The sequence below is a fragment of the Lithobates pipiens genome, unplaced genomic scaffold, assembly GCF_037356315.1.
Source record: "Lithobates pipiens isolate NorthernLeopardFrog02 unplaced genomic scaffold, aLitPip1_a1.2 Scaffold_324, whole genome shotgun sequence".
Classification (NCBI taxonomy): domain Eukaryota; kingdom Metazoa; phylum Chordata; class Amphibia; order Anura; family Ranidae; genus Lithobates; species Lithobates pipiens.
Genome location: NW_027507795.1, coordinates 12,652 through 84,358, shown reverse-complemented (window position 1 = coordinate 84,358; position 71,707 = coordinate 12,652). Strand labels below are relative to the sequence as shown.

The 71,707-nt window shown below is 46.3% G+C and overlaps 3 protein-coding genes across 10 annotated transcripts; 2 read left to right on the top strand and 1 right to left on the bottom strand.

The window, feature by feature from the left end:
* The first annotated feature begins 2,130 nt into the window (after positions 1-2,130).
* Positions 2,131-4,825, top strand: LOC143955150 (uncharacterized). The gene has a single exon (XM_077465244.1). It carries the CDS (start codon positions 2,234-2,236, stop codon positions 3,464-3,466), a length of 1,233 nt encoding a protein of 410 aa, XP_077321370.1. The 5' UTR covers positions 2,131-2,233; the 3' UTR covers positions 3,467-4,825.
* A 15,273-nt stretch (positions 4,826-20,098) lies between these two features.
* On the top strand, positions 20,099-40,288 carry LOC143955149 (gastrula zinc finger protein XlCGF66.1-like). Its single transcript, XM_077465243.1, has 7 exons — positions 20,099-20,152; positions 22,064-22,192; positions 22,466-22,600; positions 22,691-22,814; positions 22,931-23,028; positions 23,134-23,275; positions 30,346-40,288. The coding sequence occupies exons 2-7, from the start codon at positions 22,097-22,099 to the stop codon at positions 31,170-31,172; spliced, it is 1,422 nt and encodes a 473-aa protein (XP_077321369.1). The 5' UTR covers positions 20,099-20,152; positions 22,064-22,096; the 3' UTR covers positions 31,173-40,288.
* Positions 40,289-52,291: 12,003 nt separating this feature from the next.
* LOC143955146 (uncharacterized) lies at positions 52,292-64,970 on the bottom strand. Of its 8 annotated transcripts, none has more exons than XM_077465236.1 (8): positions 63,973-64,715; positions 60,413-60,540; positions 60,201-60,324; positions 59,987-60,084; positions 59,670-59,897; positions 59,384-59,590; positions 59,119-59,260; positions 52,292-53,682 (listed from the first exon to the last, which is right to left on the bottom strand). In XM_077465236.1, exons 3-8 carry the CDS (start codon positions 60,283-60,285, stop codon positions 52,604-52,606), a joined length of 1,839 nt encoding a protein of 612 aa, XP_077321362.1. In that variant the 5' UTR covers positions 60,286-60,324; positions 60,413-60,540; positions 63,973-64,715; the 3' UTR covers positions 52,292-52,603. The 8 variants fall into 8 exon arrangements, with proteins under 8 accessions (XP_077321362.1, XP_077321360.1, XP_077321363.1 ...); XM_077465234.1 differs by lacking the exon at positions 63,973-64,715 and adding an exon at positions 63,315-63,576; XM_077465237.1 differs by lacking the exons at positions 60,413-60,540; positions 63,973-64,715 and adding an exon at positions 64,757-64,970.
* Positions 64,971-71,707: the final 6,737 nt, after the last annotated feature.

The following is a 71,707-nucleotide window of genomic DNA, read 5'->3' as shown; positions in this document are numbered from 1 at the left end:
AAGCTACACATGATAAGACGTTCATAAAGCATTCGACTTGGTCGAATGGCCATACTTGCTGGAAGTCTTGGCGAAATTCGGGTTCGGTGGAACCTTTATTAGATGGGTTCAACTACTCTATCTGAAACCCATTGCTAGATTGAAGGTAAATGCATCAGTGTCTGACCCTTTTCTGATAAAGAGAGGCACCAGACAGGGATGCCCCCTGTCGCCGCTACTATTTGCGTTAGCGATAGAACCTCTGGCAGCACTGATGAGAGGGGAGGTGGCAGGACTGACAATTGGGGGTCTAGAAGAGAAAGTATCGCTGTACACGGATGACATGTTAATATACCTGTCGGACTCCAATCGTCTATCCCAACCCTGCTGGAGATTATCAGGAGGTTTGGCCACAGGGTTCCAGGTTAACTGGGACAAGTCCCTTCTATTCATGATAGATCAGGAATCGACGATAACGCTACCTCACTCCTGCCCACTACAAATAGTCACCTCCTTTCGATACTTAGGGATTATGATTCAACACCCACTCTCTTCTGACATCAAAATTAATCTGGACCCTCTCATTAGCAGAATGAAGAACACATTAAAGACATGAACTAACCTCCCTCTGACACTGCTAGGCAGGATAAATATCTTTAAAATGATCTTCTTGCCAAGATTCCTATACATCCTGAGTAATTCACCAGTATATGCTACAAAAGTAAAATTTAAGGAAATAGACTCAATCCTCATCACGTTTATCTGGAAAGGGGGAGCAGTTAGGATTCCCAAAAATACTCTACAACTACCAGTACTGGAGGGAGGGCTGGCACTACCCTGCCTGCAAACCTATTATATCGCCTCACAACTGACCCATGCACATTGGTGGTTTTATCCAGAAGCCAACAATGCGGCCACGGCCTTGGAAGCAGCTATACTCACCTTCTATGTGTCCCTCCAAAACCTGATCCACCGTATGTCCCTTAGAGGGAGAGAGGGCACCTCCATTCTTGCAATGACCTTACGGATCTTTAAACTGACTAAAATGTTGCCATCCACTAAGCACAAAACCTACTTGCCAAATACCCCATTATGGGGAAACCCAAACCTGTGGGAATTCTCCTGCAGAACGGATTGGGGATACTGGTCAAAAAAAAGGGGTGAAAACAATATTGCCTTTATTCTTAGATAACAGGTTCCGATCCTTCAAAGAGTTTCACCAAGACTATCCGCTACCGCGCACGGCATATTTCCTTTATTTACAGATACGCCACACAGCGTCTACGCAGTTCAGCCTGCGTAAAATAAATGTTCAACCCTCTCCGCTACAACGAATGCTAACGGATTCTTCTCATACTAAACTAGTGTCATCATACTATAGGTCCTTATTGCATTCTACTACTCATAGACTTAACAAAACGGCCAACAAATGGAAAATTGATATCCCTGAGTTGACGAAGGACATCTGGCAGGAAATACTTCCCCTCCAGGTTCCCTCGGTCATATCTTCCCCAGATAAGGTCATACAAACCAAATTGCTATATAGATCTTACTTCACACCATTATTATTGTTTAAGCTAAACAAATTACCCTCGGCAATATGTTCCAGGTGCAACATGGCTGCTGGCACATTCTTTCATCTAATGTGGGAATGCAGTCAGATTAGGACATTTTGGTCGGAGGTTACGGCCTTTATTAGCTCTTTGAGTAAAATACCCAATGTATGCAACCCATTGAGGTGCTTATTAGGCTATATTGACGACAAGGGTCTATCCAAAAATATGCAAACTTTCCTGCGAATAGTACTGTCTCATGCTAAAAAATCGATCACCGTTCATTGGAAATCACAGGCCCCACCCCCCATAGCCTTTTGGCTCACTATTATTAATCAGACTATTCCACTATACAGGCTGACATATGAATCCAGAGAATGCCCAGAAAAATTCCTAAAGATATGGAACACATGGGTTAGCTCCGAGAATACTATCCCACCTGCCAATTGAAGAATATCGGAAACTATTGATCAGTAAAGTGTTTTTATTAAGACAGAGCAAAGATATAAGGGCAAGGTCATTATATATCCTTCAAGGGTATACCAGTTTGCTGTATGTGATATTGGTTTGAGCGATGTTCACTCTCTATATACACGTATGTATTGTTGTTTGTTTGTTTGTTATGTGACAAAAACAAATAAAAATTGACCTTTAAAAAAAGTAATAATCTTTGTATTTCAATTTTAGTAGATGGACGGGAGATGAGGAAAACCTCAGAGGATTGTCTCACTTTGTCTCCAGACTGTAAAGTAGAAGATGAGGACATCACACAGTATAGTCCAGGAGAAAACCCGACTACCTCAAATGTCCATCCGGCACCACACAGTGTAGATGGACCATCGTATTCCTCTTATCCTGAGGAACCTCAGACTGTGAGGGACGGGGCCGTCCTTCCAACAGAGAAGAGCTTTTCCTGTACTGAGTGCTGGAAATGTTTTTCAAAGAAGTCCAATCTTTACACACATCAGAAATCTCACACAAGGGAGAAGCCGTATTCCTGTCCTGAGTGCGGGAAATATTTCTCACGGAAGTCCAGTCTTTCCACACATCAGAGATCTCACACGGGGGAGAAGCCATATTCATGTCCTGAGTGCGGGAAATGTTTTTCAGATAAGTCCCATCTTTACACACATCAGAGATCTCACACGGGGCAGAAGCTGTATTCCTGTCCTGAGTGCGGGAAATGTTTTTCACAGAAGCCCCATCTTTACACACATCAGAGATCTCACACAGGGGAGAAGCCATATGCCTGTCCTGAGTGTGGGAAATGTTTTTCATTGAAGTCTAATCTTTACAGACATCAGAGATCTCACACGGGGGAGAAGCCGTATTCCTGTCCTGAGTGTGGGAAATGTTTTTCAGTGAAATCTAATCTTTACACACATCAGAGATCTCACACAGGGGAGAAGCCATATTCCTGTCCTGTGTGCGGGAAATGTTTTTCAGTGAAGTATCATCTTAACAGACATAAGAGATCTCACACAGGGCAGAAGCCTTATTCATGTCCTGAGTGCGGGAAATGTTTTTCAGTGATGTCTAATCTTTACACACATCAGAGATCTCACACAGGGCAGATAACGTATTCCTGTCCTGAGTGCGGGAAATGTTTTTCACAGAAGTCCAGTCTTTACACACATCAGAGATCTCACACGGGGGAGAAGCCGTATTCCTGTCCTGAGTGTGGGAAATGTTTTTCAGTGAAGTCTAATCTTTACACACATCAGAGATCTCACACAGGGGAGAAGCCGTATTCCTGTCCTGAGTGTGGGAAATGTTTTTCAGTGAAGTCTAATGTTTACACACATCAGAGATCTCACACAGGGGAGAAGCCATATTCCTGTCCTGTTTGCAAGAAATGTTTTTCACGGAAGTCCTTTCTTTCCAAACATCAAAGATCTCACATGGGGGAGAAGCCACTTTCCTGTCCTGAGTGAGGGAATCGTTTCTCACTGAAGTCCTGTCTTCCTGTACATCAGGGATCCCACACAACCCTCGAGGTGTATAAGTGCCTTGAGTGCGGGAAATGTCTTCTATATGAATGTTGCTGGACATCACAGCTCTCATGTGGGGAAGAAGCACACCCTGATATACACCTCAGATATACTCCATGACTGATCTTCATCATGTAAGAAACAGTTGATAAGGAGATCAGAGATCACCAAAGACATGGATGAAGTGTTGTACCGTGTCGCCCATTGATAGCAGGAGAAAAATAAAAATGGAGTCATTACCTCTCATTGGCTGAGTACATTTTGTGGTGGAAGATTTCACAAACACTTAGAGGTCTATTTAACCACTTGCTTACTGGCCACTTAAACCCCCCTCCTGCCCAGAGCAATTTTCAGCGCTAACGCTCTTTGAATGACAATTACGCGGTCATACAACACTGTACCCAAATTACATTTTTATCATTTTTTTCCAGACAAATAGAGCTTTCTTTTGGTGGTATTTAATCACAGCTGGGATTTTTATTTTTTTGCTAAAAAAATTGAAAATTTTGAAAAAAAATCATGTTTCATAGTTTGCTATACAATTTTGCAAGCAGGTAATTTTTCTCCTTCATTGATATGCGCTGATGAGGCGGCACTGGTGGGCACTAATAGGCACAGATAAGGTGGCACTGATGGGCACAGATAAGGTGGCACTGATGGGCCCTGATGGGTGGCACTGATAAATGGCACTGATAGGTGGCACTGAGCACTAGTAGGTGACACTGATGGGCACTGATAGGTGGCACTGATGTGCAGCACTGTTGATGAGGCACTGATTGTGGGTAGGGTTGAGCGAACCTGAACTGTAAATTTACTGTATGTATGGGTTTGAGTTCGGTGTTCGGCAGTGTAATGGAGCTTTTTAAAAAGCTGCAGGGCAGCCAATCAACATTTGTTTAACTCATGTGCCCTTAGAAGACATCACAGCCATGCCTACTAATAATAGCATAGCTGTGATTGGCCAGTGCAGCATGTGACCCAGCCTCTATATAAGCTAGAAGCACATAGCACAGCACGTCACTCTGCTTTAGATAGTGTAGGGAAAGGTTGCTGCTGCTGCTTTGAGGGAGAGAATTCGATAGGAGTCCTGATTCAGAATTCAAATTACTCAACGATCTACCCTGATTTTCTTGTGTGGGTGCAGTGCACAAGCTTTTTACCCTGCCCTGAGCCCAGTGCCAGAGAAAAGATGAATTTTATCTGTCTGTCAGTAAGGTTGGCATCGGCGGGCATTTTATGCAAGCTCAGTGCACTAGCACTGCATATGTTACTGTGAGATACACCGTTTAGATATTGTTGCTCTATTCTGCTATTCTAAAAACACCCATTTAGGGCCCAAAAATTATTTTTACAATGTTTCCTGCATATCTGTACATGTGAGATACACACTTTAGATACTTTTCTTCTATTCCAAAAAAAAAAATTTAGGGTAAAAAAAATTTTTTTGAATAGCATTTTCTGCATATCTGTGCGTGTGAGATACACCCTTTTGATACAGTTGCTCTATTCCGCTATTCTAAAAACACCCATTTAGGGGCAAAAAAATGTTTACAGTGTTTCCTGCATATCTGTATGTGTGAGATACACCCTTTAGATACTGTTCTTCTATTCTGCTATTCAAAAATTACCCATTTATGGCAAGATCCTAAATTTGAGAAATATGAGGAAAACGTCAAAGAAGGGACGTGGCTCCGGTCGTGGTGCTGCTGGTGGAGCTCCTGTTGCAGGGAGAGGATGTGGTTGATCTGTGCCAGCTACACGCACAAGTGAAACACCTTCCTCAGGTGCGAGTAGGCGACAGAGCCTGCATCGGTATTTAGTTGGGCCTAATGTGGCTCTATGAATATTGAGGCCAGGACAAGTACAGGCAATAGTAGATTGGGTTGCTGACAGTGCCTCCAGTTCCTTCACATTGTCTCCCACCTAGTTTCCTGATGAAAGATCAGAGTTGGCACCTGCAGCCAATGTCCATCAGTCTTTCACATCACCCACTTGCAAATCAGCCAAGCAGTCTGAGCCCCAAATCATGCAGCAGTCTCTTCTGCTTTTTGATGACTCTGTTAGCAGGGTTTCCCAGGGCAATCCACCTAGCCCTGCCCCAGAAGTGGAAGAGATTGTGTGCACTGATGCCCAACCACTTAGGTTTCAATATGAGTACCTGGGAGGACCATCGCAGCACGTCTCGGATGATGACGAAACACAGGTGCCAACTGCTGCTGGTTTCACAGGGGTTAGCATGACCGAAATGTGGAAAAGCTTTGTGAGCATGCCACAGCAACCAGCATCACCAGCTGAGATGGAACGTCTTAGCAGGAGGAAGCATTTTACCAACATGGTGGAGCAGTATATGTGCACACGCCTACACGTACTGAATGACGGGTCTGCCCCCTTCATTTACTGGGTCTCCAAATTGGGCACATGGCCTGACCTTGCCCTTAAGGCCTTGGAGGTGCTGGCCTGCCCTGCAGCCAGTGTATTATCTGAACATGTATTTAGCATGGCACTGGGTGTTATCACAGACAAGCGCAGCCACCTGTCCAGAGCCAATGTGGACAAGCTCACATTCACTAAAATGAACCAGGCATGGATCCCACAGGACTTGTCCGTACCATGTGCAGAATAGACTTGTATACCAGTGTTCTGACAAAAACTGTCCAACCATCGGATAGTGTCCGTCCTGTAGTGCGCAGGCGCATCGCTTGTGCAGTACAGAGGACAAGGAGATTCTGAAAATCTCCAAAGATGAACGGCGTCTGTGCAGTGAGTGCAGGTTCAAGCCCCACCATCCAAGTGAACATACGGTAGCACATAGTAACAGGGCCCCTTGGGTTTGTCCTTCCAGAATTTTTGTAGGAAGTGAGAGATCTGACCAAATCTGAACTTTTCTGAGCCGGGTGGGTCTAACTTTTTGTTGCAGTAGGATAGGGTGGTGGGGCCTGTCATTGTAAAGAAGTGTCCGATTCTGTATAGCCCCTTATCCAACCACCATTTAATTGCTAGGATATTTTCTCCTGGTGGAAAGGCTGGATTGTTGAAGATATGTGTGAATGATTTATATGCAGAAACTAAAGCGAAGCTCGAACATAAAGAGTCCCAGAGAGTGTACATGTGAGAGAGGGTAGGGACCATTATCGGAGGGCGGGTTTTCGGGTTTGACCAGAGAAGGTAGTCAAGGGTGTATTGTGGTTTTGCTTGCTTTTCTATTTGCACCCAGTCTGGTTTCTCATACCTGGAGTAAATTATTGACATTTGGGATATTCTGACTGCCAAATTGTATTTATGTAGGTGGGGTAATACTAGACCCCCTCTTTTCATATGTAAATAAAGAGTCTGTTGTTGAATTCTATAGCCCGCTTTCCCCCAGGTGAATTTGAGGACTTTGCTTTGAAATGATTTGATATGGTCTTTTTTAATAGGGATTGGAAGGGAGTGAAACAGGTAAAGGAGTCTGGGAAGCAGGGTCATCTTAACAGAATTAACCCTCCTGATCCATGATAGGTTGTGTTTAGACCATGTTGTGAGATCTAGCTTGGTTTTCCAGTACATGGGGGGGTAATTGCTGTGATAGAGATCTTCTGTTTTTCCTGTGAGGTTGATTCCCAGATATATATAATGGAAGAGGTACTCCATTGGAAATTAAAGCTCTTTTGTAAGAGGTTTACAGTGTCTGGTGGAAGGGAAACGTTGAGGGCGTATGACTTTGAATAGTTTACTCCTAGGCCCAAGATCTTGGAAAAAAATGGGGAGAGAGGTTATAGGGGAGGTAAGTAATAGAAGGATGTCGTCTGCAAACAGGCCACATTTATGAACCCGAGAGACACATGGAACTCCTTGTATGTTGGGGTACCGGCGAATGGAGATGGCGAGTGTCCCAATTGCTATTGCAAAGATTAGCGGAGATAAAGGACAGCCTTGTCTGGTGCCTTTGGCTATATGTATTGGTTTGGAGTAGTGGCCTTGAAGCCTAATATAGGCTTTAGGATTTGAATAAAGAGCTCGGTTCAAGCCCATAAACTTGTCACCAAAGCCCCAACGTTCAAGGATTGTAAAGATGTATGGCCAGGAGACCGAATCGAAGGCCTTTTTAAGGTCCAGTGATAAAGCATGCCTGATTGTTTTGGCCAGTTTGTCTGGAGGATGGAGACTATGTCTATGGCTCTTCTGATGCCCTGTCTGCCTGGGATGAACCCCACTTGATCCTTATGAACATATCGGTTAATGAGGGAAGCTAGACGATTTGCAAGGAGTTTGTTAAGGTTTTTTAAGTCGCTATTGATGAGGGAAATGGGTCTATAATTACTGACTTCTTTCGGGTTTTTATCCAGTTTCGGTATTACTGCAATGTAGGCTGTGTTTAGGAGAGGATCAAGTGGGGTTCCCTGTGTCTTTTTCGTTAAAAAAAAATGGTCAAATGTGGAGTCAGGGTGGTGGTAAATGTCTTCTAATAGGGTTTAGGGAGACCATGAGGTTCTTAACTTCCTGTACCTCTTCTTCTGAGAAGGGGGCCTCCAGCATATAATTTTTTATTTTTATGTATTTTATGTTTTTATAAGTTATTTCCCTATCCACATTTGTTTACAGAGCACTTGCCATGTAGCCCTCTAGCCCTTTCCATTACTTTTTTAGAGCCATTTTAGTCCTCAAAAGTTCGTGTCCCCATTGACTTCAATTGGGCTCGGGGTCAAGTTCGGGTCCCAAACTCAAACTTTTTTGCGAAGTTCAGCTGAACCCGAACATCCAGGTGTCTGTTCAACTCTAATTGTGGGCACTGATAGGTGGCACTGATGTGCATTAGTAGAAGACGCAGATGGGCACTGATGTGCAACACTGTTGATGAAACACTGATAGGTGGCACTGTGGGCACTGGTAGGCAGCACTGTTTGTGGCACAGGTGGGCAGGGGAGGGCTAGCAGCCTTAGGCCTGGGGGGCAAGTCCAGTCAAGTGGCCCATTGAACCACTGAATCAGCTCACCACCCATCTACACCACATTCCCTGTACAGAGAGAGAGGGAGACTGCTCCACATTGCCCCAAAGAGAGAGAGACTGCATCACACTGCCTGCACAGAGAGAGACTGCATCACACTGCCTCCACAGAGAGAGACTGAATCACACTGCCTCCACAGAGAGAGACTGAATCACACTGCCTCCACAGAGAGAGACTGCTTCACACTGCCTCCGCAGAGAGAGACCCCACTTCACACTGCCTGCACAGACCTCGCTTCACACTGCCTGCACAGAGAGAGCAGTCACTTTCTGTGCAGGCACTGTGAAGCAGTCAGTCTCTGTACAGGCAGTGTGAAGGGGAGCAGTCTCTCAGAGAATGGAGCAGTCTCTCAGAAAGAGACTGCATGATTGCCCCCAGAGAGACTGAGAAAAAGAGCTGACCCCTTCTCCACACTATAGCTATATAGCTATAGCAACCAGCACTGATCGCTAAAAAACATAAAGACACGCTGGTTGTACTGTCAGTTCTTATGCCACCCCAGGTTTCCCACTGGGGAGGTGCGCTTGAAGGACATTCTGAAAAGTCCAGCAAGCAGCATTATTGGGGCGGTTTGAGAGAGGTGCCCAGCCTATTGAAATGAATGCAACACGGCCCCTTTTAACACATTGTTTGGCCACTAGTGGGGGTTAAAAGTGCCCCGCTAGCGCCACTAAAACAATGATAAAGCGCCACTAAAACAAGCAGCGCTGTACCACTACCGCCCACATCGCCCCAGTGTGAAAGTACCCTTTGGTATTAGATGTGCAAACAAAAAGGTGAGACCACATCTAATACCTACAGAGAGTAATGGAACTAAGACGGAGTTCAAAGTGAACTGTGTCATTACCTGCAGGGATTTGCATTTAGGGGGGTTAAAGCAGGCAGGGATGAAATGTGATATCAACTATTCACTGCCTGTCAAATGCCTCTGAAAAGTGACCTGAGCATGGATCATACAATACAAGCATTTAGGCTCACACTGGTGTGCTGCGGTTTGGCTGCAGTGCGGGTGTACTGGCGGGTGTCACACCCCCTCAGACTTCTTTTAGGTTACTCATTGTTGCTGCATGTTCTGAAAGTGCACCAAACATGCAGCATGCAGGACGTTTTGTGCACTTTCAGAACATGCAGTAAAAATGTGCATCCTCTATGTCCCAGGGGCAACATGCAGGATGACTGCCAGTACACCAGCACTGCAGCCAAACTGCAGCATGTCAGTGAGAGCCCTCATCATACCACCTCGCCCTAGGAGGGCAAGGTACTGGCACAGGCTGCTAGAAAAAAAGCTATTTGGCTGCAGAGAGGAGGAGAGAGGAGGAGCTCACTTACTTGGATGGTCCCAGCCTCCCAGGAGCCTCACTGGATTCCAGTCAACTGCTCAGATTGAGCAGAGAGCAGGTCCAGCCTCTGCCAGCCAATGGTGTGGAGTAGGGAGGGGCTGGGCGGGGCTGTGCTGTGTAACACAGACTGTCAGCCCTGACTAGACATGTGTATTCGTTTTCGTCCGAATGCATTTTCGTCCGAATTTCAGCTATTTTCGTTTTCATTTTGACAAACGATAACGAAAGCACAAAATCCGAAAAACGAAAGATCCGACATAAATAAATGCTTTATTTTCGTTTTCATTGTTACAACAGTTCGATATAGAATAGGAGATTCGACATGACTCTGACAACAATCTGTGTCTATAGAACCTGTGGTCGAATGTGCCTAACCTTACCTCTATTAGTCCAAGATTATATAGAGAAAATATTCGACAGAGAAAAAAGATTTGACAAAGAGAAAAGATTCTGCAAGTTACTGTCCTAAAAAGTGTTCGGGGACCCGGGTCCTGCCCCAGGGGAGTGTTTGGGGACCCGGGTCCTGCCCCAGGGGACATGTATCAATGCAAAAAAAAGTTTTAAAAACGGCCGTTTTTTCGGGAGCAGTGATTTTAATAATGATTAAAGTGAAACAATAAAAGTGTAATATTCCTTTAAATTTCGTAGGGGGGGTTGTCTATAGTATGCCTGTGAAGGGGCGCATGTTTCCCGTGCTTAGAACTGTCCCTGCACAAAGTGTCATTTATGCAGGAAAAAAAGTCCTTTAAAATCACTCGCAGCTATTATGAATTGTCGGCTCCCGTAATACAGAGAACACTCATTGAAAGTCATTGATAAAGAAATAAATAAATAAATAAATAAAAAAGCGTGGGGGTCCCCCAAATTCAATTACCAGGCCCTTCAGGTCTGGTATGGATATTAAGGGGAACCCTGCCTCAAATTTAAGAAAAAATTTGACGTGGGGTTCCCCCTAAATATCCATAACCAGACCCTTCAAGTCTGGTATGGATATTAAGGGGAACCCCGCGTCAAATTTTAAAAAAAATTGACGTGGGGTTCCCCCTAAAAATCCATACCAGACCCTTTATCCGAGCACGCAACCTGACAGGCCGCAGGAAAAGAGGGGGGGACGAGAGAGCGGCCCCCCTCCCTCCTGAACCGTACCAGGCCACATGCCCTCAACATTGGGAGGATGCTTTGGGGGTCTGTGACCCCACAAAGCACCTTGTCCCCATGTTGATGAGGACAAGGGCCTCATCCCCACAACCCTGGCCGGTGGTTGTGGAGGTCTGCGGGCGGGGGGCTTATCAGAATCTGGAAGCCCCCTTTAACAAGGGGACCCCCAGATCCCGGCCCCCCCCCCTGTTTGAAATGGTAAGGGGGTACAAAAGTACCCCTACCATTTCACAAAGAAAGTGTAAAAAATGGTTAAATAAAACAAACACACTTTTGAAAAATTCCTTTATTAAAAATAAAAAAATTTAAAAAAGATTCCAGCGGTGGTAATCCACTCTTGCTATCCAGCGACGGACGGTCGTCTCTCCAGCGATGTCTCATGTCATCCAGCGCAGCGAATATACATCCTTCTTCTGTCTCCGTGAAGGAGACACTACAGACATTCCGGCGGCTTGACGTTTCTTATATACGGTGGGCGGGGCCACTCGTCACCTGACCCCGCCCCCTCTGACGCAAGGGGAAACCCGGGGTTCCCCGTGACGTATGGGTGACCCCGCACCCCTCTGATGTAACACAGGCAGGTTTCCGTTACATCAGAGGGGGGTGGGGTCACCCATACATCACGGGGAACCCCGGGTTTCCCCTTGCGTCAGAGGGGGGCGGGGTCAGGTGACGGGTGGCCCCGCCCACCGTATATAAGAAACGTCAAGCCGCCGGAATGTCTGTAGTGTCTCCTTCACGGAGACAGAAGAAGGATGTATATTCGCTGCGCTGGATGACATGAGACATCGCTGGAGAGATGACCGTCCGTCGCTGGATAGCAAGAGTGGATTACCGCCGCTGGAATCTTTTTTTTATTTTTAATAAAGGAATTTTTCAAAAGTGTGTTTGTTTTATTTAACCATTTTTTACACTTTCTTTGTGAAATGGTAGGGGTACTTTTGTACCTCCATATCATTTCAAACAGGGGGGGGCCGGGATCTGGGGGTCCCCTTGTTAAAGGGGGCTTCCAGATTCTGATAAGCCCCCTGCCCGCAGACCTCCACAACCACCGGCCAGGGTTGTGGGGATGAGGCCCTTGTCCATATCAACATGGGGACAAGGTGCTTTGAGGGGTCACAGACCCCCAAAGCATCCTCCCAATGTTGAGGGTATGTGGCCTGGTACGGTTCAGGAGGGAGGGGGGCCGCTCTCTCGTCCCCCCCTCTTTTCCTGCGGCCTGCCAGGTTGCGTGCTCGGATAAAGGGTCTGGCATGGATTTTTAGGGGGAACCCCACGTCAATTTTTTTTTAAATTTGACGTGGGGTTCCCCTTAATATCCATACCAGACCTGAAGGGTCTGGTTATGGATATTTAGGGGGAACCCCACGTCAAATTTTTTCTTAAATTTGAGGCAGAGTTCCCCTTAATATCCATACCAGACCTGAAGGGCCTGGTAATTGAATTTGGGGGACCCCCACGCTTTTTTATTTATTTATTTATTTATTTTTTTATCAATGACTTTCAATGAGTGTTCTCTGTATTACGGAGCCGACAATTCATAATAGCTGCGAGTGATTTTAAAGGACTTTTTTTCCTGCATAAATGACACGTTTGTGCAGGGACAGTTCTAAGCACAGGAAACATGCGCCCCTTCACAGGCATACTATAGACAACCCCCCCCCCTACGAAATTTAAAGGAATATTACACTTTTATTGTTTCACTTTAATCATTATTAAAATAACTGCCCCCGAAAAAACGGCCGTTTTTAAAACTTTTTTTTGCATTGATACATGTCCCCTGGGGCAGGACCCAGGTCCCCGAACACTTTTTAGGACAGTAACTTGCATATTAGCCTTTAAAATTAGCACTTTAGATTTTGAACGTTGGAGTCCCATAGACTTTAATAGGGTTCTAAAGTATGCTATATATACTAGCTCCGTCGAATCTTCTTTATACATTCGACAGACACCATAAGCCTTCAAAGACAGATTCGACCGTAATTCATGTGGATTTTCGGACGAATGCAATTTTTGAACGAAAAATGAAATAAATAAAAACGAATTTCGGGAGTAACTAAATAAATTAAGTTTTCGGACGAAAACGAAATTCCAAAACGAAATATTTTACTCTGCACATGTCTAGCCCTGACATGTAGACATCGCTGGCTCACAGTACTGGACTCGGCCAGCTCAAGAACTGTGCATGTTGCGGTTTTGAGCTGACGACACAGAAGCCTTTGCCACCGCATATCAGAGCAGCCCAGGGGGCAATTGCATCCCTGTCCCCTGGCCCAGCCCTCCCCTGCAGGTGGGCACGAGGGATGAGCTTCATGTTCGAGTTGAACATACGTTCGACTTGAACATCGGCTGTTCGTCCTTTCGGCGAATACCAAACGTTATGGGCCGTTCGCGCCAAATTCGTGTGGTGCTCACGGCCCACAATGCACTGTGCCATTGCAGTGCATTGCTGGCTCATGATTGGCCAAGCATGCACTGTGACCCCACATGCTTGGCCAATCACAGAGCCGGCAGTGAGGAGAGCCATGATTGGCCACAGGCAGGATGACTGTGGCCAATCATAGCTCAGGCTGTGTAGTACACGCCCCACACTATATAAGGCCGCCAGCGCGGCGGCCTTGTGTAGTGTGTTGGCGTCTGTAGGAGTTAGTGGGTGTTCTGTGTACCTTCAACACAGTATACACTGTTCATTATCAGCCGATTTTGCGTTCTTGCTCTTCTGTAGTGGTTGTTGTCTGTGTGCCCTGACCGCAGAATACACCAGTATATCCACCTATATAGCTAGCTATCTTGCTCTTTTTAAATAGAGCTTGCAGTCAGTTGTAGGAGATTGTGCGTGCTGTCTGCGTGCCCTGACCACAGAATACACCGTTATATCCACCTATATTGCTCTTTTTAAATAGAGCTTGCAGTCAGTTGTAGGAGATTGTGTGTGCTGTCTGCATGCCCTGCCCGCAGTATACACCGCTATATCCACCTATATAGCTAGCTATCTTGCTCTTTTTAAATAGAGCTTGCAGTCAGTTGTAGGCGATTGTGCGTACCGTCTGCGTGCCCTGACCGCAGAATACACCATTATAGCCACCTATATAGCTAGCTATACTGCTCTTTTTAAATAGAGCTTGCAGTCAGTTGTAGGAGATTGTGCATGGTGCCTGCGTGCCCTGACCGCAGTATACACCGTTATATCCACCTATATAGCTCTTTTCTAATTGAGCCACCTGCCATCTGCAGGAGTTAGTGGGTGTTGTGTGTGCCTCCAGCACAATATACACTACCCAATTGCTGGTTTTCCCATCTCCCTTCAGGCCATTACCATGTCTGGAAGGCCAGCAAGGAGAGCCAGACAGGCGTGAGCCGATAAAAGAGGGCAAGCAGGCTATGTATCTAGAGACAACAGTGCTGGTCATGGACGTGGTGCATCGTCATCATCAGCACATGGCCATGGGACAAGCTTGTCCTTCTTTTCAGCAGCTGGACACGTTGAGCCGCAACATGCCGAAGACTTGGTAGAGTGGATGACCAAGCCCTCTTCATCCTCCTCATCCTCTCTCACCCAGGCTCAGGGTACTAGCAAAGCAGCTGCCAACGCATCGTCTTCCCTCCTCTCAATGTCATCATCAGTGACTCCTTCCCTAGACCCACCACGTCCTCCTGAGGAGTCTCCTGAACTCTTTGAGCACAGTGTTGGGTACATGCTCCAGGAGGATGCCCAGTGTTTTGTAGGCTCTGATGATGATACTCAGCTAGAGGAAGGCAGTAGTGTGAGCGCAGAGAGAGGGGATGCTCAAGAAGGACAGCAATCAGGCAGTCATGTTCCACAAGCTGCAGCATACTGCCAGGTTTGCTACAGCGATGAAGAGGGAGGGGATGATGAGGGCACTGACTCCACTTGGGTGCCTGGTAGGAGAGAGGAGGAGGAGGCACATGTCCAATGAGGCAGGATGCCCTCCGGGGGTCAGCTTAGGGGCAGCAACGACTGAATCACACTGCAGAGCTCCGCCTGTGCAGGGCACTGCCTCTGTGCGTTATTCTAAAAGTTCTTTGGTGTGGGCCTTTTTTGAGACGAGTGCATCAGATTGCACCGCTGCTATTTGCAACATATGTCTCAAGCGTATCTCGCGTGGCCAAAACATCAGCAGCTTAGGCACCACATGCTTGACCAGATATATGTTGACCTGCCATGCAGCTCGTTGGCAAGCCTACCTCAAAGACCCACACCAAAGAACAAAGCGGACCTCTCCTTGCTCCTCATCAGCTGGGATCTCCAACCCCACTAGACCTTCAGTCTCCTCTGAAACCTGCTCTGAGAGGAATGAAGGTGTAGAATTAGGTGTGTCACAGCCAAGTGCTTCCGGGCACTCGGCTAGCAGTACACCCACGTCCGATTATAGCAGGCAAATGTCCCTGCCCCAGCTGCTGGACCGGCGAAAGAAGTTCAGCAGCCATCCACATGCCCAGCGGTTGCTTGGCTAAATTGCTAGCACTTCAACTGCTGCCTTTTCAGTTGGTAGACTCGGCCCCCTTCTGTGAGTTTGTACAATGTGCGTTTCCTCAGTGGCAGGTCCCCAAATGCCACTTTTTCTCACGGAAGGCGATTCTGGCTCTCTACTGGCATGTGGAATGCAATGTCCTTGCCTCGCTGAACAGGGCGGTCAGCGGTAAGGTGCATATTACCGCTGACTCATGGTCCAGCAGGCATGGACAGGGACATTACCTGTCTTTCACGGCCCATTGGGTCACTCATCTGGCAGCTGGGAAGGATGCAGGACAAGGTGCAGTAGTGTTGGAGGTTGTTCCGCCACCACGCCTCCAAAATGCTACTACTGGTTATGACACACCTCTCTTCTCCACCCCTCCTCTTCTTCTTCCTCCATGGCCTCTTCCAGTGCTCTGTCCTCAGAACCAGCGGTGCTCCGTAGGCGTTCCAGGGGCTACGCAAGTACGCAAGCAAAAAAATGCCATGCCGTGCTTGTGCTGGTTTGTTTGGGGGACAGGAGCCACACTGGGGCAGATGTTTTGTCAGCTCTGCAGGGGCAGGGCGAGAGGTGTTTGACGCCATGCCAGCTTAAGCCAGGAATTGTGGTTTGCGACAATGGCACCAACCTCCTCTCCGCCCTCCGACAGGGACAACTGACCCATGTGCCCTGTGTGGCTCATGTCCTTAACCTGGTGGTGCAGCGGTTCTTGGGCAGGTACCCGGGCTTACAGGATGTCCTGAAGCAAGCCAGGAAAGTCTGTGTTCATTTAAGCTGATCATTTAATGACTGTGCTCGGCTGGCTGAGCTACAAAAGCAGTTGAACCTGTCCAAGAACTGCCTTATATGTGACATGCCCACCAGGTGGAACTCAACGTTGGCCATGCTGCAGCGGCTGCACACGCAGCAGAGGGCCATTAATGAGTACCTGTGTGACTACGGCACCAGGACAGGCTCAGGGGAGCTTGTTTTTTTCTCACCACGCTAGTGGGGCATGATCAGGGATGCATGCACTGTCCTGTCACCGTTTGAGGAGGCCACAAGGATGGTGAGCAGTGACAGTGCATGCATCAGTGACACTGTACCTCTTGTCCACCTCTTGGAGCATACGCTGTGTGGAATAATGGACAGGGCACTTGAGGCAGAACAGAGGCAGGAAGAGGAGGACGTTCTTGCCTCTCAAGGCCCCCCTTATCCAGACAGTGTTCCTGCAGTGCCACCCATCACACAGCAAGAGGATGAGGAGGAGGAGGATGATTGTGTCAGCATGGAGGTGGAGGCTGGCACTCAGCATCAGCAGCAGTCTTGTAGGGATGATTTACAGTCCCAAGAAACCTGTGGACTTGTACGTGACTGGGAGGAGGTAGCTGCGGATCATGTTGTCCTTAGTGACCCAGAGGACTCCGGACAGAATGTCTCAGCTAACCTACGCTGCATGGCTTCCCTGATCCTGCAAAGCCTGCGGAAGGATCCTCGTATTCTTCAGAACAAGGAGAGGGACCATTACTGGCTGGCCACTCTCCTTGATCCACGGTACAAGGGTAAGGTTGCCGACCTTATCTTGCCGTCGCAGAGGGAGCAGAGGATGAGACATCTGCGGGAGGCCTTGCAGAAAGGTCTGTGCAATGCGTTCCCAGAGACTGGGAGGTTACAAATTCCTGGTCCTGGACTACGTGTTGCTGAGGCATCGGTCAGAAGGAGCGGTGGAGAAGGTGGCCGTCTGACCAATGCGTTCAGACAATTTTTTAGCCCGCAGCCCCAAGTTATGATCGGTTCCAGCAACCATCGCCAGCGTCTGATTTACATGGTGCAGGAATACCTAGGGTCAAGGTCAGACTTGGACACCTTTCCCACTGAAAATCCTCTGGCTTACTGGGTCTTGAGGATGGATCACTGGCCAGAGCTTGCACAGTATGCAATTGAGCTACTGGCCTGTCCTGCATCCAGCGTTCTTTCGGAACGCACCTTCAGTGCTGCTGGTGGCTTCGTTACCGATCACATGGTGTGCCTGTCCACTGACTCAGTTGATCGACTGACCTTCATCAAGATGAATCAGTCTTGGATCACCCACAGCTACCAAGCACCTGAAGCTGATGTAACAGAATATTTTTTTTTGAAATATCACATCCCTTCAAGACTGCCTATGCTGATGCTGAGTGACTGTCCTGTTATGTTGATTGTCTATTCTCTTCCTCCTCCGCTGATATGTTGGAAGAACATTTTTGGTTTTGGGTGATGCTACCAGCCCAATTTTTCAGCCCCTGTTTAACAGGAGCGTTTAATTACAATTTTTGATGCAATGCTTTGCAGCAGGGCTCATTCCTGCACCACAACTAGAGTATATGGGAGAGGTTGCAGTGCCATGGCACCAGAACCAGTACCTAAGGCCCGATTTTTCTGCCCCTGTTTAACAGGGGCGTCTAATTACAATTTTTAATGCAATGCTTTGCAGCAGGGCTCATTCCTGCACCACAACTAGAGTATATGGGAGAGATTGCAGTGTCATGGCACCAGCACCAGTGCCTAAGGCCCAATTTTTCTGCCCCTGTTTAACAGGGGCGTTTAATTACAATTTTTGATGCAATGCTTTGCAGCAGGGCTCATTCCTGCATCACAACTAGAGTATATGGGAGAGGTTGCAGTGTTGTGGCACCAGCACCAGTGCCTAAGGCCCAATTTTTCTGCCCCTGTTTAACAGGGGCTTTTAATTACAATTTTTGATGCAATGCTTTGCAGCAGGGCTCATTTCTGCACCACAACTAGAGTATATGGGAGAGGTTGCAGTGTCGTGGCACCAGCACCAGTGCTAGCAGCCCAATTTTTCTGCCCCTGTTTAACAGGGTTGTTTAATTACAATTTTTGATGCAAAGGCTTTGCAGCAGGGCTCATTCCTGCACTACAACTAGAGTGTATGGGAGAGGTTGCAGTGTCGTGACACCAGCACCAGTGCCCAAGGCCCAATTTTTCAGCCCCTGTTTAACAGGGGCATGTAATTATAATTCTTGATATAATAGTTCACAGGAGGGCCCGTTCCTGTGCCCACCCAGAGTAACTGTGAGGACTTATAGTGTTGTGGCACCAGCACCACAACCACCAAAGGTCAATTTTTCTACCACTGTTCAACAATGGCATGTAATTACAATTCTTGATATAATCGTTCACAGCAGGGCGCTCCAGCGCCCACCAAGAGTAACTTTGAGGGCTTACAATGTTGTGGCAACACCAACGCCTTGTTCCGCCATTTCTGCAGAGCATATAGGGCAGGCCCCTACTTTCAAACATCCAACTTACAAACGTCTCCTACTTGCAAATTGAAGGAGACAACAGCAAGTGAGATGAAAAAAGATGGACAACAAAACAAATTATACAGGGGTGATAACCCTTCCCTATGTTTTCCAAAAGCTTAAAAATAGTTTTTTTTGCCTGGAGCTACACTTTAAAAATGTACCAGTTGAAAATTACAAACAGATTCTCTTAACACAACAAACCTACACAGTCCCTGTCTTGTTTGCACCCCCTGTATACTGCTGTTCTGAGTATATAGGGCCTGGGTACAGGGTTCCCCTTAATATCTGTACAAGACCCAAAGGGGCTGGTAATGGGCAGGGGGGGCTACCCATGCCATTTTTCTCAATGATTCTCATCCATATTCCCGGAACCAGATATAACATTAAAACCGCAAGCAGTTTTAAATGACGTTATTTCCGTTAAATGTCATTTTGTGCAGGGACTGCTCTAAACACGGGAAACACGTGGCACTTCACAGGCATACTATAGACACCCCCCAGGCATGATATTTAAAGGAATGTTTCACTTTTTTTTCACTTTAATTGTCATAAAAAACAGTGCTCCCGCCAAAACGGACGTTTTTAAAAACATTTTAGGCATTGACCCATGTCCCCTGGGGCAGGAGCCAGGTCCCCAAACCCTTTTTAGGACAGTATCTTGCATATTAGCAGTTAAAATTAGCACTTTTAATTTCGAACTTTCGAGTCACATAGACTTCAATGGGGTTCTAATGTTCCTACGAATTTGGGGTCCGTTCGAAAGTTCTGGTGCGAACCGAACCGGGGGGTGTTCGGCTCATCCCTACTCTCCACCACCATTCCTATATGAGCATTACATCCTTGCAATTTATGTTTAACATTTTCATTATGAGTGGATTGATATATATTTTTATGCTTTTTGGATATATTTTTGTATTTTCTTCACCAAAAGGATCAGTTTTGGGGGTATTTGTTTTATTAGCTATACATTTGTTATGACCTTGTGTTCTGTGTCTTTAAGATGTTTCTATATGTAATAAAAATATCTTTGTTAAACAATTGGTTACATAAGAACTGTATCTATTTCTTCTTACTTGTTTATGTTATATTTGAACTCCTCTGGTAGCTCTGTAACATATTTTACAGGAGTGGTTACTATGAGACATTTCTTGGGGCTGCAGTTCTGATGATCTCCACAAGGTGGTGATCTCACTCATAGCCAGACAGGAAGTTTCTAGGGAATGCAGACAGGAAGTAATCTGAAATAAAGACAGGAAGTTATGTCAAATACAGGCAGGAAGTAATTGTGAATGCAGACAGGAAGTGATGTCAGTTATAGACAGGAAGTAATCTGAAATGTAGCAGGGAAGAGAAGACATTACTGGAAGTAACAGCAGAGGAGGTAATAAGATCTTATTTTCTATTTACACACACCGGGCTCACCTCCGCCGATCACGTCCAGCAGCGCTCAGCAAGACTCTTTGTTCTTGGTGGCCCCAAACATGGCACATTGCAGCCACTGAGATTCCCAAGAGATGACAAAGGCTGAGATGAGGGGCATGAATGGGGGGAGGGGATCTGTACTGGGGTGCCAGTCAGAGGGGGTTATGGGCAGGGGTGGCAGAGAGATGAGATGAGGAGGATGGATAGGAATGGGTGGGACAGATGAAGGGGCAATAATATGGGCAGCCCTGGAAGGGGCACATAGGTGTTGAGGTGGACTGGTGGAGATATGGGGGGGGGCAAAGAGCTTGACAGAAACTCCAGAGAGCTGCTGGTAGAGGTAGGAGAGGAGATGTGCAGAGCGCTGATCCTGCTCCTACCCCACAAATCTCAAGGGCCCCACACACACCAAGGACCCCTGGATACAGACACTCACCAGGCTCTGGGTGCTGCAGCTGTCATCAGTGATGGGTCCCTCAGAGCCGGCACAGCGTCCACCCAGTATGGAGAACTTGGAGCTTGTGTCGGGGGAGGAGGAGTGGGGGAGGAGTTGGCTGATGTTGGGGGGCGCTGTGCCCCTGTTGGGAGCAGATCAGACACAGCAAGGGGGCTCTGCGAAGGCTGACTGTGCTACAAACTCTGTTCTCAGCAATACTAATTGGCGATCACCAGGGGAGCCTCCCCTGATCCTGGGACCCTTCACTCCGGCAGCAAGACCCTTTCCTGCTGTCTCAGTGATCCCCCCCACTCCCGCTTGTTAGCAGAACACCATTATTGCAGGTATGACCTTTGCAACCGTAATAGTTCTGCCAATCGTTCTGAGTTCTGAGGGGTCTCTGAGGTGGTAGTGGCACTAAAGGACTCTGGGAGCCTCTGAGCGTTTACTTCATCTGAAGGACTCTGGGACCCCGAGGAGGAAGTGTAGCTGAAGGACTTTGGGGCTTCTTAGGAAGTAATATGACTGAACAACTCTGAGAGGATAGTGGGGCTGAAGGGCTGCGGGGCCTCTGAAGGGGGTAGTCAAGCTGCAAATCTGAGGTAAGAGGGGGCTTCAGGGTTCATAGAGGCTTTTGGTCTCTGATGGTTTCTGATGGTTTCCCCACCCCACCTGCACTTACTTTTCTGACTTTCTTAAAGAACTCCTGCCAACAAATGAAGGACGCCTTCACCTCATCATATCACTGATCAAGAAAAATGTTCCAGAAATTGTACAATTGTTATATCTAAGATCCGATAAAAGATTATTCTTTAAAAAAAAAAAATGTTCCAGAAAAAAATGTTTCACACAATAGACCAAGAATAAGAGAGCAAACCCCTCCCCCTGTTGTCCTCCTCCTATACACACTGAGTTACTATTGAACCACTAGCAGCATCCTCCTGCTATCCAATCCGATCCCTTCTCTAACTCCAGAGAGTGACATCACTCCGATCAGTCAGCAGGCTGCCGGAGATTGGAGCCTTGCAGCCGGAGTTCTGGCAATTATCCTGATTAGCCGACAACTCCGACCAAAAGTCAGCAAGTTCTCCTTCCTGGACATCATGATGTCCTCACAGCACTGCCTCAGAGCAAACAGGTCAAAGGAAGGATCATATTTATCATTCCTTGTCTGCAGATTTAAAAAAAAATCAAAACCAATCCAGAAACCAAACAAACCCAACATAGAAAAGGGAATTTCTGATCCAGGAGGACAAGAGGGTCCCAGGAGCCAAAAAAACATAATCAGACGCTAAACAGTCCAGACTTAATGAGTTCCCATGGGGGGAGTAGTTCTTTAATGTCCAGCAAACCTCCTATTACCCCCCTCACATCCACATCATATTATTGTGTGACCAACATCATCCAAATAATTCTTACTTTCATTTCCCAAAGTTATCCGTCTACAAGGAGACCTGTATAGATCAAATGACGGCACCAATGAGGATGGAGGAGGACCGGAGTCACATGACTGAGAAGATACTAAACCTCACCCTGGAGATCATCTACCTGCTGACCGGAGAGGTGAGGAGGATTCTGGGAGGTCACATGACATCACTCTTATCTCTATTAATAAAACACAGACCTGACCAGAGAGGTGAGGAGGATTCTGGGAGGTCACATGACATCACTCTTATCTCTATTAATAAAACACAGACCTGATCGGAGAGGTGAGGAGGATTCTGGGAGGTCACATGACATCACTCTTATCTCTATTAATAAAACACAGACCTGACCGAAGAGGAGAGGAGGATTCTGGGATTCTAACATGATATTCCTATTGGTTCCTCAATACAGAGATTTCCTCTTGTGAAGTCAGGTGATCATATGACCATCACAGTGCCTCCATGTGACTCCCTAAAACCTGAGAGACACAACATGGAGAAGATTCTAGAAGTCACCAAGAAGATGATGGAGCTGCTGACAGGAGAGGTGAGGAGGATTCTGGGAATTCTGGGACATTATCCAGTAACAGACAAGGGATGTGTCTGGATGGTGACTGTATCATTGTGTGTGTGTCAGGTTCCTATAAGGTGTCAGGATGTCACTGTCTATTTCTCAATGGAGGAGTGGGAGTATTTAGAAGGACACAAGGATCTCTACAAGGACGTCATGATGGACAATCAGCCGCCCCTCACATCACCGGGTAAGAGGAGACTTTATTGTAAAGGAGAGAGCAGTATGGAGGCTCCACCTAGATCCCCCATCATCTGATAAACACATAGAAACAATGTATTCAGTCAGTGTGTGTGTTTCCTACAGATGGATCCAGTAATGGGAACCCACCAGAGAGATGTCCCCGTCCTCTGTATTCCCGGGATTCCACACAGGAAGGTCACACCATCCCTCAATATTGCAAGGTAATGGAATGGAGCTTATAAAACACAGTTGGATTTTCTATGTGATGTCACAATAATAAATCTTCTATCTTACAGATGATATTCTCTCTCATTTTCTTGGTTTAGAGTGGAGATCCAATGGATATAGAATTTGAGGTGAAATCAGAAGAAGAAGAGAGGTATGTGAGGGATGATCAGCAGTCTATGGAGGAGGATGGAATAACAGGGACATTTATAGAGGAGGACACTCCTACAGAGATCAGCACAGGTAGGTCATTAACACTAAATACATTCCTCCACCCATACTGCTCACTGATTGGTCCAGAGTAGGGCGGGGGCTGGGTGATATCAGCCTGTAATCCCCTGGTCACTTTCCTGAGCTGTGTTCCCTGTCCTGTATTCCTGGATTTCTCTCCGATAATCTTCCTTCTCTGTGCTGCCGACACAATTTATGTATCTAGACTGGATTTATGGAGATTCTGGGGATCAGCTGGCAGCAAAATGTTCATTTTCACCATAGATGTTACTATATCTAGGCACCTGGGGTATGTGATTTGGGTCTTCTGCCCCATACCCGGGTATGACAAGATCTCTGACAGAACAATCCCCCCAGGATTACTTGTTGTGTTGTCTGCTGGCTGTGCCGGGTGGAGGGATATGTCTGTATAGTCTCAGACCCAAGTCACTGAGTGCAGTCTCAGGAGATGGGAGGCAGCGGTGTGGGACCTCTGCAACTTGTCTCATGTAATCATTTCATCTTCCACTGATTACTGAATACCAATATTATGAGTCCTGACCCTTACACGGTATACTTTATATTCTACATTACATACTCCTGACCCTTACACCAGGGCTCAAAAGTCCTGAGCTACTAGCCGGGCCTTAAGGGTTACTCGCCACCAGTTGCTCCACCCAACCCAACCAGACTCCACCCCTAAACACACCTTTATGAATTATCTCATGAAATTACACGGAAATGTTTTATGCAGAATTAAGTTACAAAAATAAATGTTAACAACAACTTTATCAGTGCCCCTCAATGCAGTGAGACCAGTGCCCCTCGATACAGTCTCACCTGTGCAGAGGAAGGGTCAAGCTGGCTGATCATCAGAGAGCGGGGATTTCCCGCTGTAACAGCTTTCATTTGAATTGTTGGGTTCCTGGTGCCGCTCACCATCACACAGTCCTGCCTCCTTGCCGCTCACATCACACAGTCCCACCTATTCACCCGGTGCCTCCTGGCTATGGACCGATGTTCTGTCTATCAAATATGCCGGACGAGGAGACGGTACTGTGTGACATGATCGGTGCTGGGCGAGGAGGCGGGCTGTATGTGACAGTGAGCAGTGAGGAGGCGGGACTGTGTGACATGAGCGGTGCTGGGCGAGGAGGCGGGCTGTATGTGACGGTGAGTAGTGAGGAGGCGGGACTGTGTGACATGATCGGTGCTGGGCGAGGAGGCGGGATGTATGTGACGGTGATTAGTGAGGAGGCAGGACTGTGTGACGTGAGTGGTGCTGGGCGAGGAGGCGGGCTGTATGTGACAGTGAGCAGTGAGGAGGCGGGACTGTGTGACATGAGCGGTGCTGGGCGAGGAGGCGGGCTGTATGTGACGGTGAGTAGTGAGGAGGCGGGACTGTGTGACATGAGTGGTGCTGGGCGAGGAGGCGGGCTGTATGTGACGGTGAGTAGTGAGGAAGCAAGACTGTGTGACGTGAGTGGTGCTGGGCGAGGAGGCAGGCTGTATGTGACGGTGAGTAGTGTGGAGGCAGTACTGTGTGACATGAGCGGTGCTGGGCGAGGAGGCGGGCTGTATGTGACGGTGAGCAGTGAGGAAGCAGGACTGTGTGACGTGAGTGGTGCTGGGCGAGGAGGCGGGCTGTATGTGACGGTGAGTAGTGAGGAGGCGGGACTGTGTGACATGAGCGGTGCTGGGCGAAGAGGCGGGCTGTATGTGATGGTGAGTAGTGAGGAGGCGGGACTGTGTGACATGAGCGGTGCTGGGCGAAGAGGCGGGCTGTATGTGACGGTGAGTAGTGAGGAGGCGGGACTGTGTGACATGAGCGGTGCTGGGCGAAGAGGCGGGCTGTATGTGACGGTGAGTAGTGAGGAGGCGGGACTGTGTGACATGAGTGGTGCTGGGCGAAGAGGCGGGCTGTATGTGACGGTGAGTAGTGTGGAGGCAGTACTGTGTGACATGAGCGGTGCTGGGCGAGGAGGCAGGCTGTATGTGACGGTGAGCAGTGAGGAGGCGGGACTGTGTGACATGAGTGGTGCTGGGCGAAGAGGCGGGCTGTATGTGACGGTGAGTAGTGAGGAGGCGGGACTGTGTGACATGAGTGGTGCTGGGCGAAGAGGCGGGCTGTATGTGATGGTGAGTAGTGAGGAGGCGGGACTGTGTGACATGAGCGGTGCTGGGCGAAGAGGCGGGCTGTATGTGACGGTGAGTAGTGAGGAGGCGGGACTGTGTGACATGAGTGGTGCTGGGCGAAGAGGCGGGCTGTATGTGACGGTGAGTAGTGTGGAGGCAGTACTGTGTGACATGAGCGGTGCTGGGCGAGGAGGCAGGCTGTATGTGACGGTGAGCAGTGAGGAGGCGGGACTGTGTGACATGAGTGGTGCTGGGCGAAGAGGCGGGCTGTATGTGACGGTGAGTAGTGAGGAGGCGGGACTGTGTGACATGAGTGGTGCTGGGCGAAGAGGCGGGCTGTATGTGACGGTGAGTAGTGAGGAGGCGGGACTGTGTGACATGATCGGTGCTGGGCGAGGAGGCGGGATGTATGTGATGGTGAGTAGTGAGGAGGCGGTACTGTGTGACATGATCTGTGCTGGGCGAGGAGGCGGGCTGTATGTGACAGTGAGCAGTGAGGAGGCGGGACTGTGTGACATGAACGGTGCTGGGCGAGGCGGCGGGCTGTATGTGACGGTGAGTAGTGAGGAGGCGGGACTGTGTGACATGAGTGGTGCTGGGCGAGGCGGCGGGCTGTATGTGACGGTGAGTAGTGTGGAGGCGGGACTGTGTGACATGATCGGTGCTGGGCGAGGAGGCGGGATGTATGTGATGGTGAGTAGTGAGGAGGCGGTACTGTGTGACATGATCTGTGCTGGGCGAGGAGGCGGGCTGTATGTGACAGTGAGCAGTGAGGAGGCGGGACTGTGTGACATGAACGGTGCTGGGCGAGGCGGCGGGCTGTATGTGACGGTGAGTAGTGAGGAGGCGGGACTGTGTGACATGAGTGGTGCTGGGCGAGGCGGCGGGCTGTATGAGACGGTGAGTAGTGAGGAGGCGGGACTGTGTGACATGAGCGGTGCTGGACGAAGAGGCGGGCTGTATGTGATGGTGAGTAGTGAGGAGGCGGGACTGTGTGACATGAGCGGTGCTGGGCGAAGAGGTGGGCTGTATGTGACGGTGAGTAGTGAGGAGGCGGGACTGTGTGACATGATCGGTGCTGGGCGAGGAGGCGGGCTGTATGTGACGGTGAGTAGTGAGGAGGCGGGACTGTGTGACATGAGTGGTGCTGGGCGAAGAGGCGGGCTGTATGTGATGGTGAGTAGTGAGGAGGCGGGACTGTGTGACATGAGCGGTGCTATTGTCCTCCAGGGACAATTTCAAGTTTAAATGGACAGCTACAGCGCTGAAATATCTAGGGATACAGATTCCACCTAACTTAATAGAAGCATACGCATTGAATTTCCCACCCTTATTAAGGGAAATCAGCATAACGTTGAATGAATGGAGTAAATCCTCACACTCCTGGTTTGGGAGAAGCAATATCTTGAAAATGAACATAGTCCCTAAGTTTCTCTATTTGTTCCAGGCGTTACCGATCCGGATTCCACTTGCCTTTTTTAGTAAAATCCGAACAATTTTTATAAAGTTTATATGGGCAAGCAAGCGTCCTAGGATTAACAGGAAGCTGTTAACACTGCCTAAAGAGGCGGGTGGAATTGCAGCACCGGATTTATACAAATACTACCAGGCTACTCAGCTTGGTAGAATTGTGGACTGGTGCCGACATAGAGACAGTAAAAGGTGGGTCGCTATGGAACAACAAGTAAGCCCCATTGCTTTAGATAGAGCTATGTGGTGCGGCACGGCTATACCACCTATATTAAGATCCCATCCTTTAATAGGACCTACGCTCCAGATGGGAGCTAAAGCCGTACGTATCCCCAGAATTTCAACAGCAAAATCTCCTTTATTTCCCATTCTTGGGAATCCACATTTCCTGCCCGGCCTGGAAATAGGAGTATTTAGAAACTTAAGAGAGAAGGGATGTTTTCAGGCTTCACATTTCTTGAGGTCTAAAAAATGGCCATCAATAGAAATGTTAATGCAATCAGGAGGACAATATGAATTACCCCTTTGGCAGGTTAAACATTTCTTGGATACCTTGGGATCGACTGAGGATTTTGACTGGCCACTTACTAAGTTTGAAGGATATTGTGAGGAGAAGGAGTCCCTCTCTCATATTATTTCTAAGATATATGCCTTATTGATTTCTCCTCTGGAGGATATTGATATAATGAGTTTAGATAAATGGGAAAGAGATCTCGGACAAACCTTTACCCCGGCCCAACGTCAGAAAATAATACATTTGACTTTTAAATCATCTAGATGTGTCAATATACAGGAATTAAATTAGAAAGTATTAATGCGTTGGTATTATACTCCATCACGAATGCGTACTTTCTTTCCAGAGTCATCGGACAGATGTTGGAGGTGCGGTAAGGAGAGAGGCACTATTGCCCATATCTTTTGGTATTGCTCAGTAATTAGACAGTTTTGGGAAGAGGTTCGGAAAATCTCTCAACTGTTTACTGAATATTATCTTGAGGAAGACCCGGCCTTTTTTCTATTACAATGTACACATATCCCATTAGAGAGATACAAGAATTCAATGCTATGTCATCTGGTGAATGCAGCTAAAAGCTGCATCACCACTTTCTGGAAGGAAACAGGAGCACCGCGAATTTCGCAATGGTTAAACAAAGTAAGGAAAATTGGGATCATGGAGAATTTGATCCATATGCCTCCGGAGGAAAAGGAATCTATAGTGCAAGTCTGGGCCCCATGGGAAATATTTTTACAGTGGGAGGAGGGGAAGAGGTTGATTGGAGAGGAGGCCGAGGATTAGACTAACTGGTCGAGTGATGTGAACCCTCCCCTTTGGTGGGTGGGGTCGGTTTCCTCCCCTTCTCTCCCTCTTCCCTATCCTCTCTTTGTTCCCCTCTCCCCCCCCCTTTTTTTTGTTTTCCCCCTTTTTAAGGGAGAAGGAAGAGGACCGCTATGGGGAATTGATATTGTATTGATATCGTATTGATATTGTTTTGTTTATAAAAATGGCAGGAATACATTATGTTGTTTTCTTATTGATGTTGTTTAATGGAACATGTGGCTACCAGAAAATATTTTGTATATGTAATTATTATTAACAACTTATGTTTTGTATCTTTGCAAAGAAATAAAGAATTAAAAAAAAAAAAAAAGACATGAGCGGTGTTGGGCGAGGAGGCAGACTGTATGTGACGGGGAGTAGTGAGGAGGTGGGGACTGTGTGATGTGAGCGGTGTTGGGCAAGGAGGCGGACTGTATGTGACGGGGAGTAGTGAGGAGGTGGGGACTGTGTGATGTGAGCGGTGCTGGGTGAGGAGGCGGGATGTATGTGACGGGGAGTAGTGAGGAGTTGGGGACTTTGTGATGTGAGTGGTGCTGGGCGAGGAGGTGGGACTGTGTGATGGTGAGCGGCGCTGGGCAAGGAGGCAGGACTGTGTGATGGTGAGCGGCGCTGGGAACCCAGCAATTCCAAAGAAAGCTGTTAAATTGGGCAATCCCCACTCGCTGATGATAGGCCAGCTTGACTCTTCCTCTCCTCTCTTCCCCTGGCTAGTACAATAGCTCCTGTTCAACCTCCGCCTGCTGGTGTTGCTCGCCCCCCTCCTCAGAGGCAGCCATCATTTTCCACTCGCAAAATGCGAGTAGGCGAGTGAAAAATTATTTGAGGGCCACCTTACACTATATACTCTATATTGTACATTACATACTCCTGGCCCCTGCACTATATACTCTATATTGTACATTACATACTCCTGGCCCCTGCACTATATAATTTATATTGTACATTACATACTCCTGACCCCTGCACTATATACTCTATATTGAACATTACATACTCCTGGCCCCTGCACTATATACTCTATAGTGTACATTACATCATTCTGATACTATAAAATCCTAACTGTTCTATCCTATATAATAAGTTATACATTACATAGTCCTGTTACACCCATTTCCTACCAGCTGGACATTTTATATCGGATGATGTGATTGGAGCACAGACTTTTACATGGTGATAATAATGTGATAACATCCTCAAACTTTGGAACCTTAAACAGAAAGTGATAATGAGGGAGGAGTCAATAACCCAATAATGGGGGTCTTCAGGATCAGTCCAGTCTTCATCTTGGTTGTTCCCCCATCCTCACTCTCTGACCTCTGGTGGGGCTCAGCCCTGCTGTTATTCATGACTAAATCATGGACTAAATAAGGAAGGTCAGGACTTCTTGTGTTGGGAAGATGGCAATGAGTGATAGAAGGGGAGGGGACACTCGTTGTTCTGCCCATATTTATCATAGTAATATGTGCTATGTGCTGTTACTGATTATACTGCAATGTTAGTTTCACATTGCTGCCATCTAGTGGTCAGAGTTAGTTATTATTTTGCCACAGCTTGACAGGAAGTGATATTTTCTTCACAGTGAAAGGTAATAACCTTTAACCTGGAACTGTATTTCCTTCATTTCATGATTGGTCCTTGATCCAAGCAGACTGCATGCAGTAGAGATCTTAACTATTCCTGGAGTAATGGTGGAATTGTCTGTGAGTTCTTTCACTGATAGAGTGAGGCTGCTGTATAATGTTGTAATGTACTGACACATATGTTTTTTATGCTCATGTTGTAGTTTTACAAAGTTATTTGGAAAAAAGAATAGATACAGATCTGATGTCTCACGTTTCTTGACTTCTGAATTATTGTTAAGCTGTCTGACTGTCTGTGTTATACAAGAATTCAATAACGAGAAGCAGAACACTCGTCCTACAATCCCCTCATCACTGTCACTCCTATAGAAGACAGTTCTCGTTGTTTCCTCACTCTCTGACTAAGGTCCATGAATAAAGAAATGATCTGGTAGGAGATCAGAGGACCCATTTACTAGTTACCTTGAGGGGGGAATTGTAAGATCCTCAGAGACAAAGCTGCCTGATGTGGGCGGAGTCCTGGTTTAGGGGAACCAATCAGCTCATTTCTAGTAATAATCTTTGTATTTCTATTTTAGTAGATGGACGGGAGATGAGGAAAACCTCAGAGGATTGTCTCACTTTGTCTCCAGACTGTAAAGTAGAAGATGAGGACATCACACAGTATAGTCCAGGAGAAAACCCGACTACCTCAAATGTCCATCCGGCACCACACAGTGTAGATGGGCCATCGTATTCCTCTTATCCTGAGGAACCTCAGACTATGCGGGACGGTCCCGTCCTTCCAACAGAGAAGAGCTTTTCCTGTACTGAGTGCGGGAAGTGTTTCCGTTATAAATCTTATCTTCATAGGCATAAAACATCTCACACGGGAGAGAAGCCGTATTCCTGTCCTGAGTGTGGGAAATGTTTTTCAGTGAAGTCCAGTCTTTCCAAACATCAGAGATCTCACACGGGGGAGAAGCCGTATTCCTGTCCTGAGTGTGGGAAATGTTTTTCAGTGAAGTCCCATCTTTCCACACATCAGAGATCTCACACGGGGGAGAAGCCGCATTCCTGTCCTGAGTGCGGGAAATGTTTTTCAATGAAGTCCAATCTTTACAAACATCAGAGATGTCACACAGGGGAGAAGCCGCATTTCTGTCCTGAGTGTGGGAAATGTTTTTCAATGAAGTCCAATCTTTCCAGACATCAGTTGTCTCACACGGGGGAGAAGCCGTATTCCTGTCCTGAGTGTGGGAAATGTTTTTCACAGAAGTCCGATCTTTCCAGACATCAGAGATCTCACACGGGGGAGAAGCCGTATTCCTGTCCGGAGTGCGGGAAATGTTTTACAGAGAAGTCCAGTCTTTACACACATCAGAGATCTCACACGGGGGAGAAGCCGTATTCCTGTCCTGAGTGAGGGAATTGTTCCTCAGTGAAGTCCTGTCTTCCTGTACATCAGGGGTCCCACACAACCCTCGAGGTGTATTAGTGCCTTGAGTGCGGGAAATGTCTTCTATATGAATGTTGCTGGACATCACAGCTCTCATGTGGGGAAGAAGCACACCCTGAAATACATCTCAGATATACTCCATGGCTGATCTTCATCATGGAAGAAACATTTGAGAAGGAGATCAGAGATCACCAAAGACATGGATGAAGTGTTGTACCGTGTCGGCCATTGATAGCAGGAGAAAAATAAAAGTCATTACCTCGCATCCATTTTGTAGCTTTTGTAAATATTTAAAAAAATATAGTTAAATGAATGTTGTTATATAGTTACATAGTTAGCAAGGTTGAACCAGTCCATCCAATTCAACCTGAGTGTCTACAATTGTCCCTATCCCTGTACATTGCACACTCACATCGGTCCCTACCCTCAAGGAGCCACAATCCAAGGTCCCCATTCATATAATGGGGCCAATTTTGGACAAGCCAATTAACCTACCTGCATGTCGCACTCATTCCTCCCGCTATCAGGTCATTTCTTTGTAATTCTAAAAACATTTTATTAGAAAAGAGTGCAGTTGTTCTGACATTTATAAAGGAAATGTTACCAAAGCAGCACACAGACCCCCTAAAGTTCTTCTGTGTATTTGGGGGTCTTTGGAGGGTCTGTGTGCTGCTTAAAAAAAGAATCCGGCAATAAAATGTAATTTTCTGTAAATTTAAACCAACTAATTTTTCCTTTGTAAAATGTCACATTTTCTGTAGCCCATCCAACAGAAAGAATGAAAAACTGTATAGAGTCCCCCAAAATATATACCAGACCCTTTGCTTTCCTTCCTCCTCCCTTTCCCTCTCTCCTCCCTCCTTTTTCTCTTCCTCCCTTTCCTTTCCCCCTTTCTCTCTAAACCCCCAAACCCCTCCCCCTCTGTTTTTCTTTCCCTTTTTCTCCTCATCTTTTCTATGGAAGTTGCTGGATTGTATATTATTCTTATTCCATCTTTATTAACCAATTAATATAGATACACGTCCATTGATTGCACGTCCCCCGCAGCCGTCGTGGGGGGGGACCTTGGTGGTGCTCTGACCTCGGCTGAGGCTTTGTGTACTGGGGAAGCAACATCTCCCTTCGCTTTATTCCTCCTTGTTTAATTTCTTCCATTGAATGTAATGTTTTATATATGTAATTCAATTGTTTTGATATATAGTGCGTAATAATTACTTGCCGATTTTTTTCCCCTGGCGAAGCGGTATAAAGACCGCAAAACATGTTGAGAACCATATCCATGGAAACCCACCATATCCTGAGCCTCCTGGTTTGGGAACTTGTATGCTGGTGACATTTATGGATTATTTATTTTGTTAAGGAATCTAATGTACATAATGATAATCAGAAAATGTCTATTTGCTTATGTGTATACATGTTCCTATGCTCCTTACTTAGTATGTAATATACAGATTGACTTTCCATTCGGAGTTAAAGATGGCGTCTATACCCTACATTCCCCGCGTTAGAAGAATGCATTTGAGATAAGGGAACCAGCTTCAACCAAACTTCAAGCATCAAGTTTCTTCATTTCTCTTGTATTGTAACCAATGAGATGTACCTATTAGACTGACATAGCAATGACGTATCTTTCTGTATAAAATATTAACACCGACCACCAATAGAGGAGAAGTTAGAAGTAGCCTGAGCTGAACGTGTCTGAGAGAGTGTTTACTTCTAATGTGCATGCACATTTATACTTTTTAATTAGGAATAGCAGCAGATAACCAAGAACTAATTTGTAGTTCTTATCCATTTCAACTGGCGCCCGAGTGTGGGGCTTCAGGCCACAATCGAAGGGAGACCGCATTCCAGGACTGAACAGCTGGCCAGATCAGAGAAGGGGGTTAAACGCACAGCCCTAACAGTACAGTAAGCATATTTATCCTTACCATTTGTACGACTTCTCTGGTTGGGCTGGTTGATTTTGTCTTGTTGGCTCCTTTCGATTGTTCAAAGAGGCAGGTAACTTATTTCTCGCCTGGAGCTGTTTTAACGAACCTGCTAATGGTTTTCTGCTGACTATTATCTGTTCAGTGTCTGTCATTCTGAAGGACTGCAAATTTAGCAGACTGAAAGTGCAGCTGCAGGCGTGTGTCCATCCTCACCCCTAGATTCTACCTCTAGTGGTGGGGTGGAATTCTGCAGGCGTTTATAGACAGGGTTACTCGAGGTTGGCTGTGTAGGACCTCTGAGGGTTAATCTCAAGCTGTGAATTAGGACAGTTTGAAAGAAGGCTTGCGGAAGTGGCAGTCTTGCAAACGTCTATAAATGTTCTTCTCGGGTGAGCTTTCCTTGAGGGTTAATCTCAGCTGCGGAAATTGGGCAGACTGAACGAAGGCTAGCTGGAATTTGGCAGTCTTGTAACTCAGGTGAGCTTTTCCAGAGAGCTATCTTTGCAGTTCAAAGAATGTCAGGTGTCATGTCCTGTACTGAGTGTATTTGTCGATTACTGTTTGCCATACACGAGGAGGGTTGAGGAGAAGGTGGCTACCTGAAGATTCAGTTGGGCCATAAGCCACTGCTCCACACCACCTCTGACGTGCTAGTTTTGACCCTCGAAGAGATAGAACAGTCAGGAGTGTGCGAGGAGACAGATCTCTCACAGGGATGCGAGCCCCCACCCTAGGAATTCTTTGATAAGACAGCAGCCAGAGGAGTATTAACCCATTAGTTGCCTGTATTCTCCTCTTAAGCCGTCCGCTGAAAGAGAGACAGAGAGAGAGAAGGGAATGCTAGCATGTGATATTGTGAAGAGGAGAGAAGATGTTGCAAGAAGCAGAAGAATGGCGTGTGCTGATAAGAGAACAAAGGGGCACTCTGTGTGATAACAGGTTATTGGATGTGGCAGAAGCATGGTACAGGACGGCAAGGGCATTGCAAAGAGGGTTGGATAGAAGAGGAAATCAAGAAAGATGCAAATTGTACTATGTATGTGTATCACAGAATTGATAATGTGGCTGTACCGCCCCCATATACTAAAACTGGAACAAAGGAGGAGAGGGACAACCCTGCCATCCGCCTTACACCCACTCCCTTCTCAAAACTCCAGCCCAAGCATCTTGGTACACCCAGTAGGCCCAGCCATGGCCTATACCAAGTTCTTCCTGTTTTAAACCAGGATGGTTCCTACCACACACCTGTCTTCCCTAATATGGAAGCACTACCTTCACAGGCCGGATATGTTAATGATGAAGAAGCGTCCGAATGGGAAGGCCAACAACAGGCAGCAAGGCCACCTGCTGATTTAACCCCCGATCCAGCTCCAGACTCAGTTCCGGGAGGATCTCAAACGTATGCTGACAACCATAAGAAACAGTGCCCATTCTCAGCCCCTGCCCCAACACCAGTCTCGGTTACTAGAAGGGGCACCGGTGATGTATGTCGCTTTTACCCCATCACAAGCAGCAACCTTAGTGACAAGTCTGCCTGACCCAGAGAAGCAGCCAATGCCCTTCTACCGCAGGATAGTGCAGATACAAGAAGCTTACTCAGCTGCCTGGAGAGACTTGATCAGCCTATGCTAAATTACAGCAGGACATGTCTTTTGGCCGGTCATGCAGACAGCCTTCAATGATGCCTGCCTGGCAAGTGCCACTTCTTACACCTCAGGCTTGGAGTTCTATGAACAACTCCGCGACTGGGCAAAGGAGAAATTGGCAGATCAGACCACCATAATCCAAGATATTGCCCAAGATAAAGGGGAGTCTGTGGAGAAGTATTATGTTAGACTCATACAGGCCTTTGATGATCTGAGCTTCTCCCTCTATGAACAGACACACACACACATGTTATCATCTGCTTTTGCTCAATGAAAATGCCCGATTTACTGTTGGTGGCCAGAGGGATAGAAAACCAAAAGGGGAAAAAAACGACGCCCCTCATGCTAACACAAGACGAAGATCCTGCCTACACTCGTCCACCACCACTGCCCAATACCAGGGAAAAGACCATCTGTTACAACTGTGGGAAGCGGGGTCACATCAGAAGAGTATGCAGAGCCCCAAGACATCCGAGACAAGACAGGAATCCCCGTGAAGGGCAACGTGGACATGAACCTCCACCACCACGCCCCAACTAACGCTAGGAAATGGGCAAACCCATGTCACCCCTTATGACAGTGTCCTCAAATGAAACTGGGGGACCCCTGGCAAAGGTCACGTTACCTATACAAGGAAAACCTACCACTTTTCTCATTGACATGAGTGCAGCCAGGAGTGTGTTGAGGGCTGAGGACCTGCCTGATAACTCTTTCCTTTCCACTATTGATGTTTCCTGCGTGGGAGTGGATGGGGTGCCATGCCAAGTGGGGACATTTCCTGATTTGCTTGCCAGATTTGTGGTGTCCTCTACTTGTCCCTTGAATCTACTAGGAGCTGATGTGCTGTCCAGACTACAGGCGTCAATCATTTTCACACCTGAAGGGGGGGTGAAGTTACATACTCCCCTATCCTTGGAAGAGTCATCTGCTTTGTATTCTCTGCCTCTCCTGATGACACTTCATGGAGCAATAACTCCAAATTCAATACCGCAGGAAGTACTTGACAGAATCCCTGCGTGCCTATGATCCACAGGACCGGAAGACAACTGTCACTTAAAGGTGCCACCAGTTTCAGTCAAGTTCAAAGAGGGCACATCATTGCCCCGGAAACCAGAATACCTCCCCCTAAAGTTGGCTCAATCTGCAGCTATTTTGAAGCATGTCAAGGCCCTCGTGTCATATGGAGCCCTGATACCATGCGCACCTCCATGCAACACACCTCTGTTCTCTAGGAAGAAAAGAACCAGCTACTTGCGGGGGTGTCCCTGACTGCAAAGTACCTCACAGTGGTGGACCATGCAAACTCTCTCTTCAGTGTCCACCCTCACCCCTCCTGCTGGTACCTTTTGCATTCACCCACGAAAACAACAACAACATACCTAAACAGTTATGCCAGAAGGGGCACAGAACTCTCCAAGCTAGTTTGCAAACGCTATGGCTATCACCCTTGACACATAACAAGAGGATCACCTGGAAGTGATTCTCCTCCAATATGTTGATGACCTTCTCCACTGTGCAGCTGACTTACCCACTGTTGAAGTCACCTCAGAAAGCCAGTTGTGCTATCTTGCCAAACAGGGTTGCAAAGCCTCAAAGCCCAAATTGCAGTGGTGCTCAACATTTGTAATTTTTCTTGGACACTGTCTTGTCCCATGGGACAAGACACCTCACTGAAGACAGGGTGAAAGCAATCTCTGACATCCCACTGCCACAAGGCCAGAAGCCCCTTCATTCCTTCCTTGGACTAATTTCCTATTGCAGAGCATGGATTCCAGAACTCTCCCTACTGATGCAACCTTTGTATGACGCCCTGAAATCAGACCCCTTCCAGATGTCTCCTGAAGCAATATCCAACTTTGAGGCCCTCAAGCACACCATCTCTGGCGCTAGAGGCTCCCAGACTACGACAAAATATTCAAGCCCTTTGTATCCGAACATCTGGGACATGCTACAGGTGTACTCACCCAATCACACGGCATCTGCCTATGCCCTATAGGATATTACTCCTGTCGGCTGGATGCGATAGCAAGAGGAGGCCCATCGTGTCTGCGAGCTGTCTTTACTGCACAAGCCTTGTTTGACAAAACTTCGGGCTTGGTCCTCGGACTCGTTCTGCTTGCTCTCCATGACATTGCTCCCATACTCCACCAAGATCCAGCCGAAACATCTGTCCACTGCCAGACACTTGAGTCTCCTGTGTTCCTACCTTCTAGACAGCATTATTCTATTACGTTGCCAAACACTGAAACCTATCACCCTTCTTTCACTTCTCGAGGGAGGAAAAGAGGAGGAGTCGAGTCTTGACTTGTCACCCCATGACTGCATCAAACTAATGCGGCTGGAAACCACGCATCTCCCCTGCAGGATCCAGGTCACCACTGAAAACTCGGTTCTCCAAGCTGAAACCTTACCACCGGTGATGTCTGCACAGGTGACAGAGCTGCAAGTATTTGTTACAGCATGTAAATTGGCAGAGGGAAAGAGCCAACATTCATACGGACTCAAGATATGCTTTCAGCGTTGCCCATGATTTTGGTGTTATCTGGAAGGACAGAGGGTTCCTGACATCTGAAGGAACACCTGTGAAACATAGCTCAGCCATCAAGGACTTGATGGACGCCCTGCTTTTCCCAACCAAAGTGACTATTCTAAAAGTAAAGCACAAGACAAACTCAACTCGAAGGAAGCTTGAGGCAATCTAGCCGATTCAGCTGCCAAACAGACAGCCAGTGGTTCACGGGAAGTGGACAGCAGGGTGGTAGAAGAAGACCACTCCATTCTTATCCTACAGACTCTGCTGGTAGACAGAGTTTATCTGAAATAATTACAGGAAGCAGCAAGTCCGGATGAGAAGGAAAGCTGGAAACGGAGAGGTGGAACTCTCAGAGATGGACTATTCGAGTGCAACAAGAAGCCTTGTCTACCCAGGAGTATGTACCCAGCCATGGTGCAATGGGCAAATGAAGCTGCCCACTTGACAAAGACTCTTATGAACTTATGAGTTACTTATGAGTTACTCCATTGACCAACAACACTATCTGCGACAAATGTAACCCAGAACGTACAGAAAAGGCACAGAAGAAGCGCCTGCCAAAAGCTCTATACCTCTTCCAGAGGATACAAATTGATCACTCCCAAATGCCAAGGGAGTGACAGATTTGAATACGCCCTAGTGGATGTGGACATGACTGCCAGGACCACAGCTAAGGAACTACTGAGTGAGATAGTATGTAGATTTGAGGTCCCAGAGGTGATAGAGAGCGATCAGGCCCAGGCTTCACAGCAACCCTTACAAAAGAGATTTGGGCAGCACTGGGGGTTCAGTTGGCTCTACACACTCCTTACCACCCTAAAAGTAGTGGGAAGGTAGAAAGGATGAAAGGGACACTAGAAAAATAGGATGTTAAAGATGGCCCAAAAGACTAACATGAGTCGGCCAGACAGTTTGCCCATTGCCCTGTTCAGTGTCAGACACACACCCCAGGGGAAACATGCCCTATCCTCTTATGAAATGTTGTTTGGTTCAGCCCCCAGACTTGGCTGTTACTTTCCCCAACAGTTACAGTTGCAATCTGATTTGTTGACTAATTATGTAACCGCATTATTACGAGAATTAACCCAAATGCATGTCCAGGTGTTTTCTTCCATTCCAGATCCTGAATTAGATACAGGAACACACCAACTACTGCCTGGAGATTGGGGGCTGGTAAATACATTTGTGAGAAAACATTCTCTTCAACCCAGATATGATGGTTCATTCCAAGTTTTGCTGACCACAGCCACCTCCGTTGAATTGGCCGGGAAGAACACCTGAATACACGCTTCCCACTGCAAGAAAGCTCCAACCCCCGAGGGCAAGATCCCGCCCACTTTATGATGACCATGCTGCATATCCTTTTTCTGTTTGGTCTAGGGGGGAGGCCCAAGAGGTGGCCATCACAAAAAAAAGATAATATAATTACATTTTGGGTATAACTCTTCAGGTACACATGTGACCACCTTTACCTTTGATTACTGTGACATAGTACCTTGTCCGTTTGACACTTTCATGGTAATGCCATTGGTACAGTGACATCCCTGATGGTAATGATATATATGTGTGTTTTACGGACAGTTACTGGGGCCAGAACTGTGGTTCCTGGGAGGGACAGTGGGTTGGAATATAGGACCAGATTAGAGGGTATCTGGACCGGTAAAAGTGCCCTTGCAAAGGTCATTATGCCCCTCCATATCCTAGCAGAAGATACTGCTGATACATACACTGACCCAGCACACAGTCAGAGGAGGAAGTGAGCAGTTCTCTCCGGAAGCTTTGACCCTCATGTGTACATAGATGTTATAGGAGTTCCAAGGGGGGTCCCTGATGAATTCAAAGCCAGGGATCAGGTAAAAGCTGGTTTTGAGTCTTTGATCCCCATAATAACTGTGAACAAGAATGTAGATTGGATCAATTACATAAACTATAACCAACAAAGATTCGTGAATTACACTAAAGATGCCCTCCAGGGAATTGCTGACCAGTTAGCCCCCACTTCCTACATGACATTCCAGAACCGGATGGCCTTAGACATGGTGTTAGCTGAGAAAGGAGGTGTCTGTAAAATGATAGAAAAAACGGGAACCTGTTGCACCTACATTCCTGATAATACTGGCCCAAATGGTAAAGTAACTTTAGCTATAAAGAAATTAGACGATTTGTCAGTTGAAAAAGAACTCCGTTATTACAGACCCATGGGATAAATATTTTAGCTGGATGAGTGGGTGGCAAAAAGTGCTTGCCCAGATAGGGGTAACAGTATTAATAATCCTGTTTTTTTAGCCCTGATTGTATGTTGTATTCTACCTTTCGTAAAGAAGTTAATGAGCAAGGCTGTAGACAACAGCCCACCTACATTTCTCCACCAAGAAGAAGATGACCCTCTTATGATGGAGGATGACAAACCCTTCACTCCTCTACAGTCACTCCCTGTCCATAATCTCACAATCCTATAGGGTTATAGGGATAGATAGCACCTGATTGCCCTTCTCCAGCTGTATCAAGGGGGGTAGTGAACTAGTTGCTGCCTAACTCTATATACAGCTTAAAAAGAGTTGCTGAGGAGAATGGGCCAGGTGAGGAGGACCTTTAGATGAGGGACAGAAGAAAATATCCATTTTAGGGTGGACTGTGAAGGAATCTAATGTACATAATGATAATCAGAAAAATGTCTATTTGCTTATGTGTATACATGTTTCTATGCTCCTTACTTATTATGTAGTATACAGATTGGCTCTCTGTTCGGAAGTTTAAAATGGTGCCTGTACCCTACATCCCACACGTTAGAAGAATGCATTTGAGATAAGAGAACAAGCTTCAACTGAACTTCAAGCATCAAGTTTCTCCATTTCTCTTGTATTTTAACCAATAAGATGTACCAATTAGACTGACATAGCAATGACGTATCTTTTTGTATAAAATATTAACACCGCACCCACGAATAAATCAGAAGTTAGAAGTAGCCGAGCTGAACACGTCTCAGAGAATACTTTTTAATTGGAAATAGCAGCAGATAATCTCAAACTAGTTTGTAGTTCTTATCCATTTCACAGATGTTCCTGCTGGAGCACTTCTTTGACAAGCTGTCCCCAGAAGTCAGAGAGTGGGTCCAGGACCGAAAACCTTTCACCTTGCCTGAAGCATCTCGCCTAGGCAGACGAATACACTGACACCCGCAAACTGGATAACCCTGTGGTCAAGACAACAGCTCGGGTGGATTATCGATGAGTGGCACCCCGCCAGCTGGTTCCTACCAACCATAGTCATACCGTCCTACAGCACCACCTCCAGCGGCCACTTATTCTCAGCAGCCCATGTTCAACTCCCAGGACTACTCACAAAAAGGTATGAGCTTCGTGTTCGACTCGAACAAATACGTTCGACTCAAACATCGGCTGTTCGCCCGTTCGGTGAATTCCAAACGTTTGGGTCGCAGTGCATTTCTGGCTCATGATTGGCCAAGCATGCACTGTGACCCCGCATGCTTGGCCAATCACAGCGCCAGCAGCGAGGAGAGCCATGATTGGCCACAGGCAGGATGCCTGCGGCCAATCAAAGCTCAGGCTGTGTAGTACACGCCCCACACTATATAAGGCCACCAGCGTGGCGGCCTTGTGTAGTGTGTTGGCGTCTGTAGGAGTTAGTGGGTGTTCCGTGTACCTTCAACGCGATTTTGCATTCTTGCTCTTCTGTAGTGGTTGTTGTCTGCGTGCTCTGAACCCAGTATACACCGCTATATCCACCTATATAGCTAACTATCTTGCTCTTTTTTAATAGAGCTTGCAGTCAGTTGTAGGAGATTGTGCGTGCTGTCTGCATGCTCTGAACCCAGTATATACTGCTATATCCACCTACATAGCTAACTATCTTGCTCTTTTTAAATAGAGCTTGCAGTCAGTTGTAGGAGATTGTGCATGCTGTCTGTGTGCTCTGAACCCAGCATACACCGCTATATCCACTTATATAGCTAGCTATCTTGCTCGCTTTAAATAGAGCTTGCAGTCAGTTGTAGGAGATTGTGCGTGCTGTCTGCGTGCTCTGAACCCAGTATACACCACTAAATCCACCTATATAGCTAACTATCTTGCTCTTTTTTGATAGAGCTTGCAGTCAGTTGTAGGAGATTGTGCGTGCTGTCTGCGTGCTCTGAACCCAGTATACACCACTATATCCACTTATATAGCTAGCTATCTTGCTCTTTTTAAATAGACAACAATGGCATGTAATTACAATTCTTGATATAATCGTTCACAGCAGGGCGCTCCAGCGCCCACCAAGAGTCACTTTGAGGGCTTACAATGTTGTGGCAAAATCAACACCTTGTTCCGCCATTTCTGCAGAGAATATAGGGCAGGCCCCTACTTTGAAACATCCAACTTACAAACATCTCCTACTTGCAAACGGAAGGAGACAACAGCAAGTGAGATGAAAAAAGATGGACGGCAAAACAAATTATACAGGGGTGATAACTCTTTCCTATGTTTTCCAAAAAGCTTAAAAATAGATTTTTTGACTGGAGCTACACTTTAAAAATGTACCAGTTGAAAATTACAAACAGATTCTACTTAACACAACAAACCTACACAGTCCCTGTCTTGTTTGCACCGCCTGTATACTGCTGTTCTGAGTATATAGGGCCTGGGGGCCACACGTATTTCCTTTTTTTAATATGGGTACGGGGTTCCCCTTAATATCCGTACAAGACCCAAAGGGGCTGGTAATGGGCAGGGAGGGCTACCCATGCCATTTTTCTCAATGATTTTCAACCATATTGCAGGAACCAGATATAACATTAAAACCGCAAGCAGTTTTAAATGACGTTATTTCCGTTAAATGTCATTTTGTGCAGGGACTGTTCTAAACACAGGAAACATGTGGCACTTCACAGGCATACTATAGACACCCCCAGGCACGATATTTAAAGGAATATTTCACTTTTTTTTTCACTTTAATCGTCATTAAAATCAGTGCTCCTGCCAAAACGGCCATTTTTAAAAACATTTTAGGCATTGACCCATGTCCCCTGGGGCAGGAGCCAGGTCCCCAAACCTTTTTTAGGACAGTATCTTGCATATTAGCAGTTAAAATTAGCACTTTTAATTTTGAACGTTCGAGTCCCATAGATTTCAATGGGGTTCTAACATTCGTACGAATTTGGGGTCCGTTCGAAAGTTCTGGTGCGAACCGAACCGGGGGGTGTTCGGCTCATCCCTACTCCCAACCCATCAGGTGTTTCGGGTGTAAACAGCTAGGGCACAAAAAGACAGATTGTCTGTTGAATCCAGCCAGGCAGTCCCAGTCATGGAGAAAGCCAGCAGGGGGAATCCCCGCACATCCATGCCTGCGGCTCACTGCATTGAGGAGGAAGAACATTGGGGCATCCTGCAGGAGGCTGATCCAGTACAAGCAGCTAACCAGGACAACAGGCAGTAACACAGGCAGACTGTCCGGGTTAATGGAAAGGTAGCCAATGACCTACGTGATACTGGTGCCACCATGACCCTACTACAGAAGAACCTCATTCCAGAGAGCCAATACAGAGGAGACACTGTAGCTGTAAGGGTAGCAGGAGGCACCGTTTTCCGGCTACCCGTTGCCCATGTTCACCTGGATTGGGGGGTTGGTTCGGGACACGTGAATGTGGGGGTGATGAAAGATTTGCCAGTGGATGCACTACTGGGGAATTATTTGACCCCCCTTGTTTCTGATTACGCCCTGATGGGCCCCGCTGAAGCCAACCCAGTGACTATCTGTGCCCAGACCCGTACTGTTGGAACCAGTCCGCTTGCTGCTGAGACCCAGGTAAGACTAAATTCTCAGACATGTACCTTAGATCAGGCTTGCCTAGGCTGGGATACCCCAGAGGCATTCGGGAGGGAAACCTGGGAGGACCTGTCCTTACACAAGTATAGGGCTAAGGCAGATACTCAGGAAAGGGGAATAGATGGGGAACTTTATGAATGGGTGGGGGATAGACTGTATAGGATCCCTAAGCCATCCCCAAGAAATAAAGCCCCTTCGCAGAAACAACAGCTGGTGGTACCTAAGAAATACCAGCTGGAGATTCTGTGAATCGGGCATGGTGTACCACTAGCAGCACATCTAGGGTCCTATCGCACAGCCCATAGAATTATTCAGAATTTCTTCTGGCCCAATTTTAACCAGGATGTGCGACAGTACTGCAAAACATGTGACACATGTCAATGGGTAGGTAAGTGGGGGGACCACCCTAAGGCCAGACTTGTGTCCATGCCTATTATTGGGGAGCACTTTTACAGCATAGCCGTTGACATTGTGGGTCTATTGGCCAGGCCTAGTCTATCCAGGAAGAAGTATATTCTCACCGTGGTGGACTACGCCACCCATTACCCAGAGGCAGTAGCTATATCCAACATTGAAGCAGAGACAGTAGCTGATGCCCCGGTTAAGATATTTACTAGAGTGGGGTTCCCTAAGGAGATTCTCTCTGACCAGGGAACCCAGTTTACCGCTGTGATCACCCAGCAGTTGTGGAAGGTGTGCAATATTAAGCCCTTGCTAAGCTCACCTTACCACCCCCAGACTAATGGCCTCTGCGAGCGCTTTAACGGGACCCTCAAGCAAATGCTGAGGACCTTTTTGGATGCTAGCAAAGACTAAGAGAGATTCCTGCCTCACCTGTTATTTGCATAAAAAGAGGTACCCCAGGAATCTACTACCCTCAAGCAAATGCTGAGGACCTTTTTGGATGCTAGCAAAGACTAAGAGAGATTCCTGCCTAACCTGTTATTTGCATAAAAAGAGGTACCCCAGGAATCTACTGGGTTCTCTCCCTTCGAGTTACTCTATGGGAGAAGGGTCTGCAGACCCCTGAATCTCATTAGAGGACACTGGGAGGGAGAGACAGAGCAGGAGGGGACCCCCATAGTGCCCTATGTTCTGGAACTCAGGGACCGCATGGAGCAACTGTCTCTGATGGTAAGGGAGAATCTCCAGGCGGCCCAGGGGAGACAGAAGAGATGGTACGATCAGGAGGCCCGACAGCGTATCTTCCAGGTTGGGCAGAAGGTCTTAGTGCTCAAGCCTGTGAAGACTGACAAGATGCAGGCATACTAGTCTGCCTGTAAAGTAGCGCATCTTCCCCGTGTTTATAACAGTACTACAGACAGCAAAATTACATTTCTAAAGGAAAAAATGTCATCAAATTATTTCAATACCGGGCACTTACACCCCCTTCCTGCCCAGGCAATTTTTCAGCTTTCATTGCTGTCACATTTTGCATGACAATTGCGCGGTCATGCTACACTGTAACCATGTGACATTTGTTATCATTTTCTTCACATAAATAGAGCTTTCTTTTGGTAGTATTTAATTACTTCTTTTTTTTCCCTAAAATTTTTCTTAGTTTCTGTCAGTAAATTTTGTAAATAAGTATTTTTTTTCTCCTTCACTGATGGCCATTGATAGGCTGCAGTGGTGGGCACAGATACGCAACACGGATAAGCGGCACTGATGAGCATTGATGGGCAGCAATGATAGCCATTACTGACTGGTATCACTAATGGGTACTGATTGCTGGCACTAGTGAGCACTCACTGGTGACACTGCTGGGCACACTGCTGGCACTGCTGGGCACTTCTGGCACTGTGGAAGCTTTATTATAATCAGTGCCCTGATTACATGCCTAGATGTCTTCTGTGAGATGCAGCTGATTGGCTCTCCTCTCCTCACGCACTGTCAGTGTGAGGCAAGAAGAACCTTTTACCGGCATCTCCTTGTTTACATGTGACTGGCTGTGACTGGACACAGCCGATCTCATGGTTAACCAGTTAACAACCGGCCCATAGCCGAATGATGGCTACAGGGCGGTTGATTAACTCTGGGAGGCCGTCATATTACATCCTCCCAGAATTCCGCTCTCGCGCTCACTCGAGAGCATCCTTGACCGCTGGGTCCTGCATCGCGGTAAGCGGCCACTCCATCAAATGACGAGGCAATCACGTGTAAACAAACCGGTATCATGTTATGATGCCTGTTCCTCCCTCCACTCTCTGTACCGATTGGTACAGTGATAGGGGAGAGATCGGTGTTAGCAGCGCTGTGGGCCAGATCTGCAGTGCCCACAGTGCTTCTCACCGACAATTAACCCCTCAATTCCCTGCCAATACTCTGCAATACCCAGCAATGCCCTGCCAATAATCTGCAATACCCTGACAATACTCTACGATGCCCTGCCAATACTTTGCAATACCCAGAAATGCCCTGCCAATACTCAGCAATACTCTGCAATACCCTGCCAATACTCTGCCATAAATTGCCATACCCAGCAATACTCTGTGATAACCTGCAATACCCAGCCATATTCTGCGATACCCAGCCATACTCAGTGATACCCTGTAATACCCAGCCGTACTTGGTGATACTCTGCAATACCCAGCCATATTCGGTGATACCCTGTAATACCCAGCCGTACCTGGTGATACTCTGCAATACCCAGCCATATTCGGTGATACCCAGCCATACTCAGTGATACCCTGCAATACTCTGTGATACCCAGCCACGCTCGCCCATGTTTGGCTGTACTCAGTCTCTGTATGTGGCCTGGCTGTGGAAGTATCACACATGTGGTATCGCCGTACTCAGGAGGAGTAGGAGAATCTATTTTGGGGTATAATTTTTGGGATGTACATGCTATGTGTTAGAAATATTGTATAAATTGACAACTTTGTGTTAAAAAAAATGCATTTTAACCACTTTCCACCCGCCGTCCATATGACGTCCTTGACTTTGTGCGGAGATATTTGAATGATGGGTGTAGCTACAGGCATCATTCAGATATCAGCTTTTTCAGCCGGCGATTCCCTACATCATAAGAATGATCATTGTGGCTGTTCTTCTGCTTGATCATTCTTACAGGAGGCGAGAGGGGACTCCCCCCCATCCCCCCGGCGCCCTCCGGTGCTTTTACCGACTCGCCAATACTATCAAAGCCAGAATCGTTTGTTTTTTTATTTATTTTTTATGAGGTCTTATTGACCCCATATCTCACTGTAAAGCAAACCTGTCATGCCATATTCCTATTACAAGGGATGTTTACATTCCCCAAAAATTTATTTTTGGGGACAAAAGTGTCAAACTAAAATAAAGTAAAATGAACAATAAAAAAAAAAAAAAATTTGAAAGCACCCTTGTCCTCATGTGCTCGCATGCAGAAGCGAACGCATACGTAAGTCCCGCCCACATATGAAAACGGTGTTCAAACCACACATGTGAGGTATCCCTACGAACGTTAGAGCGAGAGCAATAATTCTGGCCCTAGACCTCCTCTATAACTCAAAACATGTAACCAGTAAAAAAAAAATTTATGCGTTGCCAATGGGGATTTTTAAGTAGCGACGTTTGACGCCATTCCACAAGTGTGTGCACTTTTGAAGAGTGACATGTTAGGTATCTATTTACTCGGCGTAACTTCATCTTTCACTTTATGCAAAAACATTGGGCTAACTTTTGTTTTGTTTTTTTTTAAGCACAAAACAGTTTTTTTCCCAAAAAAAAGCATTCGAAAAATTTCTGCACAAATACCATGAGAGATAAAAGTTGCAATGACCACCATTGTATTCTCTAGGATCCTTGCTAAAAAACATATATAATGTTTTGGGGTTCTATGTAATTTTCTAGCAAATAAATGATGATTTTTATATGTAGGAGAGAAATGTCAGAATTGTCCTCGGTGCTCCAGAATGCCTGATGGTGCTCCCTGCATGTTGGGCCTCTTTATGTGGCCACACTGTGTAAAAGTCTCACACATGTGGTATCGCCGTACTCGGGAGTAATAGCAGAATGTAATTTGGTGTGTAATTTGTGGTATGCATATGCTGTGTGTGAGAAATAAACTGATAATATGACAATTTTGTGGAAAAAAAAATCTTGATTTTTGCAAAGAATTGTGGGAAAAAATGACAACTTCAAAAAACTCATCATGCCTCTTACTAAATACCTTGGAATGTCTTCTTTCCAAAAAGGGGTCATTTGGGGGGTAGTTGTAATTTTCTGGCATGTTAGGGTCTCAAGAATTGAAATAGGCCATCAGTCCTTCAGGTGTGATCAATTTTCAGATATTGGCACCATAGCTTGTGGACTCTATTACTTTCACAAAGACCAAATAATATCCACCAATTTGTACTTATTTTTACCAAAGATATATAGTAGTATACATTTTGGCCAAAATTTATGAAGAAAAATTACTAATCTGCTAAATTTTATAACAGAAACAAAGAAAATTTCATTTTTTTACAGAATTTTCAGTCTTTTTTCTTTTATAGCACAAAAAATAAAAAACCCAGCGGTGATTAAATACCACCAAAAGAAAGCTCTATTTGTGTGAAAAAAAGGACAAACATTTCATGTGGGTACAGTGTTGCATGACTGAGTAATTGTCATTCAAAATGTGAGAGCACCAAAAGCTGAAAATTGGTCTGGTTATTAAGGGTGTTTAAGTGGTCAAGTGGTTAAAGAGCCGTGGCTGCGGCTCTTTACAGAGTTCAGGGTCGCGACGTGACTTAGCGTGCTCCCACGGCCATTCTGGGCGCTGTTATATGATGTCAACCCAGAATGAGAGCCGCACCGCCCCATCATTTGACGGTGTGGGTGGGCAAGTGGTTAAAATTGCTTGCAGCTGTAATGTATTGTCGGATCCCGGCAATATAGATAAAAATCATTGTTAAAACGGCATGCAGCCCCCCCCCCATACCAGGACCTTTTGGTCTGGTAAAGATTTTAAGTGGAACTCCATGTCAAAATTAAAAAAAAAATTGTGTGGGGGGTCCCCCAAAATCCATACCAGACCCTTATCCGAGCATACAACCTGGCAGGTTGCAAAAAGAGGGGGACGGGAGAGCACCCCCCCGAACCATACCAGGCCACATGCCCTCAACATGGGGAGGGTGCTTTGGGATCCCCCCATACCAGGCCCTTTGGGTCTGGTATAGATTTTACGGGGAACTCCACAGCAAAAAAAAAAAAAAATGGCATTCATTCACCAAAAGTGTCAAAAAAGTAAAAATGACAGGAGACAGTTTTTGACAATACCTTTATTAAAAAAAGAACATGTCCCGCGATATAAATCCATTGTCAATCACGGCACCTCAGTGGGAGGTCTCCCCCACGACTGCTGTCTTTTCACTTTGATAGCCCTTATATAACCATGGGCGGGGTAACCTGTTTACGCCACCAGGTGGCCCCGCCACCTCTGATGTCACATGCCATCAAATTACATCAGAAGGAGCGGGATGTCAGGGCCTTCTCAAAACTGGCCGCTCAGCTGTCAGCTAATTGCCAGCTCCTATCTCTCCACAGTGACTCACCTGTTGAGGATATCCTGCTCGTCAGTCCTGCCTACTTAAGCCGTCCAGCCCAGATGATCTCTGCCTTCGCCTTGGTCACATCTCTAGAGACTCTCTCCTGTGTTCCTGTTAAAGACTTGCTTGGCTGACATTCCTTCTGGCTCCAGATCCCGCTTGCTGTTCTACTACGCTGTTCTCTGGCTCCTTGACATTTCGGCTTGTCTGACTATTCATTCTGGTTCCTGAACTCAGGCTATGTTTTGACTACCTTTTACTCTGTTTACCTTTTTTATTATTATTAAACAAGAATGATTTAACTGTACTTCTGTCTCAGTCTGATTCATGGTTTCTGACACGGGGTCACTCGGTTACATCACCGGGTGGCCCCGCCCCAGCCTGAAAAACAGGTGTCAAAGCGCAAAGACTGCAGTCACAGGGAGGCCTCCCATGGAGACAGAGTTTTTCAATTTTTTTTACTTTTTGGGACAGGTGCCGTGATTGAATATGGATTTACATTGTGGGACACTTTTTTTTTTAATAAAGGAATTGTTAAAAACTGACCGCTGTGGTTTTTACTTTTTTGACACTTTTTTTGGTGAATTTACCCGATACCCATTCACATAGAGGGGGGCCGGGATCTTGTTAAAGGGGGTAAACAGGTTCCGATAAGACCCCCACCCACAGATGATAAAGATTCTGCTCTTTTTTCTGTTGTTAATGTTATCTGGGGCCAGAAGAGTAATGAGTGAGGACAATCCTGGAAGATAAGACATTATCTACACACCAAAAGACATCTTCCTGGATGGGGACCCAGGCGCCATCTTGTCTCAACATCAGCTCAGCAAACCTGTGAATACACCTCACAGATCCAGTTATCCCCATTATAAAACCACTTAGCTTTTCAACCGTATCAAGGTTATCCCAGCACAAAGTCACTGGCACAAATGAAACAATCGTTATTGTATAAGATGAGATATATTGATGATGTGACTGGACCTACGAGTTACGTCAGTTGCGTTGTGTTTATTAAATGGGGTCGGATCAGACCTCCACCCACAATCAGAGGTGTTCTTTCTAACACACAATGCATGACAATGATCTGTATCCTGGTGAACGGCTCTGTGTGTGGGGGGTGTCTGGAGACGTGGCCGGCTTACTAATCATTGTATAACCATGTAAGGAGGCCGGGTCTAGGAGATTTAAATTGTTTACCAGTCTTGGATGGAGTGGGGAAGCATTAGAACTCCTGTGCAGTTTTTTTTCTGCTATCTGGGGCCCCTTTGAGAGATTCCCCTTCACTTCCTGTCCTGTTGACAGCTCTTTATCAAACAGGAAGTCAGGGGAACCGTACAACAGGGACACAGACAGGCATACAAATCTGACAGGGACTACGGCTTTCTTCTATTCTACTAAAGTATATATCTTCCTTGTCCATTGAGAGACACAGGTGTTTAGAAACCGTTGGGTTATATTGCCACCTACAATAAGATTTCACATGAGTAAACAGAAAACCTATAAGCCAGACCCTTATTAACCCCTCCTACTCCCAGCACGCCTCAGTTTTTTTGCTACTCTAAGTGGTTGGATGCCTCAGCTCTGAAAAAAAGTTTAATCAACTTTTTTCTGCTTGCCTTCAACGTTTCTTGGTGACCTCAATCAAGGTTCCTTGGTGACCTCAATCAAGGTCTCTTGGTGATCTCAATCAAGGTTTCTTGGTGACCTCAATCAAGGATCCTTGGTGACCTCAATCAAGGATCCTTGGTGACCTCAATTAAGGTTCCTTGGTGACCTCAATCAAGGTTCCTTGGTGACCTCAATCAAGGTCTCTTGGTGATCTCAATCAAGGTTTCTTGGTGACCTCAATCAAGGTTCCTTGGTGACCTCAATCAAGGATCCTTGGTGACCTCAATCAAGGATCCTTGGTGACCTCAATCAAGGTTCCTTGGTGATCTCAATCAAGGTCTCTTGGTGATCTCAATCAAGGTTTCTTGGTGACCTCAATCAAGGTTCCTTGGTGACCTCAATCAAGGATCCTTGGTGACCTCAATCAAGGATCCTTGGTGACCTCAATCAAGGTTCCTTGGTGATCTCAATCAAGGTTCCTTGGTGACCTCAATCAAGGATCCTTGGTCACTTCAATCAAGGTTTATTGGTGATATCAATCAATTAGATGATCATTGCCTGAAGTTTCCAGGTGAGAATACTGTTCTGGTTCTTGCTTCAGTTACACACTGAGGTCCCTGGTAATAAGGTGGCTGGTCCCTTTGTGGCGACAGCTTCCCCTCTACCTCCCGGCAGAACTGTCCCTTCTGGTTGGACTGCAAGCTGCAGTCTCACCGCTGCGCTGCTCTCTTGCTTCTAGATAGGACCTCAGACAGCCTAGAAGCCAGATGTGCCCAGGATAGGCCAAATCTCCGGCCTAGCAGCCGGGGAAACACGACACACATTCACCTAGGTGGCACAGAACCCTGATCACGTGACTCCGCCCAAATATACAGGTTCTCCCAGCAGACCAAGGGATTCAAGAAAACCCCTGACCACTCGCCTGCCCATAACCTGACCTTGGGTTGCCCTTCTCATATCTAGTACCACTAAGTACCCAGGCACCTAGTGGTAGAAGAGAAAAGTGCAACAAGGCCAAACTTAGGGAGAAATCAATAGATCTCTAACAATCAACCAGGATAACTACTCCTGGCAAGTAAATTTGTGAGGAGCTCCCTGCCTAAACTCCAGGGGGCTACACAAATAAAACTTACCTGCTAGTGCCAGAAGAGATCAGGCCTGATTCTGCCAACACTGTGGTTGCCCAGTGTTCCCATCAATTCTACATATCAGTGACAACTCATCAGTGCCCATCAATTCTACATATCAGTGCCACCTTATCCGTTCCAACTCATCAGTGCCCATCAGTTCCACCTGTCAGTACCCCATCAGTGCTACATATTAGTGCCACCTTATCCGTTCCAACTTATCAGTGCCCATCAGTGAAGGAGAAAACTACATTTTACAACAGAAACAAAGAAAACTTTTTTTTTCCAAAATTTTGATCTTTTTTAGTTTAGCAAAAAATAACCTCCCCTCCCAGAAGTGATCAAATACCACCAAAAGGAAAGCTCTATTTGTGGGAAAAAATTATACAAATGTTGTCAGTGTACAGTATAGCATGACCGCACAATTGTCATTCAGAGTACGACAGCATGAAAGCTGAAAACTGGCCTGGGCAGCAAGGGGGGAAAGTGCCCAGAATTGAAGAACTTCTATCCTTCAGTGTGTACTGTACACACCAGTGTATGAGGATGAAACCATGTCTGACAGAGGAAACTAAGGGGTCTACTTCTAGAAGATTCATTGGACAAATATGACAATCATTCATCCAACCATTACACATTCTGGCCATAATGCAACACAGTGATTTCCTATCATCATCAGCTCCATCTAGTGGCCATAATGAGATATTGATTCTGTCATATCATATCACAATACCGCATTATGGCCACTAGATGGAGCCAAGGAAATCAGTGTATGAAATAAAATACATCCAATATTCATCACAGCCGGGTGAATGTTGCTCACATTCATTCAACTAGTTTTTTTAAAATAGACCTCTAAGTGTTTGTGAAATCTTCCACCACAAAATGTACTCAGCCAATGAGAGGTAATGACTCCATTTTTATTTTTCTCCTGCTATCAATGGCCGACACGGTACAACACTTCATCCATGTCTTTGGTGATCTCTGATCTCCTTATCAACTGTTTCTTCCATGATGAAGATCAGCCATGGAGTATATCTGAGGTCTATATCAGGGTGTGCTTCTTCCCCACATGAGAGCTGTGACCCATTCATATAGAATATGAATGAATATACAATTAATTTCCCACACTCAAGGTACTAAAACACCTTGAGGGTTGTGTGGGATCCCTGATGTACAGGAAGACAGGACTTCAGTGAGGAACAATTCCCTCACTTAGGACAGGAATATGGCTTCTCCCTTGTGTGAGATCTCTGATGTGTGTAAAGATTGGACTTCTGTGAAAAACATTTCCCGCATTCAGGACAGGAATATGGCTTCTCCCCTGTGTGAGAGCTCCGATGTGTGGAAAGAAGGGACTTTAGTGAAAAACATTTCCCGCACACAGGACAGGAATATGGCTTCTCCCCCGTGTGAGATCTCTGATGTTTGGAAAGATTGGACTTCTCTGAAAAACATTTTCCACACTCAGGACAGGAATATGGCTTCTCCCCCGTGTGAGATCTCTGATGTGTGGAAAGATGAGACTTCACTGAAAAACATTTCCCACACTCAGGACAGGAATACGGTTTCTCCCCCGTGTGAGATCTCTGATGTTTGGAAAGATTGGACTTCTCTGAAAAACATTTCCCGCACTCAGGACAGGAATACGGCTTCTCCCCTGTGTGAGATCTCTGATGCGTGGAAAGATTGTACCTCTCTGAAAAACATTTCCCGCACTCAGGACAGGAATACGGCTTCTCCCCCATGTGAGATCGCTGATGTTTGGAAAGATTGGGCTTCTGTGAAAAACATTTCCCACACTCAGGACAGGAATACGGCTTCTCTCCTGTATGAGATCTCTGATGTGTGTGAAGAGTGGTCTTCAGTGAAAAACATTTCCTGCACTCAGTACAGGAATACGGCTTCTCTCCTGTATGAGATCTTAGATGCACATTAAGACCGGATTCAAAACGGAAACACTTCCCACACTCAGTACAGGAATTTGGCTTTTCACCTGTGTGAGTTCTTTTATGCACATTAAGACGACATTTAAAACGGAAACACTTCCCGCACTCAGTACAGGAAAATCTCTTCTCTGTTGGAAGGACGGCCCCGTCCCTCACAGTCTGAGGTTCCTCAGGATAAGAGGAATACGATGGTCCATCTACACTGTGTGGTGCCGGATGGACATTTGAGGTAGTCGGGTTTTCTCCTGGACTATACTGTGTGATGTCCTCATCTTCTACTTTACAGTCTGGAGACAAAGTGAGACAATCCTCTGAGGTTTTCCTCATCTCCCGTCCATCTACTAAAATAGAAATACAAAGATTATTACTAGACATGAGCTGATTGGTTCCCCTAAACCAGGACTCCGCCCACATCAGACAGCTTTGTCTCTGAGGATCTTACAATTCCCCCCTCAAGGTAACTAGTAAATGGGTCCTCTGATCTCCTACCAGATCATTTCTTTATTCATGGACCTTAGTCAGAGAGCGAGGAAACAACGAGAACTGTCTTTTATAGGAGTGACAGTGATGAGGGGATTATAGGACGAGTGTCCCCTCCCCCTCTATCACTCATTGCCATCTTCCCAACACAAGAAGTCCTGCACTTCCTTATTTAGTCCATGATTTAGTCATGAATAACAGCGGGGCTGAGCCCCACCAGAGGTCAGAGAGTGAGGATGGGGGGAGAACAACCAAGATGAAGACTGGACTGATCCCGAAGACCCCCATCATTGGGTTATTGACTCCTCCCTCATTATCACTTTCTGTTTAAGGTCCATAGTTTGAGGATGTTATCACATTATTATCAACATGTAAAAGTCTGTGCTCCAATCACATCATCAGATATAAAATGTCCAGCTGGTAGGAAATGGGTGTAACAAAAGAGAATACATATTATGTGTATATATAGCAGTGGGGGGAGGGGAGAGAACAGAAGTCAGGACTATGTAATGTACAACATATTGTATAAGATACAACAGATAGGATTATATAGTATCAGAATAATGTAATGTAAAACAGAGTGTATAGTGCAGGGGTCAGGAGTATGTAATGTACAATATAAATGAAGATGAAATGTTTACATGAGACAAGTTGCAGAGGTCCCACACCGCTGCCTCCCATCTCCTGAGACTGCACTCAGTGACTTGGGTCTGAGACTATACAGACATATCCCTCCACCCGGCACAGCCAGCAGACAACAGAGCAAGTAATCCTGGGGGGATTGTTCTATCAGAGATCATGCTAGACCTGAGCATGGGGCAGAAGACCCAAAGCACATGCTGAAGGTGCCTAGGTAGAGCAACATTTATGGTGAAAATCAACCTTTTGCTGTCAGCTGAACTCCAGGATTTCCATAAATTGTGTCTGCAGCACAGAGAAGGAAGATTATAACCCAGTCCCCGCCCTACTCTGGACTAATCAGTGAGCAGTAGGGATGAGCCGAACACCCCCCGGTTCGGTTCGCACCAGAACTTTCGAACGGACCAAAAATTTGTGCGAACTTTAGAACCCCATTGAAGTCTATGGGACTCGAACGTTCTAAATAAAAAGTGCTAATTTTAATGGCTAATATGCAAGATACTGTCCTAAAAAAGGTTTGGGGACCTGGCTCCTGCCCCAGGGGACATGGGTCAATGCCTAAAATGTTTTTAAAAACTGCAGTTTTTTCGGAAGCACTGATTTTAATGACGATTAAAGTGAAAAAAATGAAATATTCCTTTAAATATAGTGCCTGGGGGGTGTCTATAGTATGCCTGTGAAATGCCACGTGTTTCCCGTGTTTCGAACAGTCCCTGCACAAAATGACATTTAACAGAAAAAAAGTCATTTAAAACTGCTTGTGGTTTTAATGTTATATCTGGTTCCGGCAATATGGAGGAAAATTATTAAGAAAAATGGCAGGGGTAGCCCCCCCTGCCCATTACCAGCCCCTTTGGGTCTTGTACGGATATTAAGGGGAACCCTGTACCCATATTAAAAAAAAGGAAAGATGTGGGGCCCCCAGACCCTATATACTCAGAACAGCATTATACAGGCAAACAAGACAGGGACTGTGTAGGTTTGTTGTGTTAAGTAGAATCTGTTTGTAATTTTGAACTGGTACATTTTTAAAGTGTAGCTCCAGTCAAAAAATGTATTTTTAAGCTTTTTGGAAAACATAGGGAAGGGTTATCACCCCTGTATAATTAGTTTTGCCGTCCATCTTTTTTCATCTCACTTCTTGTTGTCTCCTTCCGTTTGCAAGTAGGAGACATTTGTAAGTTGGATGTTTGAAAGTAGGGGCTTGCCCTATATGCTCTGCAGAAATGGCAGGACAAGGTGTTGGTGTTGCCACAACATTGTAAACCCTCAAAGTGACTCTTGGTAGGCACTGGAAAACCCTGCTGTGAACAATTATATCAAGAATTGTAATTACATGCCATTGTTGAACAGTGGTAGAAAAATAGGGCCTTTGGTGGTTGTGGTGCTGGTGCCACAACACTGTAAGTCCTCACAGTTACTCTCGGTGGGCACAGGAACAGGCCCTGCTGTGAAATATTATATCAAGAATTGTAATTACATACCCCTGTTAAACAGGGGCTGAAAAATTGGGCCTTAGGCACTGCTTGCTGGTACCACAACACTGCAACCTCTCCCAGATACTCTAGTTGTAGTGCAGGAATGAGCCCTGCTGCAAAGCATTGCATCAAAAATTGTATTACATGCCCCTGTTAAACAGGGGCTGAAAAATCGGGCCTTAGGTGCTGGTGCCACAACACTGCAACCTCTCCCATATACTCTATTTGTAGTGCAGGAATGAGCCCTGCTGCAAAGCACTGCATCAAAAATTGTCATTAAACGCCCCTGTTAAACAGGGGCTGAAAAATTGGGCTGGTGGCATCACCCAGAACCAAAAATGTTCTTCCAAGATATCAGCGGAGGAGGAAGAGGATAGACAGTCAACATAACAGGACAGTCACTCAGCATTAGCAGAGGCAGTCTTGAAGGGATGTGATATTTAAAAAAAAATGATTTGGTTACATCAGCTTCACGTGCTTGGTAGCTGGTGGTGATCCAAGACTGATTCATCTTTATGAAGGTCAGTCGATCAACCGAGTCGGTGGACAGGCGCACCCTGTGATAGGTTACAAAGCCACCACAGGACTGAAGGTGCGTTCCGAAAGAACGCTGGATGCAAGACAGGCCAGTAGCTCAATTGCATACTGTGCAAGCTCTGGCCAGTGATCCATCCTCAAGACCCAGTAAGCCAGAGGATTTTCGGTGGGAAAGGTGTCCAAGTCTGATCTTGCCCCTAGGTATTCCTGAACCATGTAAATCAGACGCTGGCAATGGTTGCTGGAAACGATCATACCTTGGGGTTGCTCCTTCTGACCGATGCCTCAGCAACACGTTGTCCAGGACCAGGAGTTTGTAACCTCCCAGTCTCTGGGAACGTGTTGCACAGACCTTTCTGCAAAGCCTCCCAGAGATGTCTCATCCTCTGCGACGGCAAGATAAGGTCAGCAACCTTACCCTTGTACCGTGGATCAAGGAGAGTGGCCAGCCAGTAATGGTCCCTCTCCTTGATCCGAAGAATATGAGGATCCTTCCGCAGGCTTTGCAGGATCAGGGAGGCCATGCAGCGTAAGTTAGCTGAGGCATTCGGTCCGGAGTCCGCTGGGTCACTAAGGACAACATGATCCGCAGCTACATCCTCCCAGCCATGTACAAGTCCACGGGTTTTTTGGGACTGTAAATCATCCCTAAAAGACTGCTGTTGCTGAGTGCCAGGCTCCACCTCCATGCTGACACAATCATCCTCCTTCTCCTCTTCCTGTGTGATAGGAGGGACAGCAAGAACACTGTCTGGATAAAGGGGGCCTTGAGAGGCAAGGAAGTCCTCCTCTTCCTGCCTCAAGTGCCCCTGTCCATTATTCCACAGCGTATGCTCCAAGAGGTGGACAAGAGGTACAGTGTCACTGATGCATGCACTGTCACTGCTCACCATCCTTGTGGCTTCCTCAAATGGTGACAGGACAGTGGATGCATCCCTGATCATGCCCCACTGGCGTGGTGAGAAAAAACCGAGCTTCCCTGACCCTGTCCTGGTGCCGTAGTCGCACAGGTACTCATTGATGGTCCTCTGCTGCAAGTGCAGCTGCTGCAGCATGGCCAACGTTGAGTTACACCTGGTGGGCATGTCACATATAAGGCGGTTCTTGGGCAGGTTCAACTGCTTTTGGAGCTCAGCCAGCCGAGCACAGGCAGTAAATGATCGGCGAAAATGCACACAGACTTTCCTGGCCTGCTTCAGGACATCCTGTAAGCCCAGGTACCTGCCCAAGAACCGCTGCACCACCAGGTTAAGGACGTGAGCCACACAGGGAAAATGGGTCAGTTGTCCCTGTCGGAGGGTGGAGACGAGGTTGGTGCCATTGTCGCAAACCACCAATCCTGGCTTAATCTGGCATGGCGTCAACCACCTCTCGGCCTGCCCCTGCAGAGCTGCCATAATATCTTCCCCAGTGTGGCTCCTGTCCCCCAAACAAACCAGAGCAAGCACGGCATGGCATCATTTTCCCTGCGAAGCCCTTGAACGCCTACGGAGCACCGCTGGTTTCCGAGGACAGAGCACTGGAAGAGGCCATGGAGGAAGAAGAAGAGGAGGGGGTGGAGGAGAGAGGTGTGTCACAACCAATAGTAGCATTTTGAAGGCGTGGTGGCGGAACAACCTCCAACACTACTGCACCTTGTCCTGCATTCTTCCCAGCTGCCAGAAGAGTGACCCAATGGGCCGTGAAAGACAGGTATCGTCCCTGTCCATGCCTGCTGGACCATGAGTCAGCGGTATTATGCACCTTACCGCTGACTGCCCTGTCCAGTGAGGCAAGGACAATGCCTTCCACATGCCGGTAGAGAGCCGGAATCGCCTTCCATGAGAAAAAGTGGCGTTTGGGGACCTGCCACTGAGGAACCGCACATTGTACAAACTCACGGAAGGGGGCCGAGTCTACCAACTGAAAAGGCAGCAGTTGAAGTGCTAGCAATTTAGCCAAGCTAGCATTCAACCGCTGGGCATGTGGATGGCTGGGAGTGAACTTCTTTCTACGGTCCAGCAGCTGGGGCAGGGAAATTTGCCCAGTACCCTGAGCCTGGGTGAGAGAGGATGAGGAGGATGAAGAGGGCTTGGTCATCCACTCTACCAAGTCTTCGGCATGATGCGGCTCAACACGTCCAGCTGCTGAAAATAAGGACAAGTGTCTCATGGCCACGTGCTGATGATGACGATGCACCGCGTCCACGACCAGCACTGTTGTCTCTAGACACAGAGCCTGCTTGCCCTTATTTATTGGCTCCTGCCTGTCTGCCTCTCTTTGTTGGCCTTCCAGACATGGTAATGGCCTGCAGGGAGATGGGAAAACCAGCAATTGGGTAGTGTATATTGTGCTGGAGGCACAAAACACCCACTAACTCCTGCAGATGCCTTTATTATAGAACACCAGCAATAAAGGGTAGATATAGGTGTATACTGTGCTGTGCTGGAGGCACACAACACCAACTAACTCCTGCAGATGGCTCAATCAGAGAAGAGCAACAATTGGTAGATACAGGTGTATACTGTGGTGTAGGCACACAGACAACACCCAGTCGCCCACTAACTCCTGCAGATGGCAGATAGCATGCGTTGGACTTGAACACCAAGCTCATTTCTAGTGAGCAGTATGGGTGGAGGAATGTATTTAGTGTTAATGACCCACCTGTGCTGATCTCTGTAGGAGTGTCCTCCTCTATAAATGTCCCCGTTATTCCATCCTCCTCCATAGACTGCTGATCATCCCTCACATACCTCTCTTCTTCTTCTGATTTCACCTCAAATTCTATATCGATTGGATCTCCACTCTAAACCAAGAAAATGAGAGAGAATATCATCTGTATACAATAGGATGTATGATTGTGACATCACATATAAAATCCACACATCATCTCTAGGAGTCCATGTTCTAGAAGCTCCGTCCCACCAACCTTGTAACAGTGGGGGATGGTGTGATCTTCCTGTGTGGAATCCCGGGAATGCAGAGGACGGGGACATCTCTCTGGTGGGTTCCTGGTATTTGGTGGCTCCATCATATCCTTGTGTCCTTCTGAAAACTCCTCCATCACTCCATACTCTTCATCCTCCCCTTTATACTCTTCTTTAACATCAATATTATCATCCCCGAGATTTCCATTCTGAATATATAATAAAACATTCATTGTAACAATCATGCTGTGTATAAATCAGAACTACCAATAATTGTCCCTCATCTACCTGATGATGGTGGGGGATGGTGTGACCTTCCTGTGTGGAATCCCGGGAATACAGAGGACGGGGACATCTCTCTGGTGGGTTTCTGTAGCTGGATGACTCCACCATGGTGTCCTGGTACAGATCTTTGTGTTCTTTTAGAGACTCTGACTCCTCCATCACCCCATCCTCATCATCCTCCTCTTTTATCTCTTCTTTAATCTCAACTTTAGACTCTCTCAGGTTTCCACTCTGAATATATAATAAAAATGACATCAATGGTAACAATGCAGATAATGTACAGATCCTAATGATACTATAAGTGATTGTACCTCATCTACCTGATTATGGTGGGGGATGGTGTGACCTTCCTGTGTGGAATCCTGGGAATACAGAGGGCGGGGACATCTCTCTGGTGGGTTCCCATTACTGGATCCATCTGTAGGAAACACACACACTGACTGAATACATTGTTTCTATGTGTTTATCAGATGATGGGGGATCTAGGTGGAGCCTCCGTACTGCTCTCTCCTTTACAATAAAGTCTCCTCTTACCCGGTGATGTGAGGGGCGGCTGATTGTCCATCATGACGTCCTTGTAGAGATCCTTGTGTCCTTCTAAATACTCCCACTCCTCCATGGAGAAATAGACAGTGACATCCTGACACCTTATAGGAACCTGACACACACAATGATACAGTCACCATCCAGACACATCCCTTGTCTGTTACTGGATAATGTCCCACAATTCCCAGAATCCTCCTCACCTCTCCTCCATCATCTCTCTGGTGACTTCTAGAATCTTCTTTGTATTTCTCTATTCTATCAGGGAGGGAGGTGGAGGCAATGTGATGGTCATATGATCTCCAGACTTCACAGGAGGAAAACTCTAGATCTGAACACAAATAGAAAAATCAAATGATATTCCCAGAATCCTCCTCACCTCACCATTCAGGTCTCCATTTTATTAAAGCCCCACTTCAGACTAAGGTATTATTTTCCCACACAGGACCCCCACACTATGCAGGTTAAAAGCTTGTAGCAGGCATTCTGATGTCATTACATACAATGCAGGACCAACAGTCCCACTTTGCTAGTGAGGATGCTAAGGGTCCGCCCACATCCTAAGAGCATCATAAAAAAAGCCAGATAGTGGGACATTGGGAGGAGGAGCTGTGAGATCAGTGTGATGTCATAGGACATATAGACTCTGGATGGAGGGACATTGGGAGGAGGAGCTGTGAGGTCAGTGTGATGTCATAGGACATATAGACTCTGGATGGAGGGACATTGGGAGGAGGAGCTGTGAGGTCAGTGTGATGTCATAGGACATATAGACTCTGGATGGAGGGACATTGGTAGGAGGAGATGTGAGGTCAGTGTGATGTCATAGGACATATAAACTCTGGATGGAGGGACATTGGGAGGAGGAGCTGTGAGGTCAGTGTGATGTCATAAGACATATAGACTCTGGATGGAGGGACATTGTGAGGAGGAGCTGTGAGGTCAGTGTGATGTCATAGGACATATAAACTCTGGATGGAGGGACATCTGGATCGGGAGATCTGAGGGATCCTCTATATGAGGCTCCTGTGGAAACCAAATCATTGTTCCTGGGTGTGTCCTTCCTCTCCTAAACTGAAGAGTGAACTTTGACCTTTACCATACAGAAATCTGTCAGGAATGTGTGAAAGTAAGCTCTCATGTGATAAGTTGATGTGCGGAGGAACGGAGTATAAATAGCGGCCAATTTTCTCCAGAGCTCCTAATGGTGGGGATGGATTTTGCTGAGTGCTGGTGCCAAGTTTCCACCCCCCAGGATCACTGCAGGTGTGGAGAAAAGCTGTGTAAGAGGATATGGAGGAGAGATGAGGAGGAGATCCAGGAATCAGGATAGAGGTCAGGACAAGCAACAGACGAGCGCATCCAAGAGATGAAGCCGGGGTCACTACACAGAAAATCAATCCAAGGAAACAACAGGCAGGACAAGGAATAGCAAGAAGGAGCTCAGAGACAAATGAGAATATTGCTCAGCCAATGAGAGATGATCTCAGCATGACTTACATAATGAAGGAGATGAGGGGGGGAGGAAGTCGCTTAAGGCGGGGCTTGACAAGTTTGCTTTGAATCTAGGAGCCAGCTGAAAAAGCTGGGAGAAGTGTGGGTTGTCAGCACCCGGGGCTGGGAAAGTAATGTGTGAGAAATCTGTGAGGTGCAGAATGTAGGACATGGCGTACAGGGTGCATGAATTGGATGCATGACATGTGGTGCAGAACACAGGACATGGGGTGATGGATACCAGAGAAGACTGTAGGTCACTGCAGGGGTACAGTGTGCAGAAAGCAGAACAGGGTGTGCAGGGTACCGAAGAAGGGTGTAGATCACTGCCGGACATGGGGTGCAGGTTGCACAATACAGGACATGGGAAGCTGAGTGCAGAATGCAGGACATGAGATACAGGGTACAAGAGAAGGGTGCAGGATATTGGCGCAGGACATGGGGTGCAGAACACAGGACATGGGGACCTGGGTGCAGAACGCAGGACATGGGTTATAGGGTACCAGAGAAGGGTATGGGACATGGGGTGCAGGGAAAGGGTACAGTGTGCAGGACATGTGGTACAGAACACAGGACAAAGGGCGCAGGACATGGAATTCGGGGGTGCAAAACATGGGGTGCAGGGTGTAGAACACAGGACATAGGGTGCAGGGTGGCGTTCAGAGGACATGGGGTGCAGTACGCAGGACATGGAGTGCAGAATGCAGAACATGGGGTGCAGGGGAAGGGTGCAGAACACAGCACATGGGGTGCAGAGTGTAGGACAGTAATACAATCCCCCCTCCCCTGTGTCCTCCTGCATGTCCTGTACATCTCCCCCAGCAGTGTGTGAGAGCAGAGTGAATGGAGAGGACATCTTGTGTACATAAAGCAGCATGTCCCTCCCTGGCTGGTCTCTTAGCTGGCTGCTTTGCAGGCTTGTCCTGGTTACTCCTGTAAGGACTCTGTAGTCCTGTTTCTCAGCACCTTGTGCGGATCTTTGTGGCAGTGCCGAGGTGGTGCTATGTTGGAGATTTGGTCCCCCTCCTTCCTCTCTGTCCTGCCCAGTCCACCCCTGACTTCACAGGTTGTGTGCCATCATCTCCTCCTCCTCCCCCCCCTCACCCTCCCACCTGGCCCCGCTCCGAACCACATTCCTGTCTGAATAATGTGTCCGGGTTTCAGGCAGAAACATTATTCAGACCAACAGTGAGAATGGGCTGACAAGAGCCCAGGGGCCAGGACACCATGGGGATCTGGGATTTGTTCAGCCCTCACTTATGGTGACCATAGAGACATGGAAATTCAGCTGGTTCAGCAGGGATCGGTCACATTTCCATCCATGTGTGGTCACTGCCAGATAAAAGTCACTCCATCAGCAGCTGCAGCCAATAGCTTCATCACTGATCTGTGTATTCTGAGAGCGGAGGAGTGCCCCCATTGTCAGAATACAATAGTGCAGCGGGGAGGATTCCCCCACCCCCCTCCAATGTGTGGATGGGGGAATCACTTCCGTTTTTTCCTCTCATCCTGCTGGATGAACGATAAAACTGAACCATGTATGGCCAGCTTTGGAAGGAAGATATATTCATCATCAACTGATCCCCCTGAAGGGGTTAATCTACATATTACCTCCTCTGCCACCAGATCCAGCAACGTCTCCTCTCTACGTCCTTCCAAATGGAATGTCCTGTATACATGACATCACTTCCTGTATTCCATAGAGACTTCCTGTCTTCCATAGAGACTTCCTGTCTGGGTAGAAGTGAGATCACCACCTTGTGGAGATCAGAGGAACTGCAGAAACGTTTGGTAGTGTGAACACGTCCTTGTGCTGTGTGTGTATGTACTGTATATCCTTATAGATGGGTCATCTCCACTCCCACCAAGGGGGATAGAAATATATTACTGCTGGGGGGGGGGGAGACATTTTGGCCCCTTTGATTTTGCAGTAAAATTGATGTCAGATTTAGTCATGTAGAACATCTGTTATATGGATACAAAGAGCAGGGTGCAAAACATGGGGTTCAGGGTGCAAAACACAGGACATGGGGTGCAGGATACAGGACAAGGGTGCAGAATTTAGGACAGTAATACAATCCCCCCTCCCCTGTGTCCTCCTGCATGTCCTGTACATCTCCCCCAGCAGTGTGTGAGAGCAGAGTGAATGGAGAGGACATCTTGTGTACATAAAGCAGCATGTCCCTCCCTGGCTGGTCTCTTAGCTGGCTGCTTTGCAGGCTTGTCCTGGTTCCTCCTGTAAGGACTCTGTAGTCCTGTTTCTCAGCACCTTGTGGGGATCTTTGTGGCAGTGCCGAGGTGGCGCCATGTTGGAGATTTGGTCCCGCTCCTTCCTCTCTGTTCTGCCAGAGGGCTCTGCAGGGACACAGCCAGCTATGGGAGGGAGCAGGAGCCGATGGTGACAGTAATGCGGCCGCAGAAAGAAGAAAGATCGGCAGCGGGAGCTCAGTGAGATGAGTCCTCTCATGCCGCTGTCCTGCCCGGTCCACCCCTGACTTCACAGGTTGGGTGCCATCATCTCCTCCTCCTCCCCTTCCCGCCTGGCCCCGCTCCGAGCCACATTCCTGTCTGAATAATGTGTCCGGGTTTCAGGCAGAAACATCATTCAGACCAACAGTGAGAATGGGCTGACAAGAGCCCAGGGGCCAGGACACCATTTCTAGTCACCATGGTGACCTGGGATTTGTTCAGCCCTGACTTATGGTGACCATAGAGACATGGAAATTCAGCTGGTTCAGCAGGGATCGGTCACATTTCCATCCATGTGTGGTCACTGCCGGATAAAAGTCACTCCATCAGCGGCTGCAGCCAATAGCTTCATCACTGATCTGTGTATTCTGAGAGCGGAGGAGCGCCCCCCATTGTCAGAATACAATAGTGCAGGGGGGAGGATTCCCCCATCCCCCTCCAATGTGTGCATGGGGGAGTCACTTCAGTTTTTTCCTCTCATCACGCTGGATGAACGATAAAACTGAACCATGTATGGCCAGCTTTGGAAGGAAGATATATTAATCATTGAATGATCCCCCTGAAGGGGTTAATCTACATATTACCTCCTCTGCCACCAAATCCAGCAACGTATCCTCTCTACGTCCTTCCTAATGGAATGTTCTTTGTTCTCTCTGTAGCTGACATCACTTCCTGTCTTCCATAGAGACTTCCTGTCTGGGTAGAAGTGAGATCACCACCTTGTGGAGATCAGAGGAACTGCAGAAACGTCTGGTAGTGTGAACACGGCCTTGTGCTGTGTGCGTATGTACTGTATATCCCTATAGATGGGTCATCTCCACTCCCACCAAGGGGGAAAGAAATATATTACTGCTCGGGGGGGGGGAGACATTTTGGCCCCTTTGATTTTGCAGTAAAATTGATGTCAGATTTAGTCATGTAGAACATCTGTTATATGGATACAAAGAGCCCCAGCCGAGAGTAAAGGGTGGAAATGGCTCCTGATCACCAGATTTGGGCAATTATGTCACCAATATAAATAGAATAAAACCCGCGCTATGTGTAACAACTCAAATACCTACAGAAATAACTTATACCGGACTGCTGCTGTAACAAAGGTAAGTATTCCCTTTATCAACTAGAAGAGTGTTATGTGTCACAGCGCTGTCCTATTGTGTGTGCACATAAATCATCACAAATACACTAAAATATGTGGAGACATTCTAGGGGCTCAAATAATATTCTCTGCAGATCTACTGCTTCCACTTTACACCTACTTCATTGATCTTATGGTGTTTATCAATAAATTAAGAAAACTGATCCATGTGCAACTTCATATACAACATAAAGTGCTTTGTGCTCAAGATGCTGTTCCCTGCAGATCCACTGCTTCCACTTTGCACCTACTTCAATGAACTTATTTTGCTAAAGACAAATCCACCAATCAACGAAAAGTTGATAAGGTGTGTAAAGTGCTCGGTACTCCAAACTGTGCCAGCTGTAGTGTACTTCATATTCCCATCGCACACCTTCCTGGATGCTCTCTCAGATTTGGGTGCTGTAGCAACAACCAGCTGGATACTGGTTCAAGTCACGGTGAAGATATTTGTCAGCACACCATGGAACGACACAAATAACATCCAAATGAGTGATTTATTGCATGATCACAACACAAGGATAGCGCAACGTTTCGGAGCTGTGCAGGGCCCCTTCGTCAGGCATGTGATATGTGCGGGGTGACGGTGAAAACTATTCAAAAAGCCATCAACCAATCAGAAAAAGGAAAAAAGAGCAAAAAGTAGAAGAAACCAAGCTCCTCCCACCCATCCGAATGATATGATGTCACAAATACCCGCCAAAACTGTTAAATATTCATGTATGAGCACAAAAATCACAAAAAGACTATATAACCAAAGTAAGGGTTAATGTAATGACATGCTGTAAGTGCCACGAAGTACCTTTTCAGTAGTGTTACTGTGGGGACAGACCAGCTGTGGAGTAAGATCAGGATACACTGTGGTCAGTGGGAGAAGAGGTTGTGAGACAGATCGCGGCATAATGGACATGAACCGCGCTTGCACAATGCGGCGGTGGTTACTATAGCAGCCCAGGACGCTACAGTGCCATGCCGAGTCAGAGGTTACAGCAGCTACCACCGATCACGCACGCGCATTGTGTCGGCGGCAGCTGAGAAGCTATACACGCGGTTATGTTTGGGTCGCCGATGTCATGGAAACGAATGATGTTGGCAGACCCCGCCCACAACACCAGAGGTGACCAATCAGGGGAGGAGGGCCGGGGAAAAGAAGTGAAAATGAGAAGAGCAAGCAGCGTAGTGTAGATAAACGAGTGATGGAAACAAAAGGCAGCGACAGTGAGTGAGAAACGAGAAGGGAATAAACAGTGGAAGAAAAGAAAGGAGAAAAGAAATGAGACCACTGAGTTGTGATAGTAAAGGAAGAAAAGGGGGGGCAGAAAGGCATGAGGGAATGTAAACCTAGAAGGAAGACAAAGTGGACGGAAAAGGAATAAAAAGACAGCAAGAGAAAAAGAAAAGGAAAATGCAAAAGACAAAGAGAAAAGGGGAGAAGAAAAGAAGAAGCGAGGAGAAAAATAAAAAATAAAATATTAAATAAATAATCTTTCTAATTTCAAAATTGTGATGTGGTGTTTTATTTTTGACTCCTTTTTACGACTTAATTCTATAAGATTAACCACTTGACAACTGGCCACTTAAACCCCCCTCGTGACCAGACCAATTTTCAGCTTTCAGTGCTCTCACATTTTGAATGACAATTACTCAGTCATGTAATACTGTACCCAAATACTTTTGTCCTTTTTTTCCCACCAATAGAGCTTTCTTTTGGTGGTATAAAAAACGCATTTTTGGCCACAATTTATACGGCTACATATCTTTGGTAAAAATAACCCAAATTAGTGGATATTATTTGGTCTTTGTGAAAGTTAGAGAGTCTACAAGCTGTAGTGCAAATCATACAAAATTGATCACATCTGATGTACTGGTGACCGATCTCATTTCTTGGGACCCAAACAAGGCAGGAAAGTACAAATACCCCCCAAATAACCCCTTTTTTGAAACTAGACATTCCAAGGTATTTAGTAAGATGCATGGTGAGCTTTTTGATGTTGTCATTTTTTCCCAAAATTCTTTGCAAAATTAAGATTTTTTTTTCACAAAATTTTCATTGTAATAGGTTATTTCTCTCACATGGCATGTGCATACCACAAATGACACCCCAAAATAAATTCTGCTACTCCTCCTGAGTATTACGATACCACATGTGTGGGACTTTTCCACAGCCTAGCCACTCAGAAAGGCCCAACATGCAGGGAGCGCCATCAGGTGTTCTAGGAGCATAAATTACACATCTAACTTGTTGACTACCTATTACACTTTTAAAGGCCCTGGAGCACCAGAATAATGACACGTGACACTCACATGGCACTGATGACAGATGGCACGGATACGTGGCACTGATGACACGTGACACTGATGAGAGATGCCACTAATATGTGGCACTGATGACAGATGGTACTAATACGTGACACTGATGACATGTGGCACTGATGACAGACGGCAATAATACGCGGCACTGATGACAGATGGCACTGATATGTGGCATTGATGACACGTGTCACTGATAATAGATGGCACGTGACACTGACCCATGGCACTGATGACAGATGGCACTAATATGTGGCACTAATATGTGGCACTGATGACACATGACGCTGATATGGCACTGATGACAGATGGCACTATGTGGCACTGATGACACGTGGTACTGATGTGGCACTGATGACAGATGGCACTTATACGTGGCACTGAGGACAGATGGCACTGACAGGTGGCACTGAGGACAGATGGCACTGGGGACAAATGGCACTGACAGGTGGCCTGGGGACAAATGGCACTGACAGGTGGCACTGGGGACAGATGGCAGTGGGGACAGATGGCAGTGACATTGTGGGCACTTTATTTTCTGTGTTTTTTTTTTCTACTCACAGCCGCTGCAACTGTTCATCTCTCCCTCCTCACACGCTGTCTCTGTGTGAGCAGGGAGAGTCGGTGATGAGAGATGATCTCATATGTTTGCATATGAGATCATCTCTCATTGGACACACCAATGCCACTGTAAACGGTCGCTGTGATTGGCCATTTACAGCGATCTGTGACTGGCTGTGTCCAAGGGACATGGCCAGCATAGAACTTCCCCGATGCATGCTCGCTGGAGCGTGCAACGTGGAACTAAAATGGAGGACATCCGGGGATGGCCTCCCGGCAATTCGCGTCCGCGCTGCAGCCGTCTTTCAGCTATAGCGCGGACGCCTAGTGGTTAAACAGGTGTTACCCACCTATCACTTTACGGAAATTGAGGATGTGTCAAATTTATAGTAATTATTTAATCATAGATTATTATATATCATGAAAGTGCATTCTATTTACATATTAATTATTTAGAATAAGATTTTTTTTGTTTTCTTTTCTTACTATGTCTAACTATTGTGGCAACACCTTGAGGGTCTTATGGACCAAATCCACAGGTCCCAAAATGTGGTAGGAGGTGGTATCTCTATGGACCTTTTCTTCCTCAAACTCCACAGAATGCTAGATAAAAAAATCCTGAATTTACTGGAACAAATCATACTTCTCCAAATGTATAGATGATAAAATTGCCCCTTGGGACTTAAGAATTCAAATCTTCCCCACTATTAACAAAATTAGAACAAGAATTTAAAGCCAATTGGGAAGAGAATCTTCAGACATGCTCTACCAATATGATGGAATTACTTTGTTGCCATTTTAGTACTGAATTAACTTCTCTGGACAATGAGATTGAACAGTTGTACAAAGGAAACGATCTGATAAACTTTGTCCTGCCCAAGAGAGCACATTGAAAGAAAATCTTGAAACCTATGTTTCAGAAATACTTAAAACAAAAGAAAATAAATTCCTAAGAGATAAGTTATCCTACGACAATTATCAGGTCTACAATCGGGCTCAAACCAAAAACAGGAGGTGCAATATAAATGGGCATACTCCAAAAGAAAATTGCTTTGAACCTAATGACTCTGAAACCTCTCCTGCTTCATCTCTCTCTTCACAGGCACCTGATCTGACTATTAGTCAAAAGAAGCCAGAACCATCCGAACGCACCAATGGTAATCGAAATACATAGTTGGGTTCATCTAAACGTTTCCCGAACACTACTCGAGCACCCATAAACACTAGAGCAACCACAGCTAAAACCAATGTTGTCACTAAAGCACTGGGTCACCCTGAATCCATCACAAGCACTAGTATGATTAATTCATCACCTGTTCTATCTTTACTTTCTCAGGCAAGTAATAGTAATGATATAATTTCCCAGTCAGATTTTCGTCTGGCTCTCATTTTTTCACAGCCGGTGCACGACCCAAAGAAGACGCAGAGTGCGGAGTCGCTACATCAGAAACAGCCCAAAGGTTTGAAGTAATAAATTTGTTGTCTATCCCTCTCACGATTGATCAAATTTCCATCTTGGAATTAGGCGTGACCTTCTGTCCGACACAGAAAATTTATCTTTTTGAACTAATCAAAGATCTCAATTTGTTCTCATAACAACTAATACTTTATATTTTGTATGACAAACCTAAGGACTCAATTCACACACAATTAATGACATCAAAGCCCTGGAAGAATGGATGGAATTGTGGGATGAGGGACACATTGACGGAACCGAATATATGAATCACTTACAAATACGTGGCTACAGCAACAAATGTTTAAAAAAGGCCTCTGTAAGAGGATCAATCTAATTTGATACATGGTAAAAAAATCCAGAAATCCAGCACTGAGTTAAGGATGATTACTAGGTTCTCTGGACAGCACAAACAAGTATGTGACCTAATACAAAAACACTGGTACCTCGTAATGGGGATACAACTGTTTCTAAACATTTGAAGGACTACCCGGAGATCACATATAAAATATTGCGATCAATCAGGGATAGTATAGTGCACAGTCATTATGCCCCCTCTACCATAAATACTGGTAGTAACAAAGGAACCAAACAATGTCATAAATGTGGATACTGTAGGTACATTCATGCATTGAGGGATGTTATCCTCCCCAATGGACGCATGTATTCCCCCCAAATTTTTGGCTACATGTCAGTCCATTGGGGGCGTTTGGTCTTTCCCACTTAAAATGCATGTGAGTGTAATGCATTTTAAGTGGGAAAGACCAAACGCCCCTTTTTCCACCGCATTAGGGACCATGTTTCCCTAGTAGTAAAGAAAAAGATGGAGACGCCTATTAGTCGCCATCTAGGCTTCTGCCATCAATTTGACAACACCAAAATGCAATTTTTTGCGCCGGAACATGTCCCCCCAATGAAAGAGGGGGAGATTATGATAAGATTTTACTTATGTGCTCTTAAATATCCTGGTCTAAATGACGCTGTAAGCTTCAAGCCACTTTTGTAGAATAAGTTCCCCTTTCTTTTCTTTCCTTTCCTTTTTTTAAATATTTTATTTTAAATATATCATTTAAATAAGTTATATATTTTTCAAGGCATTATATTTAATGTTTTATTGCATTATTATGCCATAAAATTGCACTGCAATGTTTGTATATATACCGATATTATTTGTGAACAGGGTTTGCTCAATGAACTTCCCAGAGCATTGTTAATTAAATTTTGTTTATCTATAAAGGTATTTGTATTTGACCTTTGTGGTCAGCACTGTTATATACCTTAATTGAGCAGTTTGTCTGCCATTTACCTAGATCCCGAGTGCATATATTTTTACATCATTCCTTCTTTGTCATGCCAGATTTATCCAGTGTTTGCCCTCTGGCACCACTCACGAGCTTGGTCCTGTTTTTCCACCTGAGTAAGGCAAAATATTTTCTAAAATGGCCGCCATAGACTGCCGCAATGAGCATCATCTATTCGTGCCACCATTTCCATTTCGCTGCATGCACGCTGGCACTCTTCTTAACGTCCGCAACGCAGCGATGACGTCAGACATTGCCGCGCTCGGTTAAGGCAATAAAACGGGGATATTCCCCATCAGTCTCTGTCCTTAATACCAAGGAGCAGGCAGAGAGTAATATTGCTGCCTGTCACTCTCCAAATGCAATCTTGACTCTGTAACAGTAAGATTACCCTTAGGGAACTTCTACCTTGCTGGATGGCACTCAGCCATCTTAAATGGACAACCCCCATTAATTATGGTCCTTTTTTTCAATTTCTTTCTATTTTGTTAGATCTGTGGAGCATCAAGATTGGTCTGTCTTTGACACTCATTTTCTTATATTTGAGGTAAGTTAGACAGTGCACCTGATCTGCTATTCATCACAGCATTATTTACCTTATCCCATTCAAAGTAAGATGTATCACCAGTATGGGTGTGATGCATCAGTATAAAATAGATTCAATCATTTTGACTTCTTAAAGGTATCTTTTTTGGGTGTTCTTCACCTTAGATACCCTAAACGCTTTATGTACCCCCTACTTATATTTAAACTGTCCTCAATATTCTGTGTT

What these genes read in the sequence shown, in the direction of transcription:
- LOC143955150 (XM_077465244.1), top strand. Translation starts at nt 2,234, where the DNA reads ATGAGGAAAACCTCAGAGGATTGTCTCACTTTGTCTCCAGACTGTAAA.
- LOC143955149 (XM_077465243.1), top strand. Translation starts at nt 22,097, where the DNA reads ATGACGGCACCAATGAGGATGGAGGAGGACCGGAGTCACATGACTGAG. An exon ending in GCCGCCCCTCACATCACCGG is followed by an intron (nt 22,815 to 22,930) that starts GTAAGAGGAGAC and finishes TGTTTCCTACAG; the next exon opens with ATGGATCCAGTAATGGGAAC. An exon ending in CCATCCCTCAATATTGCAAG is followed by an intron (nt 23,029 to 23,133) that starts GTAATGGAATGG and finishes TTCTTGGTTTAG; the next exon opens with AGTGGAGATCCAATGGATAT.
- LOC143955146 (XM_077465237.1), bottom strand. Translation starts at nt 60,285, where the DNA reads ATGGAGGAGTGGGAGTATTTAGAAGGACACAAGGATCTCTACAAGGAC. An exon ending in CCATCCCCCACCATCATCAG is followed by an intron (nt 59,591 to 59,669) that starts GTAGATGAGGGA and finishes TTATATATTCAG; the next exon opens with AATGGAAATCTCGGGGATGA. An exon ending in CCATCCCCCACTGTTACAAG is followed by an intron (nt 59,261 to 59,383) that starts GTTGGTGGGACG and finishes TTCTTGGTTTAG; the next exon opens with AGTGGAGATCCAATCGATAT.